Genomic DNA, 72,089 nt, shown 5'->3' with positions numbered 1-72,089 from the left:
TTTTCATCATTGACATGATCTTTTCATCAAGAGTAGAATATAATCAAAATGGGAATAACTTACTACTTGATTTAATATTAGTTAAATGCTATGTCTCTGAGCCAAAGAGCCCTTCCATGTAAATCATGACGGGCACCACGCTTTGGGAAACATGAGAGTTTTACATCCAACTTTCAGATAAGGGTCATGAGGGGAGCCAGTGACCAGTTGGTTCAAATAGAGAACAACCTATGACACCCCCATTTAGGAAAATGGTTGCTAATTCTGCCATCTATATTGCTGATGTTTTTGTACTACGCGCTAACTTCTGGACACAGCACCCACATAAACTAAGAACGTGCGAAGTAGGAAAGCATGGGATGAACACTGATGGGAGTTCAACCAGTTCATGAACAAGTTGCAAGAATCACTCTCTTCAACTCATATTTCTTATGAGAGCCGGATAGGTTTTCCTAGAGAAAACCCACTGTCTTCTCTCTCGTAAGTTTGCCTCCCTTATTACAACAGCCTGTATTACAGCCTACAATTTCACTTGTCACGTTCTCTGATAAACATGGAAATATGTCCTTACATAATTAGTTTAAAATAATGTTATACAGAGGAAATCCCCCCAAATCTACCAATGTTTAAATCCTCACATGATTAGTAGTCTTCAAGTAGCCCACTCCGAACTCATTTCCTATCACATAAGACACGGATCCTCCCTGGTCCAGTTAGCAGCCTTCTCTGAATCAAATCATGCACTCTTGCTTTAAAATACTTTATTTTAGGATATTTGGAAATAATTCCCATATCAGCCCTTTAGCGGGCTTTTTAACATCCTTTTACTCTCCAGCCTCACTTGAGCATTGTGATCTGCTTGCTCTGAGTTCCAGTCGTACAAACTTTGCAGGGTTTTTGTTTTTTTGTTTTTTTGTTTTAATTGCTGCGCAAATTTTTTATTTCTTTGCTCTGGAATTCATGCTATTACCCTTTTTCTTTTTTATCTGTTGGTCCAATCTCAGCTCTTCCTACCTTAGCAAAGCAGTCTCTTATGGAATAGATTAGATCACATTTCTGTGTTTAGATATTTTTATGCCACACTATACATTTCCTCCATTGGGGGCATTAAAACTGCAGTCACCTAATTATGTTACATTTAATTAATGACTTTGTCTCCTAATAAGACTGTAAGCCCATAAAAGCCAAACTGGGGCTTTTTATTCTGTTACTATATCCCTAGTGCCAGGCACAGTGTCTGGTGCACAGTAGATGATCATTCAATAGTTACTACATGGAAATGAATATAAAAGCACATAAAAGTACAAAATAATGGGGGCACCTGGGTGGCTTTGTCGATTAAGCGGCTGCCTTCGGCTCAGGTCATGATCCCAGGGTCCTGGGATCGAGCCCCACATCGAGCTCTCTGTTCAGCAGGAGGCCTGCTTCTCCCTCTCCCACTCCCCCTGCTTCTGTTCCCTCTCTCGCTGTGTCTCTCTCTGTTAAATAAATAAATAAAATCTTTTAAAAAAAAGTATAAAATAATGGATAGATGGGCGACTCTTTCAGTACTTATTTTTAGGGAGGAAAGGGCATTTTCAAGATAAGCACAATGGTTTTCATAACTAACACATCAGACACTTGCATAGTTAAAAGTGGCATATTTGGGGACATGTAGGTGAGACCCATGCAGCTATGTTGAAGCCGCATTTTATTTTTCTCACTCTTGTAGGGTAACATCTGTGAACTGTTCGTGCTAATTAGCATCACCTGGTGGTGATTGCTTAAGGAGAGCCTATGAATTAAGATCTTGATTGGATGACTGTTCAAGATCTTTTTTTCAGACATTTTCCTTTGTAAATAATCTGTGATTTTTTTTTCTCTCTCATTTAGGGAACTTGATGACTTTATATATTTCCTTTGAATCAGCACTAAGGACACTTTCCGTCAAAATCACTGAGCAAAACATGATGTTGGCCATGGAACAGCAAGAAAGGTTTCCAGGTGGAGGAAGGCAGTCATGGGGTTTCCAGGCCCCCATGCTTGTCATTCCTGTACCCTTTACCCTCTCTGCTGCTCTTGTATTACACCTCTCCCCTTACCGATTTGCACCTTGCCCCCCCCCCCCATCTCCCATACCCATGTGTTTTGGACATGAGGTGAGGAGGTGGAGGAGGGGGAATGGGGATGCAATAGCAGGTTTGGGAGTGCAGGGGATTGCAAAGCAAGAAAATAGATGAGAACAGCAGGAGGCAGTGGGAAGACCCACTGAGATTGGAGACAGGCAGCATTTATATCCCAACCTTATGTCTCCCAGGCCAGTTTTGGCTCTGTGTTCTTCTTTACCATGCTGGTGTTCCCTCTGTTTGGAATGTCCTTGTCACTTGGAATATTCATACTGTCCTCCAAGACCCTGTTCAAACATCCCCTAAAACTTTCGCATGAATCAGCCCTGCCCCTGTGTGCCATTCTGTTTTTACATCAATTTTAATATGGTATTTACATGTCTCATTCCTAGTAAGATTGTAAGTGTAAATAAGGGGTTGAGGTTTATCCATGTACTTATATATTGTAGGAAAGTGGAAGGGAGGGAGGAAGGAAGGGAGAAAGGAAGGAAGGAAAGAAGGAGACACTATTCATGACATATTTTTAAAAAGCCTGCTCTGACAATATTGAGCAGTAAAAGTGCCTGGGTTTTGGAGTCAGACCAAAGTCTCAATTCTTTTCTTATTACCTTATGTTTCATAATATTTCTATAAATATCTCCGCCTCAGTTCACTTACCTACGGAGGCAATCGAACAGGTCGTACATATATAAGGAGCCCATGTAGTATATAGGGCATATTTAGGACTCATCAGCTCCTGTTCCCATCCTTTCTCCCACAAGCATAGAGACCTGAAATACTGCATTTACCTTTTGTTGATGATTCCAGTGATATGAAATGCGTTTGTCTAATGCTTTTGTCTTTTTTTTTTTTGAATAAAACCTGTGTTAAGTGGTTGCAAACTACCATTGAAAGAAAAGCAGCCCATGCATATTACCATTTAAACTGGTTGTGTGTCTTGAGGATTTGGATAGTTGTGTTCCACAACTGCCTCTTGTTTAGAAGATAGAAGGAGTCCCCTAACCTCTTGAATGAAATTTGCATGAGGTTCCTCCCCCAGTAGTCAACATGTTCTGTATGCGTTGCTTAGATATTCCCAAGCCACCCCAGTTTCTTCCACTGTGACTTCCGGCTTGCCCCTGAGCTTCAGAAATGGCTGTCTGGAAATGGGTCACAGCTCCGATGTAAATGCACAAAGCTCTCTGTGGCCTCTGACTTGTGCTTCTGTACTTATGTCCCTGATCAGTAAAGCCTGATTCCTGAGCCTCACTTTCCTTATCACTTCAACTGGGGTAAAAACAATACCCTTCTATACTTATAATGATAAATAAATACAGTATAAACCCCAGGTCCTGGCATGCAGCAGTTAGTAAATATAAGTTCTTTGATCTAACCTCTGAACAACATCTGCTCTGAACCTTGCCACCATCATGCGGTCACAAACCCATCTCATCCCGTCATTCAACCCTTTGAAAATCATTTCCTTTTACACATTTATTTATTTTTAAAAATTTTTTTTAAAGATTTTATTTATTTATTTGTCAGAGAGAGAGACAGAGCCCAAGCAGGGAGAGTGGCAGGCAGAGGGAGAAGCAGGCTCCTTGCTGAGCAAGGGACTTGATGCGGGACTTGGGATCATGACCTGAGCCTAAGGCAGATGCTTAACCGACTGAGCCACCCCGGTGTCCCTCCCCTTACACGTTTAAAGAGGCTGGTGATGGGTTTTTTCTTTTTAAGATTTTATTTATTTATTTGAGAGAGAGCATGAGCGGGGCGAGGGGCAGAGGGAGAGGGACAAACAGCCTCCCCTGCTGAGCATGATCCCAGGATCCCGAGATCATGACCTGAGCCAAAGGCAGATGCTTAACCAGCTGAGCCACTCAGATGCCTTTGGATGATGTTTTTTTGTTTGTTTGGGATTTTTTTTTTTTTGTAAGTGTTAGAAACACACACAGTTACTAAGGATAAGAAGATCATGAGAATGGTTATAATGAAGCTACTTAATCACAGATTTCATAAAGAACCCAAATAATTCCTGCTCTTAAGGCCATGATTGGGGCAGCCATAGGAAAATGCTGATTTGCAGGAGGGGTGGTTAAAACCACATAAAGATTAAAAAAAAAAAAAACAAGAAAACTGCAGCACTCTGAAAATATGGCAAGGATTATTTCGACACTAAAGCAAATATTATTTGTTGAACATTTCCTGTAAAATTGAGTATCTCCATCTGTAAGGGAAGCAGCCTTGCCCCCTATTAATTATGTGAGACAGAGAGAATTTACAGTTTATTGATGGTGCCTATTCCAGGCGTTCAATTAAGTATTTTTGATATAGTAACACATTGAATTCTTACAAAAAACCCTGTAAGATATACCTGATCATCTACACTTTAATGATTAGGAGACATAGGAAGATAGGCTAAGTATATGCTCAAATACAATATGGTAGGATATGGCATGACTGGTATTTGAACCCAATATTTTTTATTACTTTAATGTATGCAGCCTAACCAGATATTCAGGAGTTTGGCTGCAGTAAGCTCAAAGTGTATCCGTCTATACAATAAGTAAATTATTTGCATGTTTTTGAAGAATGTATTTTACTGTTCATAAAGTAGCTTAATACATTCTCAGATGGAAGAATTTCAATTGTCCTTTCTTGAAGATTCACTACCTCTCTCTTTCCTTTTCTCTCTCTCTCCAGCTGCAAACTCTTTGCAAAATTGAAAGTCCTTTTATATGAAACTTCCCAAATCCAACCTCATCCCAGATGGATTTCATTTATTCCCTTCCTATATTTCCATAGTACATATTACTGTATTACAGTATTTTACTAGCTAGATATTAATAATTTATTTCTCTGTGAATGCTATTCTCAATTCCATTAGATATTCAGCTCTGGGAGGGTAGATTTTAGGTCAAACTATATGAACCTGACAGTTTTAGGTCAGAATTATGAAATAAAAATTTCAACAGTTCTTATTTACTATATCCTACCTAATTTTATATCTATCATAGGCCCTAGAATGGTGGCTAATTTTTAAAATAAAAACCTGTTTATTTAATGCATACTCTGTGCCAAGAAATCCATTTGACATTTTAAACATTGTAATTTATCATCAGTATAACTACCTGGCATTTTATTGTAACAATTTTATAGATAGTAACTGTGCACCTGAAAATTTTTAAGTAAAAATTAAAAATGTATTTTTTTTATATTTATTGAGTCTATTAGTTTGTGTCTCACTCTCAGATGTATTCAGTTTCCACCATTTGAAGCTTGCTAGATATATACTCATTGAATGAAACCAAGCATTGCTAAGATAAAACAAAGGTAGGAATTATTTTGTGAATTTCAGAATCATTTTTCCATCTTTTTGCTGAGATCTGAGGTATAAGTGTAAATTTCTATGAAATTTAGTTTCCAAGAGATGAGTATCAGGTAAAAATGGCCATTGTTTCTCATCCGTTAAGATAGAAAATCTTGTTTCAACATTGTTTATCTTAATTTTACTCACAGAGGACCTCAGATGCTTGTTAACACATGCCTGTTTGATCAAACTGTAATCAGAATAGGTAGCATAATTCTGCCTTCAGATCTCACAATGAAATGTGTGTTTATGATGCGAGGGGCATGGCCATTGCCCTCTCACATCTCTTGCAACTGTCTGAGCATGTGTTCCCGAAGCTCTTTCAAGGGTTAGAGAAAGATGTCTGGTAAAGGATTATCTCCACAAAGTTAGAATCTGGTCTTCCTCCCCATCGCTGCATCTCACACAAAATACGACCTTCTTGGCAGATCTTTCTCTCCTCTCGTTCCTTTTAAAATATATGTGCTGAAGAGAAGCAATTGAGAGAGGGTGAGAGAGAGAGAGGAAAGAGAGAGAGGAAGGAAAGGGAGAGGGAGAAATGGGGGCAGGGAGAGAGAGAGAAAGAAAGAGATGGATATACTGACTTAAGGATGGAGGGCTGTCAGAACTGATAAGCCATCAAATTGCATCTGCCCTCTAGGTTCCTCATCCTAACCCAACCTCAAGCATTCCAACTCTGAGATAGTAACCAGCTATGTAAAAATAACATGTGACAAAAGAACGATCCAAATATATGAATACTAAAAATGTGCAGACTGAACACTTTCAGCTCTAATTATGCGGGTATACAAATCAGCAAAAGCAGCTGTTTTGGGGACTGCATTTCATTGACTTCAGATTAGCAAAGATTTGAAAAGGCATTCATTGGCTGTGACATTGCGCCTGTCTTTTTCATCCCTGAAAGACCATTCTGTGAGACACTGTTATGATTCAAATGTCATTCACACTGGAGTAGCAGGAACAAAGCAGGATTTCCAATAGAAGAAGATCTAATTAAGAGAATAATATTTGCTTATTGTCTGCGCCTAATTAGTTTCCCCTGTATTCGTGTTTATAAAGGTGGCTCTGTTATAATTACAGTTCAACAAGAAATAGTTACGTAATGTGTCCTTTTGTAAAAAATATAACTCAGATACTTGAAGGTCTTCTCCCTTCCTCCTTTACACTTACCAACACACATGCACAATAGAGATATCAAATGGTTACATTTCACTCATTACTTTTTCTTCACAGTGTGAGACACACAGTAATAAGTTCAGTGGGGGGAAAAAGTACTATTATTTCACCATTCAATGAATCCAACTTCGGCAGCATAGAAGCCTGTGGATCTCTGGGGGGTGGGGGGGAGAGTTATTAGAAGCTCACTGTATGTTTTCTTGCATTTTAAAAAATGATACTTATCTCTCACTCCCCCTCACATGTGTACTTTCTGCAAAAGAATAATAAAATAGACAAAGATGAAAATGACATAGACATGGGTTGCGAACGCAGGCGAATACACTCCAATTATAGTGATATCCTCTGTTCATGGAGGAGGTAAATTGGGATCAAAGACGATCAAATGATGTTCTGAGCTTCCATCTCAAAAGAGATTTTGATCATGCCAGTTTACTATTACTTGTCTTTAGGAAAATGTGTTAAATTCAATCAGGAACATGTAAGACCCTCTACATCTCATCCCTGCAAGCTCTCATGCCCTCTTGTTCACATTTTTTAATACCCTACCCTAAATTTGTATCTTAGACCTGTACCTCTGAAACAAATAATACATTATATGTTAAAAAAAAAAAAGAAGAAGAAGAAGAAGATAGCAGGAGGGGAAGAATGAAGGGAGGGAAATCGGAGGGGGACACGAACCATGAGAGACTATGGACTCTGAAAAACAAACAGGGTTCTAGAGGGGAGGCGGGCGGGGGGATGGGTTGGCCTGGGGATGGGTATTAAGGAGGGCACGTTCTGCATGGAGCACTGGGTGTTATACGCAAACAATGAATCATGGAACACTACATCAAAAACTAATGATGTAATGTATGGTGATTAACATAATATAATTTTAAAAATATACCCTACCCTAAAACAGTTTAGTATAGCTGCAGAAGAGGGTGATGTCAGGTGCTGTCACAAAATTCTGGTGGCTTAACAAAGTAGAATTTTATTTGTATTGATGAAACTATAAAATGAGGACATTCCTGGTCACTAGATGATGTATCTCCACATGGCAATTCAGGCCCAAGGCTGATTCCATTTACTGTGTTCTCAGATTTCTCTTCTGACCAAGATAGAAACAATGGACAAAAAAAAGAAACGAAAAGAAAAGAAACCACCCCAACACTTTTTAAAATTCTGGCCCAGAAGTGACAGACATCACTTAAGCTCACTTCCCATTGGTAAGAATGAAGTCACAAAATGAGTCTGGGAACTACAAATTTGTTGCTGGGCAACCTTCTCCCAGTGACAGTTCCAGATTTTGAACGAGGAAGCACAAATTCTGTTGCAGAGCCAACCATCTTTTCTACATTGTTCCTACAGGAACATGGAGCAGGCTGCCTCATTACTCTTTGCCATTTCATTTGGTGAATTCTCACTCAACCTTCAAACTATGTTCAAGCAAAATTTCTCTTTACAGTCATCTGTGATCTGCCCAGACAAGAAATCATCTCTTCCTTGCAGCTGTAATATCTGTAAATCTTTCTAGTAGAGTAGGTAAAATGTTTGTGTATAAACTATAATTGTCTGTCTCTTACGATCATTTCTAGTATCATTTCTACTCACTTCCACTCACCCTGAGTTATTTCATCCTCTCTCCATGCTTCAATTATCATTTATGTGGCGATGAATTCCACATCTGTATCTCTACCATAATGCTTTCTCTAGATCTTTAGGCTCATAAAGTGAATTAGGGTTCTCAGAGAAAGAACAATAGAAAGAGAACAATATATGAAGAGACTTACTCTAATATTGGCTCATAGAGTATAGAGGCTGAGATGTTCCATCGTCTGCTGCCTGCACTGTGGAGACCCAGGAGAGCCTGTAGCATAGTTTGAAGGCCTGAGAGCCAAAGAGCCAGTGTTGTATTTTCCAGTCAGGGTCTGAAGGCGTGAGAACCAGGAGCACCTAAGGCAGGAGAAGGTTGAAGTTCCAGCTCCTGTAGTCAGAGAACAAATTCAATCTTCTTCTACCTTTTTTGTTGTATTCAGGTCCTCAATAGCTTGGGTGATGCCTACCCACACTGGCGAGGAATATCTGCTTTCTTCAGTCATTAATCCAAATGCTAATGTCTCCCAGGATCACCCTCAGGGACACATGCAGAAATGATATTTAAGCCAATTCCCTGATATCTCTTGGCCCAGACAAGTTGATACATAAATTAACCTACACAGAGATACCTACAAGGAGATATTTAATGGAAGTATATTGCTATCTGTTGCTGCATTTCAAACCATCCCCAAATTTAGTGGCATAAAGCAACCATTTTAGTGTGCTCATGATTTTGTGGTTCAGAACCCCAGGCAGAGCACAGGAGAGGTATCTCATCTGTGCTCCATAGTGAGTGGGGTCCTCATCTAGGGTGACTCAAATTTCTGGAGATGGCTTGGTTTGATTAACTGAGTCCATACATTTGGGCCCTCAGTTCCGACTCAGCTGGATTACTTGGTTCTTCTTTTTATTATTTTTGCTGTGTTTGGAATAGCCAAGTTGATTTCTTCACTCACATATCCAATACATACAAAGGGACGCCTGGAACAATCTCTCAACTATACCTTTTTAACTTTTATGAATCTTTTGCTGGGGGTGAAAAGAAGTTTTACTTTAGAATCTCACAAGTTCTTATTCCTTTATGATTCATCTAAATTGTCCTAAAAAATCAACACTTTCTTCTTTAGTTCACTTTTCTCTTGTCATATTTTAACATAGTAAGCTTGAAGAAGCTAATTGCCATGTTTTAATGTTTTGCCTACAAATTTCCTAGCCAGATCCAGGAGTCCATTGGGCATCCTTTCTCTTTTCCACATTTCCTCAGGCAACAGTGTTGCCAAACATCCTTCCATTACATAGTAAATGTCTTCTTTTTTTCCCCCAGTCTCCAAAAGCATTTCCCTCCTTGTCCTTTAGGACCTCCTCAACAGGCACCTTTAGAAAATTCTGGCCTCCATCCACCATTTCACAGTCAATACCACCTGCTTTAAATTCTTATGGTAGTGTCACATCACTCCCAGATGATAGATTTTGTTCTAGTTAACTATCGCTGTGTTACAAGGTACTTCAAATTCAGTGCATAATACAACAGTTGTTTTTTTATGCTGGTGATTTTGTTTTGATTGGGAATTTGGGTAGTACACAATAGAAATGACTTTGCTCTGCTCTGCAATTACTTGGACTCTCCGCTGGGGGGGTCTCAATTAGTTGGAGGTGGCTGAGACAACCTGATAAAAGCCCTAATCCTTTTTTTTACAACATATAATGTATTATTTGTTTCAGGGATACAGGTCTGTGATTCATCAGTCTTACACAATTGACAGAGCTCACCATAGCACATACCCTCCCCAGTGTCCATCACCCAGCCACCCCATCCCTCCCACCCCCCTCCATTCCAGCAACCCTCAGTTTGTTTCCTGGGATTAAGAGTCTCTTATGGTTTGTCTCCCTCTTTGCCCCAATCCTTTAAACTTACAACTTCAGCATGTCCCTTGGTCTCTATATTCTCTGTAAGTAAGTAGAGATCCCCTCCGATCTCCCTATATACACACAGGTTTTCCAGTGGTATCCTGGACTTCCGTTTCATAAGCATTATTCATTTTACTGGGGGAAAAAAGAAAGAAAAAAAAACAACCTTGACTTGCTTCTCTATCCTATAAAACTGAAATCCCTGTGAAGGGAGAGATCATATTCTTGTTTACCGTCCTATCTTCACCACTAATGCATTGTCTGTTACATGTCAGGTACTCAGGAAATGTTTAATGAATTTTGAAGCCACCAATTGTTTTTTAGTTCTCACTGGAAAACAGAATTATCTCAGTGGCAGTTCATCTCAGAAACATAGTTGTTTATTTGTCAGGATCTAAACATACATACAATTTATCCAAGATACAGTAAGACAAGTTAGCCAGAGGGAAACCCAAGTCATGATTTAGAGTGAGGAGACAAATGTCTTAACCAGTAAGACAGTACTCAGAATATAATCCGAAAGGATTCCAAAGCCAGAGAGAATGAATCACAGTTTCAAAAAGTGGGATGAAAGTGACTTTGCCAAAAAGCAAAACAGAACAAAACACTGAAGCTAATGGTTTGGTACTAAGGCTTTGGATAGATAGTAAAACCGTCTGGTTTTACTTGAAGAAAGGAAGTTCACAGATACGACAACTTAAAGGAGGTTTTTAGACTATCCCTAACTAATTACAGACTATGTAGTGAGCAACCTAGCATTTCCAGTATCATCTCTTTCATGCAAATATCTCTGTAAATAAATACCTAGGGAGTATACCCATTTGTCTTTGAGAGCCTTTACTAGATAGAACTCTTATGGGGTTTAAACTGGTGTTGGGATGTAGTTGCAAATGGGTAGGAGTAAAGAAGTTAAAAGAAGTCAAAGAAAGCCATCAGTGAGGAATAATAATGAATACTGATATTTAGATAAAATCTCAGCCATTGCTGTTTTCTCATAACTATTCCAAGATATTTATATTTAATAATTTAGTACTGAATTTCAAGAAAAGGGTAACAGGTAATTATAGAACTGGATTTAACATCTGTTGGACACAGGGATAGACTAAACTACTAAATTCACATATATTATTCTGTCATTATGTTTACCAAAGAAATAATTGTCATCCTCACTATTCTAGCTCATCACTAGACTGTCTGTAGTAAAAATCAAGTAAAGAAAGGACTGGCAACTGTACAATCAGAGGCTTCTTCAGGGGCATCTGGATGGCTCAGTAGGTTAAGCATCTGCCTTTGGCTCAGGTCATGATCCCAGAGTCCTGGGATTGAGCCTTGCATCGGGCTCCCTGCTCAGCGGGCAGTCTGCTTCTCCCTCTCCCTCTGCCGCTCCCCCTGCTTGTGCTATCTTGTTCTCTCGCTCTCTCTCTCAAATAAATAAATCTTTAAAAAAAAAAAAAACAGAGCCTTCTTCAATCAGAATCTCTTCATATTTCCTCCAAAAAATAACAATAAACAGGAAGAGAAAATAAAATAATCATCACACATGCTTGCCACATAACTACACTACAGAGAATTCTACAGTCTTCAACTTATAAGAAGTAAGGAAATAACATGTAAAACATCAGTAAATTCTGCTCCAGACCCCACACCAAAACAGAGTCAGATAGAGACTGTAAAAATAGAAGATAGCCAATGTCTGTCACTACAGAACACAGATAAAAGCCACCTTAAGAGGAAAGAAAGAAAAATAGATCCACACTAATAGGGAAGTAAGAAGAACACATCTTATCAGTGGATCCTTATACTTGATATTGTGAGGTGGAAAGAAAGTAGCTGTAAAATGCATGAGAACAGAAGAAACAGTATCAGGAAGAATTGGGCTTGGAAGTGGGAGGCTTATTTGCAGACTTGGTGGTGAGGAGAGAGAGAGAAGGGAGGGGGCAGAAGGAGAGAGGAAACCACAAAATCAGGACAAATACTGACCCCTCTTCCAAAGAGTATTTCTTCATGGTCTGTACTTCACTGTGCCAAAAGAAAAAGGCACTTTTAAAACTGAGAAATCTGGGTGCCTGGGTGGCTCAGTTGGTTAAGCGACTGCCTTCGGCTCAGGTCATGATCCTGGAGTCCCTGGATCGAGTCCCGCATCGGGCTCCCTGCTCAGCAGGGAGTCTGCTTCTCCCTCTGACCCTCCTCCCTCTCATGCTCTCTGTCTCTCATTCTCTCTGTCTCAAATAAATAAATAAAATCTTTAAAAAAAAAAAAAACTGAGAAACCTAGTAAGTCACCCTAACTCTTCACTCTGTCAATATAAAATCACCAATTACTACTTGTCCAGGATAATACAAAACATTTAAAAATGAATAAAAGGTAAAAGACATATCGTGTAAATTTAATGTAAGAAAATTAAACACTAGAAAGATATTTCAGTTGATGAAAAATTGTCTCCCTCAAAATCCTCCACCTCAAAGCAGAAGTAAACTGTATCATAATATCTCAACTTGAACTAAATATTTTTCAGTATGTCTTTAAAGTAGAAAGGAAAACACCTCAAGTCACAGATTTACAGACTCAGAAGAGAAATGGACAAAAAAAGAGAAAAATGCAAAATGAAAATTAACCAAACTTAGAGAAAAATAAATAAAGACAATGGAAAAATAAGAAACAAATTTATAAGTAAAAAACAAAATCAAAAACTTGCCCATTTTCCAATAGAATCAACTGAAAATTTCATAAAAGGAATTAGATGAAATTAGCATAAAGCAACCAGACAGTGATGGAGAGAAAAGATTGCTGAGGATGATCCGTCCTTGAAGAAGAAAAACAAAACTGTAGATGAGAACCAGTATTTGAAGCTAGAATCCAAGAAAATTTGGGGGCTGCAAAAGCAGATCTGAATATGTATACTTAAAAGTGTACTATTGGGGCGCCTGGGTGGCTCAGTTGGTTAAGCGACTGCCTTCAGCTCAGGTCATGATCCTGGAGTCCTGGGATCGAGTCCCGCATCGGGCTTCCTGCTCAGCGGGGAGTCTGCTTCTCCCTCTGACCCTCCTCCCTCTCCTGCTGTCTGTCTCTCATTCCCTCTCTCAAATAAATAAATAAAATCTTAAAAAAAAAAAAGTGTACTATGTGCCTGGGAAAATTGATCTGGAATTATCAACTCTGAGAGAGAATCTAGCAAAACTATCAGACTCAAGGAATTCCAAGTAGCTGATGAAATGGTGACCATTAAATAAATTTGAAATTCCAAAACTTATAGTCTCAAAAAAAAAAAAGGAAGGAAGGAAGGAAAAGACAGGAAAAAAACACTGTCGGACACTACCTTAACCATGTGATTTGTAAAGCCAATAATGAGAAAATTTGATACCATCATGTACATTTTTGGCTAGAATTTTGGGCTCTACATTTTACAAATGATGAAACCAGCTCAGAGATTTCAAGGATAAAGAAAACAAGTCTCAGCTGAGATCTGGGAGACAAACTTAAGCCTTTCTAGTTATGAAACTATTATGCATTGGCCAGGCCAGTGTAAAGACTTTGAGGCCTCCAGTAGGTAAATTGTCTACTACTGATTCTCAAATGTTCTCCCAGGGGTTGTAAGCTACATGGAAATCTCAGAGACCATCATTCCTTGTTAGCCTACATGCATAAGCCTCTGTCCAGGCAAGAGATTATAACAAAGTATTACCTTCACAAATAGTTACCCCTAGTGGATTTCCCCTGCCTGTTCTCTTAGATTCTGACCCTCAAGAGAAGGGTGATGGTTTTCTTTTCTATCTTTTCCTGAATCACTGACTAGATTCCCTGGCCCCATGTATTTACTCAATCACTGTTGATATGAATTGAATTCTAATTAATAGACAACACTCCTCCCCCACCCAACCAACAGTTAGGAGATACTAAGCACAGATTATATATTTCTACTCCCACCAACTTTATTTTCATCAAACAACTTCTGGAGAAGTATTTTCTCTACACTTTAAACTATTTTAACATCAACTTTTCAGGGTTCTAGCTCAATACACAACTAATTTATGAAGCTCTTTTGAGTCATGACAATTTTATTCTGTGTGTAAGGAATTTCTTTTAGTGGGGGAGCGCCGGGTGTCTGAGTCGGTTAAGAGGCCAGCTCTTGATTTCAGCTCAGGTCATGATCTCAGGGTACTGGGACTGAGCCCTGGGCTCCACACTCAGCAGGGAGTCAGCTTTAGAATTCTTTCTCCCTCCCTCTGCCCCTTCCCTGGCTCACGTGTGCTCTCTCACTCTAAAATAAATAAATCTTTAAAAAAAAATTTCCTTTTTTTCTATATTAACTATAGACTACAATATGAATGTTTCATTTTTTTATATTTAAAAAATGTAGCTGAAGAGAAAAACATGGATTTCCCTATAGTATCTAGCACTTCCGTGCATAAACAGTATGTACACTCTAAATTTCTGGATCTTACATTCAACTCCAATTTCAGGCTATAAATCCCAATGATCAAATTATAGAGGTATTAAGCTCATCTTAGTAGCCAGGAAAGGAAATTGTAGAAGAAAATGAGAGCCAATTTGACGTCTATGTTCTACAAATGCTTTGCATAATCATAGCACCTCAGTGAAGTAGATATCACAACTCTAATTTTCTGAATGAATTAAACAGCAGTTGTGAAAGATGTAGTATTCCCTCTTGATCACATGAGGGTAAAAAATTTCAAGTTCAAATTCTGGTGTAGTCCCTCATCATGTTGGCACGGCAGCGATTGTAAAGTTGGAATTCTACTCTCAATCTGAGGATGCGCTCTTACCAGAGACTGACACTTTTAAGGTACTTAAATTCCTTGGTATATACACACTTTAAGGTACTTAAGTTCCTTAGTATATCTATCTATATCTATATATCTCTCTCTATATATATAAATCTATATATATTCCTATAAAAATATATATATTCCTGTGTATAATCTATATATGTAATATATAGATTATATATAGCTGTATAATATATAGGTTATATATAGATATATATAGGAATATATATATCAAGGAACTTAAGAATATAAGAATATTCTTTTATATATGTATTTTTTCTTTCATATATATGTGTGTGTGTGTGTGTATATATATATAAGTTCCTTGATATCTATCTATCTATGTATCTATTCTTATCTCTTGAGTAATGAAATGCCTGGACCCCATACTCTACAACTCTTTGACGTTATAATTGTATATAATACTGGAGGTTTTCTGTTGCAAAAAGTTCTAGGCCACGTCCTGCAAGAACTGACCCTCCTTCCTCATCCTCAGCTGGGAAGACAGCTGTGTTCCCTGGGTAATCACTTTCCTCCAAATTGTTATAATTTCACATTTGCAACTGCATCTCTAAATGTCTGGGTCACAGTGAGAAGCAGCTGATACAGATAAATTACCAAGATAACCTTCTGCTGAGGTTGTTAACATGACTGATAGGAGTCATTATATAAGTTAGAGATCATTATTTTTTATTGGCAAAATGGAATTTTCCCAATGAGCCACAAGCAGGCTCTGAGATGGAGAGAAGTTTTCTTTAGAGACCATGTGTAGTCCAGTGTCTGGACTCCTGAGAACTTCAGTATGTAGCACCTAAAGTGAAGGCACCACAGGCAAGAAAAGGGGTTCTGTCGAAAAGGGGTTCTCAGGCTTCAGTGTACATCAGAATGATCTGGAGCCTTCTCAAGTCACATTGCTAAAATTATGGACTCAGCAGGTCTGCAATCAGGCCTGAGAATTTGCATTTCTAACAAATTCCCAGATAATGCTGATGCTGCTGATTCTGGACCAGTACTCAGAAAGCCCATACATGGTGTAGAATAATGTTTGGTTTAGCATACATGCTCTGGAGGCACAGCACCTAGGACTGAAACACCTCTCTTCCCTTGAGGGCTTCAGGTAAGTTTATTAACCACTTGAAGCATAGTTTCTTCATCTGTTATATAGCACTAAAAATAGGATGAGTGGTGAAAGCACATAGCACAATGCCAGACCGGAGAAAGAGTTCAATAAGCAGTAGTTGCTGCTCTTACCTCCTCCCGGGTTTGTAGATATTTCATGTGTCCCACTCTCAGGAATGCAGTTCGATGGCTCTGAAAAATCTACACGGTCTCTCTGGGTGGCACTGGCCAGAAAAACATCCACAGGAAGGGCTTACCAACCTATCACCAAATACTACAGCTGATAGAGACATTATTTTCCAGTTTTGATTTCAACAATGAGGAAATTAAAACGAAGGAAAGTCAAGTCACAGCCTGACCCAGCTGGTCCTCAGACATTTCCCACCCACAGGATCACTTGCTTACTTTGGCTAGTCAGTAGAATATGTGTGAATGTGCCAGATTAGATATAGGTCAGGAAAAATGATTTATTTTCCTCTTGTATAATTAAATTTCTAAGGCTTTTCTTTCCATCTGTCTGGCTGTAGAGGAGAAGAGCGCCTCAACTCACACTCTCATGGTGGCTGCACAAATTAGCCTGTGGCCCTTTCTGCTTAAGGAAGGTACAACTTAACTTACTGTGAGCTAAGACTAAGGGATAAAATCCTGCAAATCAGGGAATTGAAGGATTGAAGCACTCACAACATTTTCAAAGTTATTTTGTCTGCCCTTTCTAAGCTGGCACGTGTAAACCCTGATGGCTTGCTTTTCATCACTCTTTGGTTTCGATGTCTAAGTTCTTCTCCCTCTGTAAAGCAGATCCACCCCTCTGCATCCCTTTACAAAGCAATTTGTGAAAACTTTATTTGAAGTTCTGGGAACTTGCAGGCCTTCCCTGAGCATTGAGCTCATTTTCTGTGTGTGGAAAAGGAGGGCTGTGTAATCGATCTTATTTAGGGCTTCACTAGGGCTACCGGGAAGATCAGAAGCAAATTTGCTCTTCTATTGCAGCAATGCTATAAGGCATCATGATTTGTCTTATTCTGTCATCTCATTTGATCTCCAATCTCTATTCAAACTTGTCGCTTGTCAGGCTTGAGATTTTGCCTAAAATTGACTAAATGTATTTCATAGAGGCTATGTCCCCCAAATCTGTTGTGGAATGCAGTTAGCTTAGACTTGCCTTTAGTCAGAACTCTTCTCTTCATGTTATACATGCAGTATTCTATTAGAAAGTCATGAGGAAATTGTTATGGTCAAATTAAGATCTTAAGATTTCCTGAAGTTCAATTCCATTGGAAAAGTTACAGAAAACTAAGGAGAATCAGCACATAAAAATCCATATACTGTAATGGAATGTTTACAGATATTCCATGGAGGCTTCTTTCCTTAAAATGATTAAATATCCAAGCTAGCTAGCGTGTGTGCGTGTGTGTGTGTGTGTGTGTGTGTGTGTGTGTGTGGTGTGAGAGAGAGACACAGAGAGAGAGAAATAGAGACAGAGACAGAGACAGAAGCTCAGCTGAGCTGCCAGGTATCAGATAGTTGATCAAACAAGACAAAAAAAATTGAGAACAAGCCTCTAATCGCTTATTGCAATAATATAGGCAAGAGACTAAATTAGAGACAGGGCTGGTTCCCCTCCTGTCCCGTTTCCTTCTGCGGAACAGCACGTAGATAGAGGGGCAAAGGAATCAGCACCAACGATGTGGAAGTTGTTTCACTAATTGAGGCAGCCCCAGACAAAAGGCTTCAACAGTGTTAGGGACTCAGGGGCCGGGGAGCAGTGAAAGAGGAAGTGCGACGTGGGGAGAAGTATGGAGTTCAAGTGGGAGGAAAGAGTCTTCAAGATTTCCACAAATACGGAGGCCTCAGCAGAGGTACCTGAAGAGGAAGGACCTTGGCCAAAGGCCCAGATAAAGAGACCAAGGAATGCAGCTGCCTTGGCTAGCAATGTAAATATTCCTAAGAATGTGGCTGACCAAAGAGTGGTGAGTCCTTGATTCCAACTCCTCCTAGTGACCGGAACTCTGGCTATGCACCAAGTGTGATGAGGGAAGGGTAGCTTTCCCTTGTGAGAACTGACAAGTAGAGATTTTGTAATTGCCTGTTTTAGGGGCTGAAAGATCACACGTTAAGCTTTCGGTCAGGATCAGAGGGTATGTCTGCGTGTGTGTGCGCATTTGAGATTTATATTAATATAACTTTTTCCTTTGGAGCATCACCCAATCGCGGCAAAACAAAGATCATCAAAGTAACACTAGACTCTTTCTGGAACCACAAAAACAAACAAACAAACAAAAAACACTTTTTCATGCCCAAACTGGAAGAATCTAAGTATGGCTTTCAAGGGAGTGGTGGTAGGGCATCATTTTGAGAAATTATTCTTATTTTCATGGGAATGAAACTTGTAAGGAAGGAAGGACAGTTGTTTGGAAGTAAAGTAACAGACAGACATAGAGAAGGAAAAGGGTTTTTGGTAAAATGAATGATAGCAGTGCATTTTAACTTTAATAAATAACTTTTTGAAGTGAGAAAAATGAATTTGGTTGAAACCAGAGAGTGAATTTTTCTTTTTTGCCTCCTACAATTAATAAAATATTGACTAATATTGTTATATTCCTTAAACAAGTTAATTAGGAAATTTCTCAATGCCAGTTTTACTTGGCATCACATAGAAACTGAAATCAGTGTCCCATTGCAGTAAAAGTTACTTCAAATAATGCTTTATTTACTTAGATAATGTTATTTGCCATTTAGTTCATTTTAGAAGATGTAATTGTATGATATTCCTGTTTTTATATTTTCTTGTTTTTTAGTGAAACATTTTCTCTCAATTAATCAAACTGCAACATTATCAAAATTTTCACATACAGAATGGGAAATTTCCACACATCTCAATAACTATTTTGGACACTTGCAGTTAAGCACATTAAGATGCTTATTAGTGGAGAGTTGTGGAATGAGCCTCAATTAGTGAATTAGACTGTATTCATTACACTTCACCAAATGCTCATTAACAGATTGTTTGATATTTTTTTCTGCCCATGCTAAAAAAAGGGGGGGGCGGGGGGAGCTAGCTTGCCTTAGCAGCAGTATGGAAATGCAGTCACATGATAGTCTGCTTACAGCTGCCTGGAGTAAAGAATGTTTGCAGCCTTTATCAGTAAGACTTTGTCTTGAACTAGGGCTAATTCTCCTATGCCACTAGGGAGACCAGTGGGCATATATTTTATAAAAGTTTTTTTTTTTATTTTAAAAATGGCAGGTCCATTTTTGGGAAAAACAGAACTCCTCTGACAGTTCATTTTGGCTCAAAGATACCGTGATGCCTTGCCAAACCTTTTTTTAGGATGCCTAACAATCTAGGATGCTTCCATCCAACTTTCCCTAGCTTTCCTCTTCACTCAGGCCAGAATTCTACTTGGTCTGATGTCTGTCTAAGCCTTTCCAACCCCCTCTCCATTTGGTCTCACACAAGTCTTTCCCCTAAAATCTTTGCATGTTTAATTCCATCTTGGTGTCTGATTTTTGGAAGACCTGGACTAATACAATAAGCAAAGGCATTCATCAAAGGAAAAAAAAAACAAAAACAAAAAAAACCTAGAAAGTCTCTGCAATTAAAATCACATATTACCTCTGGAAGATGGGGGCTAAAACAGGAGGGAAGTTTGCAAGTCTGTTATGGAAAAATTAGATCTCCGGGGTCCCATATGCTTACCCAGAAGCCAGGCAGTACCCTCTCCTTAACCCTAGCAGAAGATCTGAAACATACCTGGGCAATAGAGCATGGCTAGGGATAGGAGTAAATTGATCCGGTAAAAATAGGAAAATTAAGTAAAAGTCTACCTAATGATATAGGGTATTTACAAAACTCTTCTCGTACAAGGCTCACCAATTGGAGGTTTCTTCTCTTTGGCCAAATAGCCACTACAAGAAAAATAACCTTGGATAATGAGTTAGAATTTCTGCTTTTAAAAAGCCAGTTGCACTCTTTAAATACCTTGACATGAAGCCTGCCAGCCAGAAAGCTCTCTTTGTATTAACGTTCTTTCTTTCTTTTTTTTTAAGATTTTATTTATTTGACAGAGAGAGACACAGTGAGAGAGGGAACACAAGCAGGGGAAGGGCAGAAGCAGGCTTCCCGCAGAGCAGGGAGCCCAATGTGGGGCTTGATCCCAGGATCCTGGGACCATGACCTGAGCCGAAGGCAGACACTTAACAACTGAGCCACCCAGGTGCCCCACTTTGTATTAACTTTCAAGTGTCTCACTTTTCAGAGAACTAAATAGCAAAGCATCACTGGATATTTGAGAAAATCCCTTAAAGTTACTAATGTAACAAGAAACCAAAAAAGGGAAATATAGAGAAAATAGGAAATGGTTAACAGAATTACATGGAGAAGATAGGAACTATGGAATAAATAGAAAAATTGAAATTAAAGAAATCATCAAAAATTATACTTGCTATCCTCAAATTGGTAAGAGTATTGGAAGATACAAGTGAACTAAAGTTTCAGAGAGTAGAACAAAAAGAAAAAGCAGTGAATGTCATAACTTATAGATTGGCTATATTTTTTATTCATTAAAATTTCTCAACCACAAGAATCTCACCACAAGAGATAGCAGATAAAATAGAGTGGAATAAATTATTGGTTGAAATAATATAAAAATACTTACTATAATTAAATAACATGACTTTCAAGATAAAAGGGACCTCTGAGTAGAAAATTAATGGAAAAAACTCTATTAATGTAACTAGTTCTGAGAGCTTTCCATAAAATGAAAGAAGTCATATGAAAACATCAGAATTTCAGTTAGTAGCAGACTTGATGATTGCAATAGAATTATACTGCTTTGTAAAAATATTTCCAACTGAATTTCCATACCCAAAAAAATTAGCTCTCAATTGTGATATTATTTTTATTTTAGAGTTTTTCCCAGAAGTTGTCATAAATTCTAACATTTGCTAAAAATAAATTTCAAAAAAGGAATTTTCTGTAAAAAAATTCTGTAAAGAATATAAGGGATATCTGATATGACTTTATAGAGAATATGTGAATTGAATTCAGTGTTTCAAAACGGAATTTCTCAGGTCCCATGATTAAGCACATTCTGTAACTTTGGGTCGATGGTAGCAGTAGTAATAAGAGTCATGTAGGCTTCATCTTGCCCTTCCTAGAAGCCTGTAATGGTGAATCTGTACTTTTTGGGAGAAAGGTCAAAGATGACCACCCAGTAGTGCTGAACACTGAACAGTCAGAGAGCCCTCAGCTGTTCCTTGCCACTGTAATAATGCATTTTTTTTCCCTTCCAAGATTAAATGAAACAACAAATCCTTTTAGAGAGTTTAGCTTTTGATGAGGATTGTTCTTACTATATAAACTTAAAGCAGTTTAATCATATCAAATAAATATATACATTTTTCTTAAATGCTATAAATACTGAAAAGTGATGGTTTGATTAATTTATATTAGTTCAAAAGTCACAAATCATCTTTAATGTTAGATATTATGTATATGTTTGCCTACATTTATTATATATAATCTATGACATATATACTGTATATAATGTGAAACTAAAACGTCAACATTGTTATGAGTATCATATTTAATATCAGAAATATAGAACAAAAGACGTGAAGAAAAAACATTTAAAATATAATAATAGCAATAAATATAATAAATAAAATAATATTTAATAATATGTGATATTATTAATATGTTTATGTTAAAATATATTAAAATAATATGTAATAAATATAAATAAAATAATATGTAATAATATAAAATATGCATAAATGTTGGCCCCCACCCCCAATATAGTTTTAATTGCCTGATCATTAAAATCATTTAACCTTTTAAAAATACCCCCCAAAAAGAAAGAAAATAAATAGGTAGCCTTTTTAAATCCATACAAGGATAACCAGTATTAAATTTCACAAATAATCCTATGAACCATTTTATATACACTTTCCTATTTGCCATTTTGAACATAATGTACATAAAACTTGATATCCTATTTATACCAAAAACTGAAAAATATGAAATGTATCTTCATAAGAAATAAGTTTAGGGCACATGGGTGGCTCAGTCGGTTAAGAGTCTGCCTTCAGCTCAGGTCATGATCTCGGGGTCCTGGGATTGAGTCCCCCATTGGGCTCCCTGCTCAGCAGGGAGTCTGCTTCTCCCTCTCCCTCTCCCCCTTACCCCTGCTCATGCTCTCTCTCTCACATACTCTCAAATAAGTAAATAAAATCTTTAAAAAAAATAAAAATAGAAGTAAGTTTAAATAGCTTTAACTGCCGTTAATATGTATGTATTAATCATTACTTAGCAAAGGCCTCTGGAGCTATTTCTAGTGAATGCCCACCCACATGTCCTTCTGTATCATACAGCCTGCATCCCCAGGCCTTAGCTAGTTAGACCTGTAGTAAAAACCAGGCCCGAGCAGGGGGCACTTTCACAGTGCCGGTGACGAGAAGTGGAAGGCACAGATGGGCTGGCATGAAAGACTGGAACCCAGGATAAACTGGCCTGAGCAGCTTTTCTCTCAGAAACTTGAATTAAGAGCCACAGAAGAAGTCGGCAGCTCTAGAACCTGCATGTGAAAAATCATGTTGCAATAGACAGAGCATATATTGTTGTCCACATAGACGCTGAATTTATGGAAATTCTAAACAGAGAATCACACCGACAGCAGCCCTGACAGACAAGCAGCAGGAGGAGTAACAGCAGTAATAATGGCAGAGAACAGCAGAGATAACCATACACTTATTTCCCAAACAGCACGGCCCAAGTTTCAACAAAATGCCAGTTTCAAGATGTATGGGGGCCCTGGCCTCCAGACCTCGGCTACACGCAAGCTCCTCCTGGAAAAGCGCAGCTCAGTCTGCATGGCCATACACAGCAGCCTTGTCGATGAGAAGAGACTCTAATTTGGGTTGCCAGCACCCCTTGAATACGTTTGAGCATGTTAATGTTTCTGGAAACAAGAAAATCCCAGAATAGAATGCTAGCTATATGAATTTTACCAAGTTATTTACCCGGCTTGCTCATCTACATAACAGGGATAGTAAAGCCCACCTCACACTCTTTTAATTTTTTTTTTAGAGATTTATTTATTTATTTTAGAAGGAGAGAAAAGGGGAGGGGCAGAAGGAGAGGAGAGAGAAAAATCTTAGACTCCCCACTGAGCGTGGCGTCCGACTTGGGGCTGGATCCTATGACCCTGAGATCATGACCTGAGCAGAAATCAAGAGTCAGACACTTAACCAACTGAGCCACCCAGCCACCCCTCACCTCATATTCTTGTCAAATATTGAATGTGATAAAACATATGATGTATCTTGGGAACAAGTGGTACTTCCCTTCCCTTCCGTATACCACAGAATTCTTTTACGTAAACTTCTCCGATTCTAGTTTTGATTACCTCCTTAACTGAGGTCATGCTTCGTCATGAGGCAGCCTGAATTCAGTGACCAGGTAACACACATATATAAAGTCCCTGTCCCCTCAGGCCGAAAAAGTTCTGTCCTGCGGCTGAGGCCTTCAGTGAGATTTCCTCAGAGCCATATTTTTGCCTCTGTCCAATTCTGTGTGTCTCCCAAGAGCACTCCCTAATACACCCCCCACATGCTAATTTGTTTCTCACTATCAACTTCCTAGGGCACCTAATATGTGACAATCGGATCTTTTTAACAGGCTGATTAAGCCAAAATGGAAGGTTTGAAGTTATATCAATTGACAGGTACAATTTAGTCACTTTAAGTATTAATAACCTAAGTTGAACATAAGATTAACTAGGGCTGAAGTGGAAAATATGTTGTGTGCAGGATTTTTATTTTCTCATCCTGGAGAGATGGAAGAGACACAAACAGAACGCTTCCTTTCCTTCAACCCTCACAACTAGAGGCAGAAGAGAGAATTGGCAAAGTGGATAAGGGTTAGAACGGTAATTTTGTCCCCACATTTTGTTCCTTTCCTAGATTTTCTGAAAAATTATTTAGTCCTCATAATAATTCTGTAAGGTACACCCCACAGCCTGCTGCCCATTCCACATACATATCAGAGAAGGCAGGAAGCTTACCTGTAGAGTTACCACATCCTCAGTGCCTACCATGGTCCCTGACACAAAATAGATGGTCAGTGACTAGAGAATGAAAGAATAAATGCAAAAAAAAAAAAAAATGTCCCCTGACACATCAAATATATTATTTGTATTTAGATAAAATACACATTTTCTAACACAGACCATGATGTTCTCCTTATAAACCTAATATTCCATATTCGCTTCTTCATGAAGAGTACCACCATCCCTCCAAAAGTTACCCTAGATGATCCCTTTTACTCATAGTTCTTCACTCACCACTTTGAAGGTGTACACAACATATGTTGATTCTACTTGCAAATGCTTCAGTGGGATTTTCACTTATTTTAAGAAAATGTGCAGATTCCATATAAAACATTTCTCTGTCCACCCTATATCCAGATTCATCTCTCACTACTGGTGAGATAGTCTTTTACGTATCACATACCAATAGTATCAAATACACTGTAGACCCCATACTTGAGAAAAAAGTATTACTATAGTAAACTTCCATTGAGTATTTCCTAACTGCCAGACACTGGATCAGTGTTGTATATGGATTTTCTTGTGTTATTTTTACAACTCTCTTATAATCTCTCTTTCATAAATAAGGTAAGTAGGACTAAGTATTTAAATAACTCACCCATGGTGGGAAAGCTGGTAACTATAGTGGCTGATACTCAACACTAGACATTCTAAATCCAGGATCTCCTCTTCTGTTTGCTCTTACCTTCAGAATGGCCCAATTCACATTACTGTTATTTTCTACTAAAAAAAGTATCACTCTCTCATCGCAATGTATCTCAACCGACAACTCTTATGAAACTGTTCTTAAGTCTCAATGAAAATGTCAATCCTCTTTTGTTCCACTTTGTTCCGTAAATGCCTGCACACATCTATTTTGGTAGTCACGATTTCATTGCCTGTGCCTATAATAGATCAGCATTATCCAAAGTAGACTTCATATAGGGCGACTGCATGGCTCAGTTGGTAGAGCCTGCAACTCTTGATCTTTGGGTTGTGAGTTCAAGCCCCATGTTCAGTGTAGAGATGATTTAAATAAATAAACCTTAAAAAAAAATTGAGTGTTTCAAAATAGGCTTCATAGAGTTCTAGTTTCATTTTTTAAGGGATAAACTTTCCACTGCATTGATGATGTCCGTGAGTATTTAGGGTACCCACTTTCAATGAACTAATGGCCTAGTATATGCTTTCCAAATTGATTATCCATCACTCACTCAATTCCTGGAATTTCAAAGTTATTCTATTAATCATTCAACGTTCCTAAACACTTTGCAATAAAGTTGTGTTGATTGGAATTCGTTTCCAGAGATTTGCAATCTTGAAGAATGCCTTGAAGAACTCTCTTGTCTTCTCTTTCCACCTGTGAATAAACTAGATATTTGAGCAGAGGCTTTCATTAATGACAGTCACATGAGTCTGGAAATTCTATTTCAAAAGAGCAGTAATCACATGTCCTTAATACTACTGGAGCTTTCAGCTGTTCACTGCAGCTATGTCACATCAAATCCACAAGCCTGATATTTAAATATCATGCTTTTTATTATTATTTATTTATATCTAATTTATTAGTTGGATACATCTCTGTAGCCTTGGGGTATGAGTATCTTGAAGTTTAATTAGGAAGCCAGTTTTGAGTATTATCACTTCCAATCAAACATAGAAGACAGGAACATAAGCAGAAAAGCCACAGGAGCTAACAGACCCCACCTCCCAGCGAGCTGGCAAAACCGTACGAACTAGGAAAAGATACATGAAAGGAGGCATCTAATTAGAATCCTAAAGCTTTTAATGTTTAAATGTACTTTAAATTGTAAAGTAGAGCCACATGGAAGATACACGCCTCCATATAACATGATTTGTGCATATGCATACCATTTCTTCTGCAGGCCATATTGAAATCCCCAATGCAGCAGAAACATAGTGCCCCTTCTCGTACACCCTGAGACATATTTCCTGGTGTGGGAATTAGCCCTGGCATTAAGCCAAATCCTTTCATCCAAATATTGGAAAGAGAAAAACAATCCTAAAGTTGAAAAGAAGAGATGATTCTTCTTTCCAGTATGCTGAAACAAAATTAAATTAATAATATTAGGTGGTCATCGTCAAGGTCATGGAGGGTGGTAAAGCAAGGCCCATTTTTTAATGCATGTCCGGTTTGAGGTTTCATTGAAAATAATATCATTGTATTATCAACAACGGCATCACCATTATCATCACTGACTGCACTGATTTATATCATGCATTATTGTTTAAAAGAACTTGAATATTGATTATCTCACAATAGAATATTTATATATCTTTAGATGTACTTTTAACTATGAGCTGGAGGAAAATGATATGTGCATAGTATGAATTTACAAACGGCATTTAATACATAGGACAATGTTAAGGACACTTCTACCTTTTTTTTTTTTTAAGATTTTATTTATTTATTTGACAGAGAGAGACACAGCGAGAGAGGGAACACAAGCAGGGGGAGTGGGAGAGGGAGAAGCAGGCTCCCCGCAGAGCAGGGAGTCTGCTTCTCCCTCTGACCTTCCTCCCTCTCATGCTCTCTGTCTCTCATTCTCTCTCTCTCAAATAAATAAATAAAATCTTTAAAAAATAAAATAAAATAAAAAAATAAAAATAAAAATGGTCTTCCAGTCTCTCATTTTACTTCATTATTCTGATGGGAAATAGAAGTTTGACTTAACCAGCTCTGATATGGTGCCTACAAGATGGGCCTGGGTCTGATCTTAGAGTTGACACAGTGATTATTTTCCCTAGGGTATCATCAATCCATGTTTGATTTTTTTAACTAGTTTCTATTTTTGGTTTCTTGCCAAACTCTGACCTGTTATGACCCTCCAAAGCTTTCTGTATTTGGAGAAGTGGCAGTGAGATGGAATATATGTTCAAACATGCATTTTTACATTTTATTTATAGTCAATCTTCAGTTTTCTTTATATCAGGAATCATAACAACAAAGTGCCAATAGACTAAAAAAAAAAAAAAAAAGAACATCTGTTTCATGTGTTTTCCATCATGAGGACATTTGAAGTGTGAGATTCTTTTTCTAAAAGATCAACACTTTGAAAATCCTTCTGATGACAAACTGTGCCTACTTCCAGAGCATGCAGCAGTAAAACACTATTATATAGCTCATCACACCCAGGATGAATTGTCGGCTGTGAAACATTATGATTTATGTGTATATTCAACATTTGTTTTTGGAGCCAAACTGACTTCTCTCTTAATTTGTTGTAACTAAAATGATCTCTTCTTAATTCTCTGTAATTAGCAATCCTTAATTCCGTTTAATAATGCAGGTATACACAAAGCATTTGTCGCACCTTTTTTTCCTGCAAAAATTCTCATCAGTGCCCTTAATTACCTCCTGACATCACTGTGTTGTGGTTGTGGACTTGCACACGTTACTGTGTACAGCATGGCTCATAAAGCCTAATGAGAGTAAGTTCATTAAATTAATCCCAATAATTAACAAACTTGCTGCCTGCTTCTCAGATGTCTAATTTGTGACAGAAACTTGGCAAATGTTTTCAATGGTGAAAACAGAATTGAATCCAAAAAACCTTTTTGAGAGAAGTTGAAATTCATCTTTATTAGAATTTCTTCATCAAGTACACAATTCCTAATTGTATATATATCGAGAGAGAGAGAGAGACATATCTGCAGTGAAAATAAAAATAAAATAAAGAAAGTGTTGACCAAATGACAGAGGGTTAAGGATGGTGATTTTTCCCCTCATGGAGTGTTCTTAAAGTGGAAGGAAATTATCTTGTTTTCATATGTCAGTAATTCCACTTTTATGTGCAAAGGCTTAATTCTTTTTCATTCCCAACTGCCACCTACTTCCCAAATTGCTGGTTCAAATGCTTTCCTAAAATGCTCCATCTATCCAAGTTATGTGTTGGTATGACCAAAGTATCATGACTATAAGTATAATAACAGGTCATTAGTAGTTTCTGCATTCATAAATCAAGGGACAAATTCATTCCTCAAATTACCCTAAGATTATAGATGTGTTATAGCCATATCCCACTCAAATGAAAAAGTACAAGTAAAAGGGTAGAATACAATTTAACACTTTGCTTACTTGCTTTTATGCCTTATTTTATTTTATTTATTTTTTGATGGAAACAAGTCTTTATTAAGTAATTTTTAATATCAGAAAATGAAACTTATAATTCTTTTTACAGCAAATATATAGTATCAGTGCTTTGGCCATCTTAAGTTAAAGGCCCTTTATCATAAAATATATGGTTTTAAACTTGACTCAAATTGAATTTATAATCCCTATGACTTCCCTACATAAACATAACAAAAGAGTGTAGTAAAATTAGCAAATACTAAACTATATCGATAATTTATCATTCTTAGTTTGTGGTTTTAAGAAAGAATACACACACCTAATATATGTCGATTCCTTGGCTTATTAGTTGCAGTGTACAATGCAGCAAAATACAAAATGCATGCTTGGTGAACATTCATATCTACAAGATGGCAGCTAAAGATTAGGTTTCAATACTGACATTTAACTATCCTACAAGCAATTAACGTTACATCATACTATGCCATCAAGGCAATTTTTATACTGAAAAAATCAAAATAGAAAACCTTATTGTAAACTTTTATACAAAATGTAGTTCTTCAAGTGGAAATAAAAAATAAAATTTGTCTATTTACTATTCAATACACATAGGTTTTTCAATTTTTTGTTATATTGAGAAAAAAAGCTCTTTTGTGTTGGGAAAACAATGCTTCAAAAAATAATTCATAGAAAAACCCACCAGTATATTGTTTTGTCCTTTCAATGCCAGCACAGATTTTGGGAACATACTGAGGATGAGGTTATAGACATCCACAGGTGAAATGTAAAAGTGTATCTTAAAGAAATCTTTCCTTGTGATTGGAAATAGTTTTGAAATGAAGTAAACTGATTGAAGGTCATCACAGCTGCTTTTGTAAATTATGCTAATGGCATTGTTATCCCTCTCTCCCTCCCCCTCCCCTAAATTACTAAAAAATAAAAAAAAAATAATCTGCAGTTATGCCTTATTTTAAATTCTTAGGGTGTGGAACGGATTCTGGCAGATGGTAGGTGCTCAATCACATCAGTTGAATAAATTAGAAGGTAAATCCATAATATTTTAAAAATGAATTTATTCTAACTACTCTTTTTTTAAATAAGTAATTTTTTCTTTAAATTAATCCCAATAATTATATATATATGTGTGTGTGTGTGTGTGTGTGTGTGTGTGTGTGTGTTACCATTCCCCAGAAATATACTGTCTCAACTTACTAAGCTGACAGTAAAATGTATTCAAATCTCTCCTGTTTAGCTTCTCCTCAAGAGTCCTCCTCTGAACTGATGCTTTTTGGGGTCATAATTGTAATTGTGTTTGCTGGCAATCCTGTGGAGCCTCTTTCTTTCCTTTTTAAATTATTTCCATTTCTTTATACTTAGCAGGGATATATATCAGACTTGTTCACATCAAGGAATACTTAGTGGGGCTGTGACTCAAGGAAGAACCCTATGACATAAATAAGAATTATCAACTACTAGAACAAAATAGAGACTTAGATGACAATGGCATATCTGTTTTAACCCCCTTCTAAAGATAAAGTTATTGCATTTGTTTATTTATTTGCATCTGGTAGTCTGGGTTTGTGTAACTATTACAAACCTGATATTTCTCAGGGGTCTTTGCATCTTTGTGGACTGGCTTTGTATAGGTGCTGAAGAATATGGGCTTTGCCATCAAACAGGTCTCCGTTTGAACCCTGGCTCCTCCATGTGAGCTGTGTGACTTGTGCTTAACTCAGCTTCCCAGATCATGCAGCCATAAAGTGGGGATGTGAATTGTACTGAGCTTGTGAGGTAGTAGAAGTTATTATAATGAATATTTATAAGAAAGTGCTCAATAAATGTAACCATTTTTAATATGACTGTTTAACAATGAATCCTGGTCTGTCTTAAAAGAATGGTGGAGGGGGGTGCCTGGGTAGCTCAGTCAGTTAAATGGCTGCCTTTGGCTCTGGTCATGATCTCAGGGATCTCAGGGTCCTGGGATCGAGCCACGCATCGGGCTCCCTGCTCAGCTCCCTGCTTCTCTCTCTCTCTCTCTTTCTCTCTCCCTCGCTCCCCCTGCTCATGCTCAATTTCTCTCTCTGTCAAATACATAAATAAAATATTTTAAAAAAATGGTGGAGGTGCTCCTGTCCTATGCTTTGCCCACATATGAAAAGGGGAAGAGAGGGTTATGTAGATTGTAAAAATAAGTCACAATGCAAATCCTAGTTTCATACTGAGCGAGAAGTCCCCAATTAAACCCCAACTCACAAAGCCCCAGTATTTTATTAGACAAAAAAAAAAAAAACTTAAATAGAAGATATAAGAAAACTGGTGAGAAAATCAGCTTAAATTCATTCCTGAAACATAGGCTGTGTAAACCAAGGGATATAGGGTAGCTGTATAAAACAAGGTCTTTGAAGTTCCTGCAACCTGGATTAATATTCCAGGTCTGCACTTAGAAGTCCGTGGCCTTGGGCAAATTATTTGACATCTGAAAACCCCAGATGTCTCATCCAAGGAATCAGAGTAGAATATGCCTCTTCTGTTGAAATACTTGAAAGCAGTAAAAAAAAAAAAAGACCTCCAAATAGAAGGCAAACTCTTATTTGGTAAGTGAGATTCATACTTTATTTCTGAATGAAAATTAAATAACACCTGATTCTCAAAGTTGAAAACCACAAAATTGTGAGCAAAGCATTTCTAAATAGACCTTACTTCATTTTATTCAAACAAAATTCTTTAAACTGGCATAGTGGCTCTCAACTGGGGGAAATTCTGCCTCACCAGGGACATCTGGCAATTTCTGGAGAGACTTTTGGCTGTCACATTGGGGGATACTATAATTTCTGATCATTATTAAATATTCATAATCAAGGGCTAGTGGTTGTATTCTTCAGAATACTAATAAGTTATAAAAAATAAAATATATTTAATACTTATTAATTTGCAGAAACTATCTTCTTCATACATTTAATCCTAGCATCTGTGCTGAAGTAATTCCTGGCAAAAAAGGGAGTAAGGGGTAGGAGGCAGAAGACAATACAATTTCCAATCCTGTAATACGTAAAGTACTGTTTAGTGAATATTCTGGACATCCAGAATCCTACCACCTGGATCACTGCTTTAAAATAGACATTTCTCCCCCTGCCAGATTGAATGGATAATATTTGCTCCTTTCTATTGCTTGCACGGCTGTCAAACTGTTTGAGAAGCCATCTCTATCCTAACCCAAGGCATCTTTCTCAAGTCTCTGTGTCTTTGGGAAGGTGCCTTCTAACTTTGACTCAAACTGGGGTTCACATTTTACTCTATTCTGCAGTGGTCATCCACAGGAGGAATGTGACCTGAACCTGCTGGTCTCAAGGCTCTAAATCCTGTGCCTGGATTGTGACTACCTTCTGATCTCCTTCACCACATCACATGCTGCTAGCTCTCTTTTGACAGAGTCTCTATGCCAAATCATGGCACAAATGGTTATCGTAAGATGGATACACCTCATTCCCCTCCCTGAATTTTATTTGTTGGAGAAATGTTGAAGTGTTACTGAATGATAGCATACAGGTGGTTGTGATTTGTGACGGTAATTATATCAAACAGGAAAATGAGAGAGTAAAATTGTGACTCTTTAAAGGCTGGTTTTGAGGGAATACAAAGGAAAGTGTTATGAGCTCTTTCAGGGAGGCAGAAAAGGCAGAGCTGAGGAGAGAGAGTAAGATGTAGATCTCCAGGCAGAACATGGCAGAGGATATAGTGTGTGTGCGTGAATGCACAAAACTTAGAAAAACAAAAAGCACAGACAGATTGGCAAAATATTTAAAAGTTTTAGAGGGCAAACATATGTCAGCTAGTTGGGGGAAAAAAATGAGACTTGGAAATATAGGAACAAGAACCAATTCTGAATAGCTTGGTTTCATTCTGAAGTGGGAACTGTGACACGGATTTTTAGAGGAGAGTTTATGGCATGAGACAGAATTAAAAAAAAAAAAAATCTGTCTGATATTTATATGAAGAATGGATTAGAGCGAGGTAAAGCTAGATCCTGGAAGACTAGTTGGTAAGGGAAAAACAGAAACAAAAATGAAGAGTTTTCATCGAGGATTCTTAGCAGGACAAAAAGAGAGAAATTTAAAATAAATATGGAATAAATTAGTTTAAAATAAATTGTTGAATAGTCCTACTTTCTTAGCATACTTGAGGGATTGGAGTTGGCCCTGGTGTTTAAAAATTTTTTTTTAGTCATATCTGTTGACACTGTTGCTAAATCTCCAATACTAACACTGACATTTCCCCCAATATTCTATCTTTGTTTTAAAAGTGTAAACAGACCTTGCTCACAAAGATAGCTGAGACTCACCAGGTCTACTTTTCACAGATGGTCAGTGATACCAGGAGTGACCATAGAAAGGAGAAAATATGATGATGTATCCGTATTTTGGCAAAGAAAGACAGCATTGATTAAATTCTTGCAGTTGAACAGAATATTAACAAAGATTCTCTGGCTCATTTGGAGAGGTTGGGATTAATTCATGAACGAGAGGGTAGCTATAGGCAAGATTCCATGGACAGAGAGAGACAAAATGTAGATTATGGCTTAAAAAAATTAACTAGTGAATGGGATGTTAACCTCCAACTGGGGAAGTAATTGTATTATAATGGTGATGGAAAAAGCTATCAAGGAAAGAAATGAACCCGAACTGAAATGTTTCTAAATGGCAAGTAACTTTGGTTACCTTTTCAGTCTGAGTGTGTTTTATAGTGTATACCACTACCCTATGCTCTAAAATCTCAGCAGAGAGTAAAAATAGGAACTCTGTACGATTTCAGCCTTACTACCTAATAAAGTTTTGTCCCCAAACATCTTGCTTAAGCCCCAAACAGGATTCCACAAACAGCAAAATTCCTGCATTCCATGCTGGTTTCCAACCAAAGCACCTCCCTTGACAGGTTGAAAGATCAGAGATAACTTTGAAATACCCTAGGTGTTGCCTGACACATTGCAGGGTTTTCCAAGTCTGGTTCTTCTTCTACCATTCAGAGCTGGTGCTGGATTACTTTAAGAGAGAAGCAAATTTTGACAGCCAGTTGAAGAACATTTTGGGCCCTGGAGCTTGGTGACTCCACAGCGGTAGTGATAAGAAATAAGTAATGTCACTTCCTCCTTGGTTTCTGTCATGACTAAGGTACAAGAAAAATTGAGTGGTAGGTGCTTCTTGTAGAACACACCTCTGAGTATCACTATTTAGGGGGAGGTTCCCATGCCTTGAACTGCAGGATGATTTATCGAGATCATAAACTATATTTTGAGGATAAATGTATTTTTATTTACTTTCCCAGTCCATGAAGGCAGCTCTGCCCTTTGTCTTCTTGTCTAGGAGGATTTGTGTTTGAGGACCTCAACTTGAAGGAAACTTCAAACAGGACTATTTCTCATATATGGTTTTGTTCTGAGGAAATTATGGTGGTGTCTGCCACAGAGTAAGGTAAAATAGGTAAAATTTTTAATGGACTTTATTTTTTTTAGAGTGGTTTTAGCTTTGCAGCAAAACTGAGTCAGAAGTACAGTTTCCATATGGAAACTGGCCCCACACAGGCATAACCCCCCCAATATCAATATCCTGCCTTATATCAGTTCCTTTTTTTGCAGTCAATGAACCTACATTGACACAGCATTGTGTGTGTGTGTGTGTGTGTGTGCATGTTTTGATGAAACATAATTTTTAACTATGTTTTCTTTTGGTGTATAGCTTCATGAATTTTAATGCATGTATAGATTCATGTAACCACCTTCAAAATTCAGATACAGGGTAGTTCCCAAAGATCTCCTTCTTACTACCCCCTTATAGTCACACCCTTCCCTTATTCCTAACCCCTGACAAGCACGGATTTGTTCTCTGTAGTTATCGTTTGTCTTTTCAAGAATATTACATAAATGGAATTATCAAGTATGGAATCTTTTGTGACTGGCTTCCTTCACTCATCAATGATGTCTTTGAGATTCATACAGATTTTTATGTGTTTCACTTATTTGTTCTATTTAATTGCTGAACAGTATTTCATTTTATGGATGTACCACAGTTTGTTTATTTCCCCATAGAAGAACATTTGCATTGTTTCCAGATCAGGGCAATTATGAATAGAGCTGTGGTAGGCATTAATTTACAAGTTTCTCTGTGAACACTGTATTCATTTCTCTAGTTAAATACTCCAGGGTAAAGATTGCTAGGTCATATGGTAAGGATATGTTTAACTTTTTTTTTTTCTAAAGATTTTATTTATTTAACAGAGAGAGAGAGAGGATTGGAGGCGAACATAAGCAGGGGGGAGTGGAAGAGGGAGAAACAGGCTTCCTGCTGAGCTGGGAGCCCGATGCGGGGCTTGATCCCAGGGTCTTGGGATCATGACCTGAGCCGAAGGCAGATGCTTAACAACTGAGCCGCCCAGGCACCCCATGGATATGTTTAACTTTATAAGAAACTGCTAATCATTTTCCAAAGTGGCATTTCTATTTTGCATTCCTGTTAGCCAGAGATGAGAATTCCTAGTACTTGGTCTTTTCAGTTTTTTGTTGGTGTTTGTTTGTTTCCAGCCACCCTAATTGATAGGTAGTGGTACCTGTCATGCTTTTCATTTGTATTTCTTTAATGGAGAATGATATTGAACATATTTTCATATGCTTATTTGCCATCTGTATGTGTCATTACTGAAGTCTGTTCAAGGTTTTTATCCATTTTTGTTTGTCTTCTTGGTGAATTGACTCTCTTATTCTTATGCAGTGTCCCTCTCTACTCAGTCATTCTCTGACTTTTGATTGAAATGTTGGACCATTTGCATGTGATTTTTAATATATTTGGATTTAGGTTTAGTGCTTGGTTTCTGTTTTCCTTTTCTTGCCTTCTTTGGGCTTTCTCCTTTCATGATAGGGATAGTGGTTTGGGATACAGCAAACTGAGACTACTCATGACTTTCTCCCATTTATCACCTCTGGGAGGGTGAAGATTTCAGAGAGTAATGGCTTTTGGTGTAGTTTGAGAGGCTGAATTTTACATTGGTCTTACAGAATCAGTATGATTCCTATTAGTTAAGTTAGCAAAATCTGAAGAAACTTCAACCATCAGAAAATACACTTCCTTCAGTTATGAACATATATCAGTGGTGGCTGGAATGGAATAAAGACTCGAGGTATTTCCCAAACGTTCTGTATAAGAACCGCTAGCTCTTCAAATGACCCCAAAAGACACAACAATCACTACCAACCAGATACATTTCTGGTACAAACATTATGGATTGAAACCTATACCCACTATTCTTGCCCCATAAGAAGAATAAAAGAGTGGATCTGAGCAAAGCATTTAAAGAGAGAATGCTACCCTTTTGCCTCTTCTCTGTCTGGAAATAATTGTTCTGGTAATAAATTCTGTCACTGGGATGTGACTGTTTGCTAAGGGATATTATTGGGAGATCCTCTAAGACTTGGGGGTGATGGGTTTTTGTTTATTTGTTTCTCCAGTTCAATTTCAACTAAGAGAACATTTACAAATCTTCTACTTTTATACTAGAGGTTTTGTCAAACACTAGAAGATAGATGTAAATGTGACATTTTCTGGCTTTTAGAGTCCTTGATAACTGAGAAGCACGTATTCACCCACTGTATGGTTTTACTCTCTCCTGCAACAAAAACTTCTGACCATCTCAAGTGAGTTTAGGTAAAAGTGGAATTCACGGCTCAAGGTCAAGGGGAAATTTGATTTGACTGTGCTTCAAACACTAGTGGTACAGGAGGAATGAACAAGGTCGCAGTTCTTTTTTTCCCCATTTCTTGATGCCCTTTGCTTTGTGGGGCTTCAGTGTCAAACCCACATTCCTCCTGTCGGGACGAATCACAGACAGTGACAGCGTCAGCATCACATGGTGGTTTAAGGGGTAGCTGATAAAAAAGAGTCTTGCCCAAAAGGTACTGAGAAGAACCCAATTGATCCGAATGAAATCAGATAACCATCCCTGGAATTAGAGGAAATTGAATGAAGAAGCCACGCTTCCCCAATGAAAGAAATGCTTGTCATCAACTAGTAAAAACAGAATGTATTACAGATTTGTTTTCAAGATTTGAGGGCATTTGTGGTCATAGTTATGAAAAATCCCATACAAATTTCTAAAAGAAGTTTCCACCTACATATAATAATATCACCAAAGAAAAGGAGACATTCATTATATCTTATAATGTGCTCCAGTGAATATTCCTTCCAGGAACTACAGTTTTATTATTTTCTTCAACTTCATGATAGGGTAAATATATCCTTAAACACATAAGTTCCATTATGTTCTATTCCAATATACTAAGCTATAAGATACATCTGCACCTAGTGATAAACACCAATACTCTTATTTCAGCTTTAGACAGTTACTGCTTTTGCCTTGTTTATCTGACATGTTAAAAAAATCTAAATCAGAGAATTTATTTAGCAACATGATTACTCAAAATTATATCAGAGCAGTAACACTGAATCACCAGGTGCTATAGATTACTCCAAGAAGAACCACCTACCAAATGTAAGTCTGTGTTACGAGGTTCAGTCGTGAATCATGTGTGAATGTCAAAAGGTCAGTGATATTTTAATATGTCAGGGGTGGACAGGATTAATGTGGTGCAGAGCCATTCCTCACCAGTCTGTTGGTTTGTCATGTGACCATGTCTATTGCCCGTGGTTAATATATGAATTTTTACATGGCACGCATAAAATATTCAGAAATGCTGAGCTTTTTTATATGGTACTAATTGGTTAAATGAAAGCAATCTATTTAACTCCTTTACACGTGTCTATGGAACATGGGACAAACGCACACACACACACACACACACACACACTTCTAACCAGAAAAGAGAATGTAGGAACAGTCCTGTGATAAGTGAATACCTTAAAATCTATGAAAAATCAAGAGAAAAAGAAAATGAATTAATTTCCATATGAAACAGATGCATTAGGGTAATTAGTGGTCAGTTATCAAATATCATCTTACAATCAACAGAATATGGATTAAGTACATTTATGAACTAACAGATTGGTCTGTGGTTCCTCAAAAGTATGACTAACAGAGAAGAGGGAAAGGGAGGCATAAATAACATTTGTTAATAGTTAAGCACATGACAGAGGAGTTGACATTATTTTATACTTTTAAAGCTTTGTTTGGACTATTTGACTCACATATAAAGCCATGTGTTTGTTTTTGTTTACTTGAAAATATTTAAGCATCTCTTCCCTGCCAGGCACTATACTAATTGTAGAAGATCAACAGAGACAAGAGTTTTGCCCTCATAGAACTTACCACATAGTGCACAAATAAAGTTAAAGTTAGCTTTGTAAGTTTTAAAAAAAAAGCACATTGTACGCTTTTATTGACTTATAACTGACATACAGTATTATATTAGTTTCAGTTGTACAACATAGTGATTTGACATTTGTATATATTATAGGATGTTCACAGTAAGTCTAGTTGCTATCTATCACCTTACAAAGTTAATGTAATGTTATTGACTATATTCCCCATGCTTTGCATTGCATTCCCATGACTTATTTTGAAACTGGAAGTTTGTCCTTCTTTAATCCTCTTCACCCATTTCACCACCCCCAATCCCTCCTCCCTTTGGCAATCTCCAGTCTGTTCTCTATGAGTCCAGGTTTTGTTGCGTTTTGTTTAGATTCCACGTATAAGTGAAAGTGTGTGATTGTCTTTCCCTATCTGACTTATTTCATTTAGCATAATATCCTCAGGGTCCATCCATGTTGTCACAAATGGCAAGATTTCTTTCTTTTTTTAATGGCTGAGTACTCTTCTATTGTATTAAATATAACACCCCTTCTTATCCACTCATCCATCAATGGATACTTAGATTGTTTCCATATCTTGGCTATTATGTATTTTGTTTTCATTGCAAGAGGATGTGAAGGATTCTGAATGATCCATCCTTAACATGTGTTACTTGGTCTATACCTGAAGCCAGGTGAATGTGATCTCTCCTAATTAGCTACTCTTCATTACCTGATGGCAATGATTGAGTTTTGAGATAGTATTCTGGAGAAGCATTCAAACAAAAGTCTCTCAAAAGCTTCTCTTAAGACTCAAGCCTCTTGCCAAATGATGTCTGCATCATATTGTTGTAGAGTGCTCATCTCCTTCCATACTTGCTATGACCTGAACACCCTAGCCTGTAAACTTAGTATTACAGTTGCTCTTTTCTGTTGTATGAATGTTTCAGTATATTTCTAAACCTCTTGTTACTTTGTTAAATTCAAGGACAATGAAACAAGTTAGTGCTAACTTCAGTAGAAAGCCTTGATATATCTTTTAAAAATATATATCACCATGAATATTAATATATCTTCCCCTCTCTCTCTCTTTCCCATTTATGTGTATATATGAGGAAGAAAGGAAGGGACAATTATCTTTTCACCAGATACTTTACAAGTAGTGGTTAATTTTCATATACTTAAATCCATGATGCCATAACAGCATCACACTGTTCCTGTGAGCACTGAATGTCATTCAAAATTTCACCCAAGTTCACTTGGCTAGAGAGTTGTTGAGCAGGGATTGAACTCCAGCTTTGACTTAGCAGGACTGCCTGGGAAGGATTCTGCTGCCATAGCAGTCTGAGATACTGTAAATGAAGGAATTAAATGGAAAGATTTACTCAGCCCTAGGAACTAGAAACCCATATGGCCAGAGCAGACTAGTCCCTGTCTTTGCTGTGCCTCTCTTGGTCAAGATTATGATTTTTTTCTGTTGAGATATGACATAGCATATGATATTTTCTCTTCTTCACCAGTACCATCAGACTTGACTATACTTTGATGTTATATTGAAGTATAATATTTATATAGACAAGTGTATCTGTTAGACATCTACAAATTGACATATCTTCATAAACTTAACACACTTGTGTGTCAAACACCCAGATCAAGGAAGAAGACATTACTAGTCCTCCAAAAGACTTCCTTACGCTCCCTTCCATCATTTTCCCCCATCCCCACAATAAGGTTTTTTTTTTTTTAACTTCTAACAGCATATGTGAGTTCTGCTAGCTTTTGTACTTCATGTAATTGGAATCATACAGTGTCTGGCTCCTTTCACTTAACATAATTCCAAGAATCACCCATATCATTGTGTAGTTGTATAATGTTTATATTAATTGTTGTATTCCATTAAACATCCATATAAATTTATTTCAATATACAGATGATGGACATACTGGTGATTTCCAACTTTTAGCTCTTATAGAATGGTGTTATAAACATTCTAGGACATATTATTAAATAAATAGTTCACATTTTCAAGGGGTGTATACCAAGCATTGGAAGAACTGCTGTATCACAGAGTGAGCATATGTTCCTTCTTAGTAAAATCCATAAATGACTTTCTTTAGAATTGACTTTTGTTGTGTAAAGATGACATATTTTTCAACTCTTCCTTCCTGCTTTGAATATAATGACTTTTTCTAACATACTGCCTCTCAATAACATACAATTCATTTCCTGCCTGGCCAAGCTCATAGTTCTAGACTCTTAGAAAGATTTTAGTCTCATTACATCCCACTCCACTGAGTATCTTGCTGATGTTGCTTTGGTTTTCTGTATGCATAAAGAATTTGTCTGCTCTCCCAATAATGGACTCTGTATGGAAGGCATTGAATGGCTGAGCAAGAGAAATGAGACTGGAAAAAGCTTGCTTACTGAATTACACTTGTTTGGTTTTAAAATTATATCCTACTTATTTTCCAAAATTTCCTTTGCACCTTAATTCTTATCTGGTAGGCTGTAACTAAGCCTCAGAGGGAATACAGCTTGCTAGGTAAACCACAAAATTGCATGCTGGGTTGTGTTTCTACATACTGGGAAAAACTCTGTAAATATCAGCCACTTGAGTCTTCCTGCAATTGAACTTGAAAAAAATGTGCTTAAAAACATACAGTGAGGGGCAGCTGGTTGGAAGTCACCTTTCATCACGTTCAAGGAAAGGCTATATCATGGCAGGCAGGTAAAAGCATTGCAGAGTAAAATTTAAACCAGTAAATTGTAAATATACAGTAAATTGTACCTTGCATTCCTTCTAATTCTCACTTCCTTCTACTCATATGCTAAGAATTAAAGGTTCTTATATAGAGAGATTTATATATATTTTTTATATAAATTATATATAATTTATATAAATTATAAATTATATAGCAGTAGCAGTCATAAATGATCTTGACAAATTGATCTGAAGCTATACTTTATCTGATAAAGAAACACACTAAGTCACTTAATTCAATTACATGGGTTTTTTAAAAGATTTTAGAGAGAGAGAGAAAGACCGAGCAGGGGGAGGGGCAGAGGGAGGGGGAAGAGAACCTAAAGCAAAGTCTGTGCTGAGCATGGAGCCCAATGCGGGGCTCTGTCCCATGACCCTGAGGTCATGACCTGCAGTTAAAATCAAGAGTCAGACTCTCAACCAACAGCCACCCAGGCACCCCCAATTACATGTTTTTGAGGAAGATAGAGATTATTGAAATCTGTGTCCTCATATAACTTCTCATCTAGCTCTGATAGATCAAAATTCTAGTGTCTATGTAACTAGAACTCTTTGAATTAAAGATGGGATGCAAATAGATGTTAGAAGGGAAAATAGTGTGGTGTAAATGGGACACTCATCCCATATAATTTCCGAAACCCTTTATATGAAAGAGCTAAAAATGTTTGTATTTAATACATGTAGTCATTTAATTCCAAAGAAAGTATATGTATACCTTGTATTCTGATATCAATTGTTGGGTTGTGAATTCAGTTCCTTTAATTGTTTAGCCTCTCTACTCTCAGTTTCCATAATAATCTGCCTATTAGACTGCTGTTAAGTATTGAGTGCGGTAATGCAGCTGAGCGGTTTAGCACAGTGCCTTGCATGTAATCTTACTACAACTATTAACAACAGCAACAGAAATGATAATAACTATCCAAATATGGGAATGTTCAGATGGGAGCCCTTTTTTTTTTTAAAGTAATGCGTAGCACAGAGTAAGTGGTATATAAGAGTGTGGCATTATTATTTCTATTACTGTTTTGATGTTGTTTTATCATTATTATTACTTCTCTTCTAATTTTTGAAGTGTGACAACTACAGCCGTAAGAGGGGACTCTTGGGTTATGCAGATTATCTCCCCTCCATGGGAGTGAGCCGGGGAAATAGCATTCATAGCCTGAAGTTTTATACCATTCCTTTTTTCCATAACCGGGATTCTGGCAATTATACTACTGGGATGACTTTGAATGGAGTTGCATTCCTTTTTTTGTCACCACTAATGTCTAGTATACTCAATTAATCAAAGCACCACCCATAGACAAATTATAATAATAGTGCAAAGTTTTGAGCAACTTCCATGAGCTGAATATAATACAGGATATTTCACATTTAATGTTTCAGCTCTCCCATAAACTTGCAATGTTGGCATTATCTTCGTTTCTCAGAAGTCTGAGGATCACAGAGATTAAAAACTTGCCAAAGCATGAGATGAATCCACATTTTTCGCTGAGTATTTTTCCATTAGATATACTAGAGTTAGCTTATCTATTCACCAGTTGATGTTTGGGTTTCCAGTTTTTTGGCAATTATGGCTGACACTGCTATAAAAATTCAAATACATGAGTATTTGTATGAACATGAGTTTTCATTTTTTCTTTGGCATGCCTTTTCCTAAGAGAAAGAAGCCAAACTCAAAAGGCTACATGTGACTTAATTTAAATGACATTTTTGAGGGGCACCTGGGTGTCTCAGTCAGTTAAGCATTGGACTCTTGATTTCGGCTTAGGTCATGATTTTGAGGTCCTGGGATTGAGCCCCGCATCGGACTCCATGCTCAGTGGCAAGTCTTCCTGAGATTCTCTTCCTCTGTCCTTCTCCATCCCGGCTCATGTATGCTCTCTCTCTTTCTCAAGTAAAGGGATAAATATTTTTAAAAAATGACATTTTGGAAAAGGAAAAACTACAGAGATGGATGGAAAACAGATCATTGGTGGCCAGGGTATGAGCGAGGCATTGACTACAAAGAGGGCAGTATGGTATTTTTGGGTGATGGAACTTTCATATATGTTGATTGGATTGTGGTGGTGGTTAAGCCACACTAGGCATCTGTCACAACTCATAGATCTGAACACAAAAAGGGTGAATTTAACTGCATATAAATTTAAAGAGCAATGAAGAAATAAATAAACACTCTGCCAGAAGACACACCACTTGGAAATGGCAGAGCCAGCAAGTAAACCCAGGAAGATTTGTCTCCATAACCCTGCTCATTCTGCTACTAATGTGTCTTTTTGTCAAATTTGCATTGCCTTATCAGGGATTATTACAAAATGAGTTATTATTAGAAGGTTCCTCTGTTTGTTATTATAACTTCCAAAATGGAATATTTTATATATCATCAGATAGAATATGTCTTAATAAAAACACTGTATCCCTATTCCCATGTATAAATCCACTTTAAGGGGCATCTGGAGTACTCACTTGTTTTCAATGGGGAAAATAAATTAATGCCTTGGATTTGTTAATTTTTTTTAGAATCAGAACTTTTTTAACATTTAAAAATATTAATCAAATCTACTCCAGTATTCCCATCTGTTCCCCAAATCAGACTCTCTTTAAGATAGCATTATGACTCTAACTCTATAATGCTTTTCTCTCCAAGAATACAGGTTGATGTACGCACCATCTCTTCTTCTAGTCCATTAATCAATAAACATGCACAGGCACTTAAAATAATAGTGATGAGGAGTCCTGTTAATAGTAAAAAAGTTAATGGTCCTTTTCATCAAGTGCAGGTTAATCAGGAAATTATTTCCCCCCTCAAAATTGGTAAGTATTATAATTCTCTAGAGATTTACTGACATTAACAGGTTGAAATTCCCCTATTATATTGAACCGCATTTAGAAATTTAAATAGTAGAATAAAAACATGGGATCAGAATGTAGCAATGTTTTCTATCATAAATTGTTTAGTAAATGAACATGCAGATTATTCCAGGCTCACATTGCTTACTTGGATATTTAAAACCACTTAGAAATTCAGTACTTAAAATTTATCTATAAATACATTAAACTCTCAAAGAACCTGCAGTATTAATTGTTGACTGGGGATTTCATCAAGCAAACAAATTATTCAGACAGAATAATGTGCGTCCTTGTTTACTGTATTTCCCCAGGAGGTAAAACAATAAATCCTAAACCTTAAAGCCACCAAATTTATTTATCTTCTGGAATAAGTACTTTTTTTTCTCTTCTGCAGTAAACCCAGATGAACCCTGCAAAAAATAAAGTACATTGAAATTTGTTGTTTTAAAAAGAGAAAATCCTTTCCTAACTAGAATCTGAATATTCTGTTTCAAAGATATTGAAAAGGTCTTTTTTTTTTTTTATCAATGACTTATTTTATATGCCAAAATATTTGAGCATGAACACAGTGGAATGAGAAAAAAAAAAAAAAGGATTGTCATCTTTTGAAGATCTGCTGTGGAAAATACCATGAGTTTGTAATCAAGTCATTTATTCTTTCTAAAGATATTTATTGGACACTACTATACAAAGGATGCATTCAGGAGTCAAGAGTCACCAAGACAACATGGGATAGAACATACCACTAGAGACAGAGAACTTCAGTAGGTTGTCTGCAAATATCTGGGGCTCAAAGATAGTTAATGTCCAAGCCGAGATTGGAAATCATTTTGCCAGCACTTTTCCAGGAATTTCCCCTAGTACCTTGATGCCACAAATTGATCAATTTATTTCATTCAACAAATGGCAAGTTCCATTAGAGTTTAACGTATTTACTGGTTCATTTGTTAAGTACTGTATTCCCGAGTTGTTTTAAATATCTAGGCAAGCAACATCAGTCTGGACCAGACTAGAGAGACCTTATTGCCAAGGGTAGGTGATTGAAGATTTGAAAGGAACACAGTTTACAAAGAAACTTGAGAAGGACATTCTCACGCTGTCTAGCAATTTAGGCACTGTTGTGTTGAGAAAAATGGTAAGGCACTTGAATGAGACGATTCTTAATTTGAATCAAAGCTGTGAGATTTCATACTGCTATGACTTGAAGCTAATTACTCAATGCATACGTTCCAGTTTCTTTATCTGTAAAGTGGGATTAATAGTATAGTAAGAGTTCAGTAGGTGTTAGCTAATTTACTATATTTGCCCCAAGTAGAAACACCCTGTATACAATTGACACAACTCTTTGTGAGGTAGAGAGTATTATTACCTTTTTACTTTTTTGCTACTTTTCTTCTTACCTTATTTACCTTGTTATCTTTTACCTTATGACCTTTCTGTTGTCATTGTTGTTCAACCTGAGGCTTAGTGACATTCTCAAGATTGTGTAGTTGTAAAGCTAGGATTGGAACCTGAGTAGTCTGGGGTCACAGCCTGCACTAAAGACTATTGTATGACACTGTAGAACAGAGGGAGTTAAATGAGATCATTGATAGGACTGCCTGGTAACCCTACTGTCATATGGCGGACACCCAGTCCCCTGTATAATATAATTAACAACAAAAGTGATAATCAATCTGTACGTGGGATGAATAAGAGACTGCAAAATCGGTTTGAGGAAGAATCATTATGGTATAAAACTGGTCTGAATGTTTAGGGACACCACAGTTCCCTCTTTTTATCTATGCCAGTGGTTCCCAATGGCAAACAATTCTGCCTTCCCCTCCAGGGGACATTTGGCAATGTCTAGAGATGTTTTTGGTTGTCATGACTAGGGAGATGCTGTTAAACCTCTAATGGACAGAAGCCAGGGATTCTGCAAATTATCCTACAGTGCACACATAGTAGCCATCAACCCTCATGGCAAAAAAATAAAAAATTATCCGGTCTAAAATATCAATTGAATCACTGTTGAGAAACTCTGATATATGTCATCTTACAATTTTGATTTGTCATGCTAGGTTAGACGCAGGTCCTGTACACAGAAAAGTTTATCAAATTTTTATATTTACCAGAAATTATCTCAAAATTATATTAACACAGGATTCCACCAGGGATTCTGATTTAAAACACTTGGGTTCATCCTAGAAATTTACATTTTCAACACTTCTCACCTTCAGGTAATTCTGGTGTAGGTGTTCTCAATGGCCCTGTTTTAGACAGAAAATCTCCAGTTGTAAGTCTGCTCTATGCAAACCGTGGGCTAGGAAGTGTAGAGGTTCCAGAAGTAGTCAGCCTAATAATAGCTACCATCATAAACACCGCGCTTATGTTTTGCTACTCCTTTGGTTCTTCTCTGCCAGCTTCTGTATTAGGCTAGCACCCTGTAGTTGAAGAGCAAAGACATATTATAGGCAAGGAAGTGTGAGCTTTGGTCTGACAAGGAGGTGCTAATAACTCCGCTGAAGCTCAGAATTATTCCCTTCTCTCTGTACCCAATGGGGAGGGGAGAGAGTGGAAACAGGTGTTAAAAGAATTCAGCGTGAAGCCAAAGTCTGTAGTAACGCCAAGACAATATGTGCTCGAGAAAGAAGGGACAGTAGCTGGTGAAGTGAGGAGCATATAAGGAGTTAGAACTGCAGAGAGTTGCAGAGCTTATAAGTGGCAAGTATGGAGAAGGATTCCAGTTCCGTGCATTTGAAAAATTTTCAACAGGTTACTTAAACTCTCTGAGGCAGTAGCTTTCTCTGCCGGCTGTAAGTTGGAATCAACCTGGGGAGCTTTAAAATAAATACCAATATCTGGGCCCCACCATAGACCAATCAAATCATGATCTCTGGAGATGGGTGCAGAGTAACAATATCCTTTTACTGTTCCCAGAGTAATTCTAATATGCAACCAGGGTTGAAAACCACCATTCTGAATGTTACCCTTGTTCTTGTGAGGAAACAACCACACGAGCAGACAGTGCACATGAAGATTACAGCAAGAGATCTGGGGCTAAGCACACCAAATGTTCATTGTTGTTGCTATTTTTATGATTGTTATTCTTGTTGCTGCTGATGCTACTGTTATCCTGGTACTGTTTCTTATTTTGTGATCTCGAGTACCTTCTTCAAGTTTGTGTCCTCATCTGTAAAATGGAAATAAGTATGATTCATAGCCCAAAGTTGCTATAAAATAATAAGGTGATAGGACCGTTTATTTGAGATACAATTCTCATAAATATTAGTTTTTTTCTTAGAAACTACTGCATTAACTTGCATTAAAAGGGAATTTGAAAATCTCCTTAATAAAGAGGATATTCTAAGGTGCCAAAGGAACAATAATATCCTATGAGAGTAGATGGAAATATTTCATAAAATAAACTATTACTGCTATTATAACCTGTACAAAGAACTGTGTGTGTTTGTGTTTATCTTATTTAAATTTCCAAACAATCTTATGAGGTATTATGTTTCCATTTAATAGATGAAGAGGATTGTATGCACCGTAAGTGATAGGATTAGAATTTGTACCTACGTCTTTCATGTTGAATTATTTCCCATCACCAGTATTCTTAGTCTTCAGGAGAACAATGGCCTATAAGATAGAGTTGAATGTGTAACCGAATGTATTATCATCCTTTCTAAATGATTTGGCTTGGGAGCTGGCAGTCCCATCCTGCTCAGATGGGGTTCTGGGAGTTTGCATGAAGCATCCGGTCTTTGTGCTCGTGGTACACATAGCTATTATGAAATGGCTGGAAACAATGCACTGAAGTATCAGAGAACACAGCGTCTGAAATTGGAAAGCAAATCACCTGGAGAAATTCCCAAGGCCATGTGCAGGTACACTTGGCAATCTTCTGTTGCTGACGGGGCTGCATACACCAAATTGAGTTAATGGAAAAGAAAAGAACAGGTGATAGAATTTAGCTAGCTTTATTTTTCTCAAACATGACATCTCTGTCTTTTATATGTCATGGTCACTGGCATGGCCCTTGGTTAATGGATTAAATCAGGAACTTATGGTTCAGAGAAATTCTGAGTCTTATCTAAGATCTTTCAGTCAGCTGGCATTCAAGTCTGAGTATGAGTATGACCTTTTTTGCTCTCTGACATGTAAGGTCCCAGGCTCTTGCTTACTTAACCCTTGCACTTAACTTTGAAATGTTATTTATGACAGCTGGGCAGTATGCTATGTATCATAACCATGGCTAATATTAACTTAGTTTTAACTTGATTGGGATGGGAACAGGTAGCCCTACAGCTGTTTTTTTTTTTAAAGAAAATCACAGTATTGTCAAATATTCAAAATATGGTCACCCAGATCCATCCAAATTTAAGAAAATTTGAGAAGAGATAGTATATTTCTACACTGTAATATTTCTCTTTCTTTTTTAAGATTTTATTTATTTATTTGAGAGAGAAAGAGAGAGAGCCCATGAGCAGAGAGAGAGGGAGAACCAGAGTCCCTGCTGAGCAGAGAGCCCAATGCGGGGCTCAATCCCAGGACCCCGGAATCATGACATGAGCCAAAGGCAGACGCTTAACCGACTGAGTCATCCCGGCACCCCTACACTGTAATATTTCTGAGGTCTGGGATATTACTATCATGTATATAATACCAAAAGTGCTTTGATCCTTGAAATTAATTTTGGAGGAGGACAAGATCCCAATCCTCATTTTGCAGATAAAGGAAATTGAGGTTTCAAGAAGCTAAGTGACTTGTTTGAGGTTATTGAGCTTAATGAGAGGGAAGATAAAGTAAAAACAGTAGTGTTTATTTCATGTCTGGAAAGCTTGTCATAGAAACACACCTGGAAGTGATATAGCAATGTTTTCTTAGTCATAGAACAAGTTTTTGTGTATTATCTGATAAAACACTAAGTATTGGTAACCAAGGTGTGTGTGTATATATATATTTTTTTCTTCTATTTAGCAGGAAGACTAGGGAGGTTACCTCATTATATGTATATCAGTTATTCATCTATTCTTGCTTTCCCTTCAAAAAGAAGGATGCACACTAGCCAAAATAAATAATAGCAGGTGCCCAGACATGAGGAAGAGATATTAAGATATGGGTACTGCTATGTTGGAATTTTTCTGTTTCTATGTTTCATCTGCCCTTCATTGGTACACAGATGCTTGCATCTCTCTCTCGCTCTCTCTCTCTCTTTGATTACCACAATAAGTTAATTAACACTCCTTGCATCATATACTTACAAACTTTTTTCCCCTTGTGGTGAGAACTTTTAAAATCTACTCTATAGGCAACTTTCATATACAATGTAGTATTGTTAATTATAGTCAGCATGCTGTACATTACATTTCCAGAATTTATCTTTTTTTTGTCATTGAAGTATAGTTGACATACAATATTATATTAGTTTCAGGTGTATAATATAGTGATTTGACAATTATATACATTATGAAACGCTCAGTTTGATGAGTGTAGTCACCATCTGTCATCACACTAGGTTATTACAGTAGTATTGACTATATTCCTCATGCTGTACTTTTTATCTTTGTGACTTTTTTATTTTATGACTGGCAGTTTGCTCCTCTTAATGTCCTTCACCTTTTTCACACATCTGGACACCCACCTCACCTTTGGCAACCACCAGTTTGTCTTCTATATTTATGAATCTGTTTCTGTTTTTTGTTTTTTCATTTTTTTATTTGTTTTGTTTTTGTTTAGATACCACATTTAAGTGAAATCATACGATATTTGTCTTTCGATGTCTGACTGACTTAGCATAATACCCTCTGGGTTCATCCACGGTGGTACGAAAAGTAAGATTTCATTCTTTTTTATGGCTAAGTGTATATATGCCACATCTTCTTTATCCATTCATCTATCAGTGGACATTTAGCTTGCTTCCATGTGTTGAAATTGTCAGTAATGCTGCAATGCACGTGGGGATGCAGGTATCTTTTCAAATTAGTGTTTTCATTTGCTTTGAGTACATACCCATAGTGGCATTACTGGATTGCATGGTATTTCTATTTTTTTAAATTTTTTGAGGAACCTCCACACTGTTTTCCATAATGGTTTTCCTAGTGGCTTCACCAAATTTACATTCCCACCAATACTACATGAGGGTTCCCTTTACCCCACGTCCTCAGATGCTTGCATTTTTAATCTTTTATGTTTTGGAAATGTTAGACCATAATAGCCATTTTAAACTGCCATAAGCAGTCTTTTAAATATATATATCAAACCCGATTCTCTCATCTCTTACACTAGACCCAAGAAACACTTATACGCTTAATGGTGTCGATTTGCAAGGATGATAAATGGGCCCATCTGTCCACACCAAATGGTTCATAAAATTTAAGTGGGGAGTAAGAAAAATATAAAGGGAATGCGGGAGGCAATCGTTTCTACTTTCTGAACTTGGCAGACATTTTCAAGAGGGAGTCCCACATTACAACAAAATCTGACCCCTGTTAAAGTATAATATAAATGTTATGTACTTTATGTGAGTGTTACAGCCCCATCTCCAAAATCTCAGAGTGTTCTCAAAGTACTTTGGAGGTGTTATCTCTTAACCCTTACAACAAACCTCCAAGGCTGCTGGCGTCATCATCTGTAATTTACGGAGGTTTTCATTCTTTAAGTCCACAATAGTAGGTGAACTCTGGAATCTCTAATGTAAATGATCTTTGACCCTTAGGAGATAGCACCAGCTAACATGCTTCATTTTGGTATTTTCCACATATTTTACATTACTTTATAAACTAGTTTGTAATTTTTATTTCCCCCACACAACTTTCTGAGGATATGCGTCTGAGGCGTGGGGGGGGGGTGGCGGTGGTGGTCGTATCCTGCTTCAAAGATCTTTTGAAAGGACAGGAAGCATTTGAAGATGAGTCTTTATAGCCTTTTGTTTGTCTGCCATAAAATATTCCCCGAATGTTCTTTACATGCCAATCAATGTGCTGAGTTGTGGTAAAAACTGACCAGATATAGTTTCTAATGTCCTCATTATAGCAATCATCTGTGTGTGAAACATAATGCAAGGGAGTCATTTATTTATTTAACCCACAAACTTTGAATGAGTGCTTCATAGGTGACAATTATAGGACTATACAGTGTTATATTGGTTATATAGGGTATCAGGTATGTTTCCTTACCTGGAGGAGCTAGAGATATATTTTGTAATGTGTGTATGTGTGTGTGTTGGGAAAGGGATTGATATGTTCGTAGCTGAAACATTATACTATACTATTATTTTTGAGTTCATGGACCCAATTCCAAATGTGCAGGGGGGGGCGGGGGTCCCTACCTACCACCGAGCAGTTCCTGGACTCCTGCAATGTGTCTGAGAATTCGCCTCAGTTTTTACACTCTACCTGGAGACAGCATCAGATCCCACAAATTAAAGGCTCAGTCCCACAAGGCTGCCCTCCACCCCACTCCAGATGCCATTTGCAAGCCCAGGTTGTCACCTATGATTCTGACCTACCAGCTACAAATTGGCAGTTCCAACAACCCCCTCTAACTCAGGATGCCAACTGGAAGTTCAGGTTGTTACCTGTACTTCTGATCAACGGGCTATAAATCAAGAGGTTCCTAGGACCCCCTCCTTGGTTGAATTAATTTGCTAGAGTGGCTCACAGAACTCAGAGAAACATTTTATTGACTAAATTACTGGTTTATTAGAAGAAGATATAACTCTGCAACAGCCAGATCGAAGAGCCATCTAGGGCAAGGTATGGGGAAGGGCCACAGAGCTTCTGTGTCTTCCCCAAGTGTACCATTCTCCCAAATCTCCACGTGTTTACCAACTTGGAAGCTCTCCAAACCCAGTCCTTTTGAGTTTTTATGGAGGCTTCATTATAAAGGCATGATTGATTAAATCATTGGCCACTGATGATTGAACTCAATGTTTAACCCCTCTCCCTCCAAGAAGGTAGGGGGATGGGACTGAAATTTCCAATCTTCTAATCACATGGTAGACTCCACTTGTGACCAGCCCCCATCCTTAGGCGGTTTCCTAAATCACCTCATTAACATAACAAAATGCACCTTTATCACTCTTAACACCTAGAAAATTTCAAGGGTTTTGGAAACTGGGCCAAAATGAGGGCAAAGACCAAATACAGAAATCACAATATCACTTTCTTAAAAGGTGATGCAGAAATGGGGAAACGGCATTTGAAGCTAATCAAACAGTGAGGGAAAAAAATAGAGGTACAGAGACATTGAGGGGCACAGAAGACTTTGGGGGAGAAAATAACTCTAGGCTGAGTCTTCGAATTCAAGTGGTATGAATCTCAAAGTGTGACCCAGAAATAGCAGTGGCATTTACAGGGAACTCACTAGAAATGCCAGGTCTTAGGTTCTACCCAGGACCTGTTGATTCAGAAAATTCTGGGAGTGGGTACTAGCAATCTGTGCACTAACATGTTCTACTAGTGATGCTAATACAGAATAACATTTGAGAGCCCCTGGGATAGTAGATGTTCAAGAGGCAGGGAATATATGACTATAAATTGAGTGTCTCCTCCCATTCCTCATCTGCAAAATACTACTACTTTATTTGGCTTTTGCTAGAGTGGAAGCTGATATTGTAAACAGAAATCCTTGATTCAAACCTCTCTAAATGATATTTCCATAAGTACTATATTGATAAATTATTTCACATGTATCATATTACATATAGCATGTGTATCATGTTTTATTATGTAGAGAAATACCCAAGAAAATGTAACTATAGATAAATGAGGATATATATGTGAAAATAGATATATTTACATATACACACTTACAGAGATTACAAATTAATCACCCAAATGAATATTACCTCCTTCATAGAATAAACATAAGACTGCACACCTTTCTACTATTATTCTGTTGTCCAAAAGCCTAGATACCTACAGAGCTATTTATGTAGGTGGGTAAGTAGGTAGATGGGTAGATAGGTAGATAAATCGGTAGGTAGGTAGGTAGGTAGATAGATAAAGAAAAGCACATTTAACAAAATACTACAACTTTCGATTTAGTAGGTGGGCTATGGGTATTTTTTTGGTGATTCTTTATTTCTGTCTGTTTGATGATTTTCATAGTAAAGTTTTAGAGAGAAAAAAAAAGCCCATTGGTTTCATCTTTGGAAGCTATCTCCAGAACATTTTTCTGTGATATAAAAATCAAATTCACTACCTCTTTTTTTTTTTTTTTCAGAGCATTTAGGTATTGTAGCAAAATATCCACACAAGTCATACATCCCAGGACTTTTTTTTTTTTTTTTTTAATTCATTCAAGAGAGCAGAGCAAGAGAGGGAGAGAGCACAAGCAGGGCGAGAGGCAGAGGGAGAGGGAAAAGCAGACTCCCCAGTGAGCTGGGAGCCCAACGGGAGGGGGCAGGCCTCTATCCCAGGACCTGGAGATCATGACCTGAGCTGAAGGCAGATGCTTAACCATAGGAGCCAAGTAGGTGCCCCTATTGGGACTTTCAAAGGATACATCATTAACCATTTATAAAGCAGTGATTCTCAAACTTGACTTCATGTTAAACCACCAATTTTAAAAGTTACTGATGCTCAAATCCCACCCAGAGAGATTCTAATATATTTAGTCTGATGTGGAACTCAAGCATTGCTTCTTTTAACCTCCCCAAGTTATTCCAAAGTGTTCTCAGTGTGGCAAAACATTGCTCTCAACACTATCCAAAAGCTATTAACATACTAAAAAATAGAATGATTCAATTAAACAGTAGGTTCTAGAGATAAATACTTCAAAATGAGTGTGAATGAGTTCTAATTGGGATTAGGGTAGGTCTGGCCAAGTGGAATGAGGGAGGGAGGCCATTCATTTAAGAAAGGTTATCATTAAATTTATTTTTTTTAAGATTTTATTTATTTATTTGACAGAGAGAGACACAGGGAGAGAGGGAACACAAGCAGGAGTGGGAGAGTGAGAAGCAGGCTCCCCGCTGAGCAGGACCCTGGGATCATGACCTGAGCGGAAGGCAGACACTTAACAACTAAGCAACCCAGGAGCCCTAGGTTATCATTTAAGTTTAAAACAGTAGCCGCTCCACATTATAATTCTTCCTCTTTTGTATGAAACATTGAGTAGAACAAAAAATAGTTCTAAAAGGAATTGTTATGTCACGAGCATAAAGTTTTAACAAGTCCTCTTGGAGCAATAAAGTTAAATATCTGAAGGAGGAAAGAAAAATAATTGTTTTACATAGTTTCAATATATACACATATATATAAACATATGTGTATATATATCTATATAGAGATAGAAATATATGCATATATATACCCTATTGGTTATGCTTTTTCTGGAGAACCTTAATATACATACCTATTTAATTTTATATTTAGTTATATAAAGCATCAGCATTGACAACACAGACAGGTGAAAGCAAATGTGTGCCAGGATTTTATAACTATTCCTCCAACTTATCTCAAAGACCAAAGAAAAGATGCACACACCCAGTCTCAAGGTCCCCTTCCTTCTCACTCTCTCCTGTCTTTCACAAAGGCACATTCACACACACAAATAGACACCCTCTCTCCTTCTGTCTTTCATATGCATACATAAACACAAACACACTTGCATATACCCCACGGCCACATGCCCCCATACACAAAACATCAATACACATGTAGAATAATAAGTATTTCCATTTATTCTTTCAAACACTACTTTTGGTTAAATCTTGGCTCCCATATGTATTTTTTAAAAAAGATTTTACTTGGGGCCCCTGGGTGGTTCAGTTGTTAAGCGTCTGACTTCGGCTCAGCTCATGATCCCAGGGTCCTGGGATCGAGTCCCGCATCGGGCTCCCTGCTTCGCGGGAAGCCTGCTTCTCTCTCTCCCTCTCCCCCTGCTTGTGTTGTCTCTCTCTGTTAAATAAATAAGTAATAAAATAAATAAATAATAAAAAAGATTTTATTTATTTGTCAGAGAGAGAGAGAACACAAGGAGGGAGAGGGAGGGAGAAGCAGGCTCCCCGCAGAGCAAGGAGCCCAGTGTGGGACTCGATCCCAGGACCCTGGGATCATGACCTGAGCCGAAGGCAGGCGCTTCCTGGACTGAGCCACCCACGCATCCCTCCCATATGTATTAACATGAAAACATTGTTTTTAATATAGTTTTGATTCCAAATTCCTTGAAGCAAAGATCTAATTTATTAGTTCTTCTGGTTCAAAAATATTAACAGCGTGCTTAAAGGGCACACGTCGGATTTTAAGTAATTGCTCAGCGTATACTATGACATTGGTTTTACCCGTGCAATCCCTGTTCTCTCTCCTTATGTGTCTTTGGTTATATCCTTATTTCCCCTGAATCTGAAGATTCTGAACAGTATTCAGGTGAAGCATATTTTTATACTTGTTGTGACGTATTTTACCAAAATTCTTAATACTTCATCAAAAATTAGCAAAAAGATACAGTTTCGGGTCGTTTTTTACCAGTCATTCACACCTTTTGCTGAAGGATCACACTCCTGTAACTTTGTTGACAGTAAAGATGCCCAGTAGTGTTTAAACTACTTCCTGTAACATGGAAAGTTAGAAGAAATTTTTAAAAAGAACAGAGAGATCACTTCCAAAAATATAACCATAGGGAACCATTCTAAGCAGGGCTTTCAGCTATTTGGGGAGAGACATAGTTTGGGAAATTAGAAGTAGAGGGGAGAGGAAAATGGAGTGTAGATGAAGGGGAGAGAATGATGGTTTTAAGAGGCAACAGGAAAATGTCATCTTATTCATTCTTTCATTCATTCATTCATTCAAGATTATTGAGGATATTCTTTGTGAGACATTAAATTTAGGTGGTCTTAAAAGTTTGCCAGAATCATGTCTACTATCAGCCACAGGTCACATCCTTTTCATAACTGTTTACTGAGCACCTACTATGTTTTGGGCAAAAGAAGGTACAACATATTTGAACCCACACACAATATCTGAGAATTTTTGCTTTGATTAGGTATGCTATGGATCACCCCCAGTTTTAAAGGGCATGGGCATTTTCAAAAGAGAAATGCAGCATAAAATTCTGAAATCACACATTCCCCAAATCAATTCAGGACTACATATGTGAAAAATGATCCCAGAAAAGTACTGATGAGTTCTGCCACTTACAGTCTCCAGGAATAGGGTGTCTTGAGTGACTCGATCCTAGGTATAGTTTACCCCCCTTTTTTCCTAATCCTTTCTCCTGTCTTGATGTTCTTACTGCTGTAACAACATATCTATTTTTAATCTCAGCCTTCAGAAGGTTAAGAGGAAAAAAGAAATATGAGACTATTTCAGGGTAATTTGCCTGTTGGAAGAATCTCAACACCAAACTTTTAATCTTGATCCACTGAACAAATATTTAATTATAATAATGGCTAACATTTAATATGTAGTTACTAAGTGTCACACAATTTACATGCTATATTAGTTTTCTACTGCTGTGTAAAAAATTGCCATAAACTTAGTGGCTTAAAGAACAACCCATATATCAGCTCACAGTTCTGTAGGTCAGAAGTCTGGGCAGACTCGACTGTTTTCTCCACTTGGGATTCTCACAGTCTGAACTCAAACCCTAGGGAAGGATCCACTTCCAGTTTCTTTCAGGCTGTGGGCCGAACCCAGTTCTTTCCATGTGGCTGTCGATTTGAGGTCCCTACTTTCTTATACTGGCTTATGGCTGAAGGCTTTTCTCTGCTCCTAGAGGACTCTTGAACTCCTTCCTAAAGGATCCTGTTCATCTTCCTGTCTTCAAAACCTACAGTAGGGTTTCAAACCCATCTCAAGACTCAAATCTGTCAGATTTCTCCTGCCACCAGCTGGAGAAAACTCTGCTTTTTAAGGAGCTCATGTGAGTAGATTAGACTCCCCTCCTCACCCCCCAGTGATCTTCCTATTTTAAGAACAACTCATTAGTAACCTTAATTACATCTGCAAAATCCCTTCACCATGTTAGGTAACATAATCACAGGGGTAACAGCAGAGGGTAAAAGCCATATAGATTACTGACAACCACATACATTTTAACTCTAGTCTTTATCACTACACTATTAAATTAAGTATCACTATTCCCAATTTTCAGAAAGATCCAAGGTAACACAATTATTAAGTACCATAGCAATGGTTCAACCCCAGGTCTTTTCAGTTCTAATGCTACTGCTTTTTTCATGATTGCACAATCAACAAAACCTTTATGAACACCTACCTATGCTGTACTATAATCTAGAGCTAAAGAAATGCATAATGCTTTTCCTTGCCTTCCAGGAGCAAAAACAAATTAGCAGATTCCTCTTTACTTAATCAGTAATTAAATAATCCCTAATGCTTACTGTGTGCTCTTTTAAGAGCTTTGCATACGTTAATTTATTTAATCCTCACAATAATTTATGAAATAACTACTGTTAAAACCCCAAGGTCAACCCACTTGTACCTGGCAAAGTTTGAATTCCATCACAGGCACTTGGGCTCCAGAGTTCATGTTTTTAACCACAATATATTCTGCCTTTGAAGGATCCCTATTTAAGTTATATGTTTAGCTGCGAATCAGATAATACAAATGGATGTCCCACACACCACGCTATATTTTGTTGGCAATGTAAAAATCCATTTTTATGTCATATTTCAGTGGAAAAGCTCCTTATTCTCGATATGGATGTATGCTTAAGAATTATCAATATTTGAAATATCTAAGGCTCTAGAAATATCTAAGACACCGTGCTCACATTCTTTCACAGCTACAATCCGCTGGGGCTGGATAGTTACCTCCCTACCTGCCCTTAGATAGAAATCCTAATTTTCCGGTATCCCTGTCACTCACTGTTGTCTCCCATATATTAAAAGAGTTTATTACCATTAAATACCCCACTAAAAGTGTTGTTTCCTTATAGTAGAGATTTTTTTTTTCCTGTACTTAACGGAAGTGGGAAATCAGGAAGTGGGAATTGCCACCAGCAGACTTGAGGTCCTCGTCCTTTGGTTTTGTTAGTCGCCTCCTGACCTTAGACATTTACATTGGTTGGCAACTTTTTATTTTACCTAAAGCCATTCTTTAATTGGATTTAAGAACTCTGTATCATCAAGTCAAAGAAAATATTGGAATAAGCTCTGGTGATTGTACGGTTTGAGTGAGACAAAGGAGCTGTTTCAATCTTATATTCAGCCACTAGGAGAAGGAAAACTGCTTTCCAAAGTAATTGTATGTTATTATAGCTCCTTTTAAACTTAACTTTACATTTTAAATGTTAAATTTAAATTCATGAGTACTTACCTCATCTGAGTCTGTGGTGATGTTTATCATTTGTATCTGCAATGTTTTTTGTGAATTAGTCAATTCCCCTACATATCCTCCTTTATTTCTAACACTTATGTTTAATAATCTTTGTGTTGCTTTCCAGAAAGCATTTTGTCCATGAAATTTGAGCTGCATTCAGGGAAAACAGAGGTAGTAACCCAGTGGCAGAATCAGTAGGCTTTATGGCTGAGAAGCCCATGCATTTGTGTTAGATAAATGTCTCCCTACCTGGTTTTTGTTCAGCCCGTCCACTGATATAAAATCTCACAGCAGCCACATCTGTATTCAGCCACAACTCTTTGTGAAAAGGACAGCTTGAGAACCTATTAAAAATACATTGTTACTATGAGTATTTTGTTCCTCTTTGCTATATAATCAGCTGAAAACTACAGTAGGTGAGCATTCTATGGGGAAGACCACTGTTCCTTTTATTGGCTTTATAGCCACACAAACTAATAGAAAATGCATTTTATATCACACAGCTGAACTCAGTCATGCTGAACTCAACAGGATGGAATATTTTCCCTGCATTTAAGTTGTAAATGGTAGGCTGGTTTACAATAAATATCTGGGACAATAAAATGTCACTTCTTTATAGAGTTTTATTATTAAAAATACCTGTGTTGCAAATAATATTTAGAAGTGTTTACTGTGAAGCTAATGTTCATTATAGAAAACTTGAAAATTCTTAGAAGTCAGTATACAGAAAATGGAAATTTATTATTATTATTTTTATTATGTTAATCACCATACATTACATCATTAGTTTTTGATGTGGTGTTCCATGATTCATTGTTTGCGTATAAACCCCAGTGCTCCATTCAATACGTGCCCTCCTTAATACCCATCACCAGGCTAACCCATCCCCCCACCCCATTCCCCTCTAGACCCCTCAGTTTGTTTCTCAGAGTCCATAGTCTCTCATGCTTCATCTCCCCCTCCGATTTCCCCTGGAAATTTATTTTTTCATATTAACTTTGCGTAAGCAAAGATAGTTGTTATTACTACTTTTTCAGTAATTTTCACTATTCATAAACATAAGATTTAATGATTTACTAGCATAAATTTATTCAGTACTTTTCCTACTTGAGACAAAGTTTGTTTTTTATTTAATAATATGTTCTTTTTAACCAGTACATCCAAAATAGCATTCCATCATGTAATAAATATAAAAATTATTAAGAATATGTTTACATTCATTATTTTACTTAGTCTGTGCAATTAAATGGTCATGAAAATTGCAAAACGATCTATGAAAATGTAGGAGATATGATGTTAAGAAAAAACATAGGCACAGATGTAAATGTAGACTGTGAATATAACTATGTCAATCTATTTTTTATGCATAGGGCAAACTAAAATAGCAAGTGGGCAAAAGGAGCAGTGATTTGTTGAGGTGCTAAGATTGTGAGGAATTTATTCTCTCCCTTTCTAATGTGATAAAAAAAAAAAACCACATAACATAAAATTTACCACCTTAACAGATCAGTGGTATTAACTATACACACCTTGTTATGTCAGAGATCTTCAGTGTTTTTCATCTCACAAAACTGAAATGCTATGCCCCTTGAACCAAACTCCCCATCCCCATCCAGAACTTGGTACCCACAATTCTATTATAGGATTTGGATTTTGACTTACTCCAGGTACCTCATATAAGTAGAATCGTGCCGTATGGAGACATAGGAAGTTTTTACTAAGTATCCCAATGCATTCACTTTCTTCTCTCTCTCTTCTTTCCTGTCATTTTCCCCATCCTTTATTTTGTTCCTTTTAGAAAACTTTCACTGTGATTCACTTTCCCTCAGAAAATTCTTGGTGTGTGGCTCTGTTTTGTTCCTTCAGTTGAAATTCTAGACACAGAGCTCTATGCCACAGGCGGTTACTGCTTACATTGCTGTTGTTGTATTAGCAACAGCACTATTGCTGTTTATAATCATTTCAAAGGAAAAATGATCATTTTAAAGATAAATGTTGAATGAGGAAAACAAATGTGAACTGAAAATTCCTTCTGAATTAGATTTCCATATATGTCTTTGTATATTTTATCCTCTTATTTGGGGCTTTAATAGTTATCTAAATATACATATGTGTAGTTTTTTTACACCGTATTTTTAGAGTCTACATCAAAACATTCCTGAGATATCAGGAAGATAGTTTTATTAGGGTGACTACATAATTTATAGTCCAGAAATTATGAGAGAAAAGGGACACAGTCATTAATTACACCATGAAAATAGACATAAATCAGAACTATCCCAGGCAAACCATTAGGAATGATCTCTTTCACACTTGCCAAAAAACCCCTATCATGACCTTTGCTTTCTGGTGTTGCTATTTTTCTTTCTTTTTTTTTTTCTTAATTTTATTATGTTATGTTAATCACCATACATTACATCATTAGTTTTTGATGTAGTGTTCCATGATTTTTCAATGTAAGAAAGCAAATAATTGAAAAGCCATAAAGGGTCATTTTGGCCACCCATTGACTCATTTCATTTGAAAAATACAGTAATACAGTCAACATTTTTTTTTAATGAAAAAGATACCTTTTAAGAATGGAGTGATTTATGGGGCGCCTGGGTGGCTCAGTTGGTTGGGCGACTGCCTTCGGCTCAGGTCATGATCCTGGAGTCCCGGGATCGAGTCCCGCATCGGGCTCCCTGCTCAGCAGGGAGTCTGCTTCTCCCTCTGACCCTCCCCCTTCTCATGTACTCGCTCTCTCTCATTCTCTCTCTCTCTCAAATAAAAATAAATAAATAAATCTTAAAAAAAAAAAAGAATGGAGTGATTTACAAAAGTTTTACATTCCCTACAGCAGCTGTTCTCTACAGTATTGCCATCAAATGGTCAAGATGAGCTGGAAAGGAAAAGGGGGAGGGTCACAGATAGTAAACAATGAAGTGGGAATAACCACATCTATTATAATTTTTATTTTATTAAAAAAATCTGTCATTATATGTTCATAGATGTAAGTCAAACATGGGACATTATACAGCAGGTGCGTTTCCAGGGTAGAGGAGGGAAATATTGTTAGGGAACATTGGCATAGAATTGATAAAAATCTAAATTCATTAGCTTTTATCTAAAGTCTTTTGAACTCCAGCTCCATCTATGTTTCTAAATTTGTCTCTCATTTCTCCAGACATAAGCACTAAAGTAAGTATACAGTCCCCTGTTTCTCATTTTATGCCCACTTCTCTTTTTATTTTTTTATTTGGAAAATCCAAGTCTTAGATGGAGATCACCTTCTTGGTTGAATTTTACCCAGTTTCTTCCATTTCTTTTTGCTGCACTCCCTGTCTCCCCACTTGTCCCACTACACATACACTCTGATCATGTGAGACACCCAAGACCCATTGTTCAAACACAGCGGCAATTTCCAGGAGAGATAACTGACGTATGCATGCAGCAAAATTCTATCAAAAAATCATTATTCTACTGTGGGAATTTAGGTTATTTACATTTTCTTTCTATTAGAAAATGTTCCTTAATAAAAAGAAGAATAGAGATTCCTATACCACAGAAGTAGAAAACTTTACAATTTCTCCCATAAAAAAACTGAGATAGGATCTATATTTTAGACAGAATTACTTAAAAGTCCTGGCTTTGGCTTCAGTTCTTATCATCCATTGATTTAAAGTAACTCTTTATGTCTTTTTCACTTTCATCCATAAACATACTCTGATAGGGACCTAGAACCAGACACAAAACCTTTTAGAACCAAGATTAACATCTTGATTTTCAAAGAGGCTGAGTTTCCTGAAATAGTGTTTAGAGCTACTATTTCATACTGATATGATTAAGATATGGCCCCAGGAAAGATGAACTATAAAAACGGCCCACACACCACCTTCTCCCCATAGATTTGTCATAATTTTTATAATATGAAAGAAGGGGGAAAAAGAAAGAATAAGAAATGGGTAGCCATTATTATTATTATGTTATTTAAAAGCCATGTATTTTTCACAACGTATTTTTATCCTTCTTTTTAACAAAATGTTCAATGACATAATTAAATAGTCATTATTACTTCATTCTGGATTGTCACTTACTCATACAGGAGTCCCTACCCTATTTTGGGGGTCTTGAATTGGACTCATCCATCAGTTAGCTGGATTAAATATTTCAATTATTTGTTCATTTGTTAGTTTATTTTTTTTTCCTGAAAAGCACATACTGATTAGGTTTTCTGAGTTTTTGAAGGGCTTAGAAGTATCTTTGTATCACTACTGTGTGTGAATTGAAAATTTAGCTATGATAAAACTTGGAGTCCATATCTTTTGCACCACGGTAATCAAAATAGTTACTCCATTATATTGTGACATGTAGTGGTGCAGATGGAAAGTCTGAGCCAAGACTTTTTTTTTTTTAATTTTTGATGTCTAATATTTTCTACATAGTTGATTTCAGATAATTTCTTCTACAACTTGGCAGTTTTCCTTAAAAGATACACACTTAGGGGCACCTGGATGTCTTTGTCAGTTAGGCAGCCTCTCTTGGTTTTGGCTCAGGTGAAGAACTCATGGGTTGTGGGATCTAGCCTGAGTGGGACTCCACACTCAGCAGGGAGTCTGCCTGGGATTCTCTTCTTCCGCCCCTCCCCCCACTGGCGTGTGGGCACAGGCCCGAGCAAACTCTCTTTTTCTCTCTCTCAAATAAATAAAGAAATCTTAAAAAGAGAGAGAGAGAGAGATACACTTAATAGTCTTGTGTCAGTAGTGTTGGGAGATAGCCTGTGGGATCTTTCAGTCTATCTATTTGAGTTTGCTGTAGCAAAGGATGATACTCTGTGCGAACGTTGACTGGCCACTAACTACCCTTCCAAACGGTGAGGGTTTTCTTTTTAAAATTATTTTCATTTTTTTCTATTTGAGTATAATCAACACAGAATGTCACGTTAGTCTCAGGTATGCAACATACTGATTCCACTTCTCTAGACTTAGGTTATATTCACCACTTGTGTAGCTGCCATGTGTTCAATCAGTGAGTTTAAGTGAATATATTTTATTCAGTTATTAAGTGACATAAACTAAAAACTGTTTCTTCTGTTTTCATTTCTGATTATTTTCACTGTATCTGAAATAGTTCCTCAAACTTTTTCTCCATGTTCCAAAATCAATTATTTGTAGAATTTGTGCTACCTGTAAACATGTTAATATACAGAAAATATGATATTTAATTCCTTGATGTCTTTTTAATCTGTATACCTCTCATGCAGCTCTTTTTTTAATCTCTAAGCTATCTTACTGTATATTATCTTTTAATTCAATTAAACCATGTTTTCTTTATATTTTATGTAGTAAAGAAAATAGACATGGCTGAAATACACTTCAATTCCCTGCAGACCCTTTTTTAATGATTATATTTTTCTTTCACTTTTGGAACTCTACATTAATTTTTATGCTAAACATTTCTTTTCCTTTTTTACATTGAAGTAAATCTTAGATCTTAGTGATCTAGAATGTTTAAGAAATAAAGAAATTTGATGTGTTTTTAATCATTTCATCTCACTTCAATGTTGTTGGAACATGTTGAAGAGTAGTCTTAGTTCTCAGAATAGAAATCTTACAGAATAAAGATGCCATGGATCTTGGAAAGCCAGATGACTTATTTCTTTGTGTGTGTCTGTGGATAGTTGAACTGCAACCATTAACAACTATCTAACTTGCATCTAGAATGAAATTGTACATTGATATTCCATCAAAGAAATATCATTTTTTTTAATCTTTGCTAATACTGTGGTCAAGCATGATCTTTTTGTGAATTCTTTATGTCAAGTGCCTACTAATGTGGCTAGTCATCTCTCCTGGTATTAGGGTAAGACTGCTCTTTCAGGTAACTTTTACAATATTCAAATTTTAAAAATAGTTGCATCATTTCCCAGTTGTTCCTTCTAAACCCACTTCCACTTTGGCCATCATTCTAGCCTTGGTGGCAACCATATCTCTTTGAGAAACCACTTCTCAGGAACCCTTGTCACCAAAGACAGCCTTCTTTTCTAAATGGTATGCACACTTCAGCATGTGTTGGCTCAGCTCATTCAGGCAGCCACTCCTCAGGTAAATGACATGCTCTCACAAGCCATCCAGAGCAGTCAGCACAATGTCCTAGCTCATTATGGTCATCTCACAGATTTCTAAGAACCATAATGACCAAAGGACATTCACATACACATTAATTTTAAATCCTCACCTGTAGTCTTCACTTACCCATGACCGGTGCTCACAGCTTTCACAAACCCTTCCATTTACATGTAAGCCATCCAAGATTCTCTCTCTCTCATTCTTTTCATTGAAATATATTTGACCTGGAACATTGTATAAGGTATATAACATATTGATGTAATTTCTATGTTGCAGTATGATTGTCCTTATAATGTTAGCTGGCACTTCTGTGAAGTCACAGAATTGAGGGTAATTTCCAAGTTATTCTTTAATGGACTGATTTAATCTGAATGAAGCTGAGCTGTGTATAGTTAGATGAATAAACCACTTTAGTTAGAATTGGTGACTGAGAAGGAGAGCAAATTCAACCTTTAGTGATTTAGAGATCTCTTTTTTAAGATCTGGTAGTATATATATGTGTATATCTTTGAATATTTGTGAAATTTCTTAAGATACTCTATTTTTGGAAGTATTCTATGCTGCTTGTGTTTCTTTGTTGTTCTTGCTTCCGAGAAATGAAAAGTAAAATTTGTATTTTAGTGCAATACATTCTGACATGCATTCTTAAAATCTGATATTCTTGGGGCTTTCACCATCCATTCTAATTATTTGTATTCCCTATTTATGACTTTTTAAGTTAGTATATATAGATGTGGAATTGATTGTGTATATCCTTAGACATCTTCAAATAACTTATGTAAAAAATGGGTCACAATTAAATAAATGAATATTACAAATAATTTGAAACATATTTTTATTAAAAGAATAATCTGTCCCTTAGATTCATAGATTGTTCCCAAAGGAGAATGCTTAAGTCATTTCTTCTAATTTTGACATAGATACCCATTAAATAAATCAGAAACCTAAAGCCCAAAGAAGAGAAATACCTCCTCCATGTCTACTAACTTATAAATTGGAACACATTAATCTTCACTACTGATTTATCATTCATTTTTATACCTGACATTAAAATGACTGTAGGAATTACAACAGCCAAGTAAACTGCAGTATATATTATTGAAATATATATGGTCATTAGTAGGGGACTCAATAAACCTTTATACATAAATCCAATGGAGTGCTATGCAGATAAAAATAGGTGCTATAGCTAGTTACAGCCTGCTAATTTAAATTCAATCTATATTGTAGACTATATATATAAGACATAATATAGTACATTAGACTAACCCTGTTTATGAGAATCATGTGTTTTATACACACACACACACACACACATAGATAAATTCTGAGATCTTTTATCATTAACATTAGTTTTTCTATAGTGGATATGAAAGAGAAAATAGTTTTCCCTCTGCTTTATTACTTAATTGCCTTTATGGTTTTCTTCCTTTTTAGAACATTTCAGGGATTATCTTTCTTAGTTATTCCTGACTCACCACTGCTTGCATATGGTAGCATTTCAATATTTTTTTTGCATTGAATAAATATTTATCAATTGAAAATAAAGTGTATATTTGGGAATTCTGTGTGCATACACACTCTGTCATCCAATTTCTCAATTGTAGGCTAGAGCTTATAAGGAACCTCATTTTGGAAGGGAACATTAGGTTTTGAATAAAAAAGTAATGTATAGTGTTTGTAGGAAGATGTAATTTATAGGGGAGGTGTGCTTATCTCCCTACTTCTGCAGTTCTTAAGAAAAAAATTAGAAGCAAGCGAGCTGAGTATTTTAAGTTTTATGTCATAAGCCATGCATTGGATTTACCCTGGAGATTAGCACATGCCAGTAGCCATCAGTTTAAATTAATGAGTCCATAGAACTCCTCCTGGCTTTGTATGTAGCAGGAGAAAACTCAATTTCCCCTCAGTTGTGTCATCTTGTGCTGTAGTGAGTAGTATAAGGACCAACTAAGCACTACTGACAATTGAAAATCATGGAAAGTACCAACTCCGCTTTCTGTGTGTGCATTTATGCATTCATCTTATTCTTATATTTAATTATCTTCAACTTAAAGTGGTTGTAAAATACAAGTAATGAATTGCACTGTCTGGATATTCCACAGTGATCATTTTTGTTATTGTATCAGCCTTTTCTATAATTTCCATTGCTGTGCATGTTTCCCTCATCTTTTATGCCAATTTTTTATCTGTTGGATATCACAGACCTTATCATCAGAAAACATTGACAGTTACACAGAACATTCACCAAAATATCAGATAATGACATTAGTTCTTTCTTCCTATTTTTTAATTGCCTTATATTTTTATTGATCCTTGTACTAAAATATTATTTCAATATAGTATTTCCCTTTTTTATAGGGCTTTACATATTATAAAGTATTTTCTTATATGGCATCAAGTTTAATCCTCAGACACTGTAAGCTTAATAGATCACTACTACTGGGCAACTGGGAGGCTCAGTTGGTTGGGCGACTGCCTTTGGCTCAGGTCATGATCCTGGAGTCCCGGGATCGAGTCCCGCATCGGGCTCCCTGCTTGGCGGGGAGCCTGCTTCTCCCTCTCCCACTCCCCGTTTGTGTTCCCTCTCTCGCTGTGTCTTTCTCTGTCAAATAAATAAATAAAATCTTTAAAAAAAAATAGATCACTACTACTGCTGAATTAATGAAGTTATAAGAGCTCAGAGTATGACTCAATGAAAGTCATTCAACTTACTAGTAAAACTGGTATCATAGTCTGTGCTTTTCCGTAATTAATAACCACCATTGTTGATGCAGTGCTTAACATTTTACAAAGTCCTTGGCAAAGATCGTTTCATTTAGTTCAAAACTACCTTTTGAGAAAGGAATGAGTAGTAGTTCAATTTCATAGTAACTGAGGCCAAAGTTGGAGGAGCAGCAGAAATCCTGCTTTCACAGCCCACTTGGCATCAACAGTAAACTATAAGCCTAAACTTATATACTTTTTAGTACTCAATATTGATAATTGGTTAAAACAATAAATAAATAAAGTTGTGGTGGTATATTACTCTGATTATAATATCCGTTGAGAAATAAACCAGTTATTAAAGTGAAGCATGAATACAGAGAAGTGCAAAATCTTAAGTGTCTATCTTTGGGACTGTTTCACAAAGGGCAAACATCTGTATAAATAGCACCCTGAACAAAAAGTAGAATGTTATCATGCTGCACATCTCTGCTTCCCACCCCTGGTCATCGTCACCTCTCTTTAACAATAACTGTCTTTCTAACTACTTATACCATAAATGATTTTGGCTTGATACCCAGGGACTAATACAGTACTTGCTATTTTTGGCTTTGGCTTCTTCTTTTCAATTTTCTTTTATTAGATCTGTGCATATTATTGGAGAAAGCCATACTTTGTTCATTATCCTTTTTGCATAGTGTACCAGCATGTGAATATTCGATAATTTACATATCTGTTCTATTGCTGATGGGCATTTCAGACATTTTCAGGTTAGGACTATTATGAATGGTATTGCTATCTAAATTTTGTAGTAATATTTTTGGTGCACATATATACACATTTATGTTAGTTATATTCCTAGGAATGGAAATACTGGGTCATAGTGGATGTATATGTTCAACATCAGTAAATATTATCAAAGGGTTTTCTAAAATAGTTGTACCAATTTATACTCCTACCTGTATTATGTGAGAGTTCTCCTTTTTCACAGAATCATCAATGCTTGTTATCTTCTAGTTTTTATGTTATTATTTTAGCCACCCTTGTTGACATGTAGTGTTATATCGCTGATGTTAATGTGGAGTCCTTTTTCAAATATTGGTGGTTATTGGATATTATTTTGGGGAACTTGCCTATGGAAGTCATTTGCTAAGCTTTTTGTGGTTTTGTTTTGCTTTTTACTGAATTGCCTATTTTGTTTTATTGAAATGCAGTTCTTTCTTATAGATACAAGAAGAATAAAAGTCCTGTGTGTGTTTGTGTGTGTTGTGTTTTGTCTCACTCTTTGGGTTGTCTTTCTACTCTCTTGGTGGAATCTTTTTATAAGGCGGTGCTATTAATGTAAATTTTGTACAGTGTACCAGTCTTTACATTTTAGTTAGTTCTTTTCATGTCTTCTTTAAGAAATATAAATCTTAGAACTCATGTTATGAACATATAAAAATATATAGTGAAATCTCCATAACTATTGACTATATAGTAGTAACTCTATTACTCTGATTATTGTTATTATTATTTTTAAAGCCAATAGTCATGGAGATTTCACTGTATATTTACTCTTTCTGTCTCTCTCCACTCTTCATGCATTTGCCTATGTCTCCACTTCTGACCAAAGGATATCCATTAGTATTTCTTTCAGGTCTCTGGCAATAAATTCTATGTTTTTATATGTTTGGGAATTTTTTTAAATGTTTTCCTTTATGTCTGAAAGACATTGTATCTGTATACAAAATTCTAGTTTGCCAGTTATTTTCCTTCAGCACTTAAAATATGGCATCCCATCAAATGGTGGCTTCATTTTTCTATTTAGAAGTCAAATGTCAGTCTTTTTTTTTTTTCTCTGCACACTTCTCTTGTCCTCCTTCCTGTACTACTTTTAAGATTTCCTCTTTGTCTTTGGTGCTCAGCAGTAGGACTAGGGTGTGATGGGAAGCGTTTCTTCTCCTGTTTATTCTGCTTAGATTCTCTGAGTTTCTTGAACCTGTGAAGTGATGTCTTTAATCAATTTTGGAAATAGCATGACTTTATACATTTCTGAGTATTCGCTTTTCCACTTTTGTTCTGTCTGTGTGAGCTTTAGTATATGTATATTCTACTAGTTTTCTTTGTGTTTACTCATTCCCTCTTCACTTGGGCCCAGTATGCTGTAACTGATTTTGTTGTGGTGGTTCTTATTATCAATAATCATTTGTTCAGTTGTAAAAATTCACTTTGAGTCTTCTTTTTTTTTTTTTAAGACTCCAGTACTTTGGTAAAATTTTCCATCTTATCTCTTCCTTGTCTTTAATATATTAATTAATCTCCTTTTATAGTCATGTGACAAGTCCATTATCTGGGTCAGCTAGCCATCCATCTTGTTGTTATTGTTGTTAAATCATGGTCCTGTTTTCTTAAACCTTGTGAGTTTTGATTGAATGCCAGACATCATGTTTAAAATGTTGTATAGGATTTGAATGTCATCTTTCTACAAAGGATTTTATTATCCTTGACTATTCTCTGGCAAGTAGTAAGGGGGAAAATTGATACAGTCTAACAAGGGACTTAGCGGATGTACAGCAGTAATTCAAACTTATAAAGAAAACACGCCTGTCGACCACTGATTTGTTCCCACTCTCAGTGCATTTATCTGGATCCCCCTTCATTGACAGAACTTGAACTCCAATGGTTGTCCCAGCACACTGAGATCAACCGAAAGCTCCATTGCGTATTTCAGCAATTCTTGGCTTGGCTTCCATTCCTGCTGCCCAGTGCAGCTAAAGAATAAGAAATGTCTACAGGTGGAACCTGAGAAAGAATGAATGACAGCAATGCAACCGTTAACTCTGTGAGTCTCCCTTCTCTCTTAGATGTTCACCTCTCAAATTGTGGGTGTCCCCAGTGTCTTCAGGCAGTTTTTCTTTAATCTGGTCTTTCACATTTTCCCAGTTGAAGTGTTAATCTTACCGGGTAGTCCAGAGTAGACAAACAAAGAAGTCTATGGTATAGCTTCTTTTTTCTTTTTTCTTGAAATATAATTGACATAACAATATATTAGTTTCAAGTGTACAATGTAACGATTCGATATCTGTATTTGTTACAAAATAATCACAATATTTGTCATATGGTATAGCTTTAATTGCAAATCTTGTGCAATTCTTATACTTTATTTCATATAATAAATGAGATAGCTATTATACATGCAATAGTCTTTATAGTTTGTGTTTATATTATTTTCCACACAAAAGTAAATTTCATACAAGTATGTTTGGCTATGTAAAATCCTATGATCTGTGACATAGTGTGTGGAGAAAAAAAAAAAAGACCTATTTAAGTTCTAAAGGAAGATTGAATTGGGCATTTTTTAATGTAACTCCTAACTTTAGTTAAGCTCTAAGACACTGCCACTCTGTGGTAACTCTGAGACATAGCAGCATTCTCTCTATTTCTAGAGACAAGGATGCCCTGGCAAGTTTCTTCTTAATTTCCTTCTTCTGTTGTTCAAGAAAGTAAAATTTCCCCATTCAGTGAGCAGCGCAGCTACTCTATACCCACTTCCCTCCCAATCCAGTGTTCCAATCTGGAGTCTAGCTCTTGGGTCCTCTTCTTTGCAGAAACATGAGCAATAGCACAGTGTTAAGGTGCCTGAGTCACATGAGTCCGCATTTAGGCTCTGGCACCTGTGAGTGGTACAGTCTTAGACTCATTCCTCACTCTCTCTCTCATAAGTGTTGTCATATAAAAATATGAATTTTAGCAGGCATATTCACTTTGTGAAAATTCATTGAGCTGTGTGCACTTGATGTGTGTGCTAAATTGTAGCAGAATTAATTTTAAAAAGAGATTAATAATACATATGTAAATACAACTCTTAAAGGATTGGTCTCTGTATTTAAATGTATAATGTCACCTCCTCAATGGGGTCTACACTGACTTTCCTTTTCAAAATTCCAATCTCCCCTCCTACTACTATCCATATATATCCACACATCCGTTTCTTTTACTCTGTCCTGATTTCTATTTTTTTTTCCTACAGCATTTAGCATTCTCTAAAACATCTAATTGACATATTGTGCACCTTTTCACATCCCTTTGAGGACTGTAGCTTCATAAAAGCATGATATTTTTTTGGTTGATTTACTGATTTACAAAAAGTGCCTAAATAGTGTCTTGCACATGGCAGGTGCTCAAAAGTATTTGTTGAATGCAGGAACAGGAATGGAACATAGTTATTGGCACCTACTGATAGCTCCTAGTTAAAGAATTTTTATTATGATCAGGGCTTCTGATGGAGGCTTTTGTTCTCAGATTTTAAATATAGCTTGTGGATGAGAAAGGTGCTGATAAGCAGGGGTCATAGATTCAGATATGGCTAGGAAGGGACAGTTAAAATTAGTGAATTGTGCACTTTAGAAGGGTAAATTTTATCCTTTGTAAATTGTATCTTAATAAAGCTCTTATTTTGGGGCGCCTGGGTGGCTCAGTTGGTTAAGCGACTGCCTTCGGCTCAGGTCATGATCCTGGAGTCCCTGGATCGAGTCCCGCATCGGGCTCCCTGCTTGGCAGGGAGTCTGCTTCTCCCTCTGACCCTTCCCCTCTCATGCTCTCTCTCTCGCTCTCAAATAAATAAATAAAATCTTTAAAAAAAATAAAAATAAAAAATAAAGCTCTTATTTTTTTTTAAGTAGAAATTTCCCTCTTCAGAGGGAGAAATGTGATTAGCTCCTGCTTCTGACACTAACTCCCTTTTTGACCTGATATAGGCCAGTTTTCTCTAGTTCTTAATCTTCTGTATATAAATCGAGTGTGTCCATTAGCTGAAATTCTCAGACTGCCTCCAGTTCTTACATGCTGCCTTTTAAAAATGCCGACTTCAGCAGAGATGGAGAGAAAAGAAGGTGAGTACTGTACCATCATTGTATTGCTCTGAACCTGAAGCACACACTTTAGTAAGCTCAGAGTTTAGAGGCTGCGCCCCTTTTGGCATCCTTAAGTGTGCATATAGACCTGCAAATGTGTGTTTCCACATGTGCATATAAATATCTTATTATCTAATTTTGTTGGACTGGAAATAAGACAGTGAGTACTAAGTTTCTTGGTTTCCGAAAGACTTCCCCGGAAGCTGTTTTCCCAGCCCCCAAAAGTGGATGACGGATCACAAAAGCACTGATTCCTCAGCCTGCTTACCAGAGTGTACCTTGGGGGCCATCTGGTATCTCAACGCTTCGCAAAATTAGCTTGGTTTAATTCGAGGGAGGTAGAAAACTCTGTTGTCACAATGAGGAAATGTTCCTATTACCTAATTAACAGGGCTTATTAGGAGAGTGGTAACTACTGAAGTCCACTGAGTACTCAGCCATATGGGCATATGAAGTGTGGATCAAACAGGTCTTTTTGTAATTACGTTAATAGTTACTCTTTTAACTTTCCCTCATTTTCATCTAAGCCCAGTACAAAACAGATTTCCTGGATTTTTAACAGTGTCAAATAATAGGCACCGTAAATGGATTTGAGTTATCAAGGCCACCATTTACTGGACACATGTCTGCTGCCCGGTGGCTAACCCCTTTACCACTTTCCAGAATGTCCTTTTAGATGCCTTGTCTGAGACACCACAGGTCATCTGCTCTATTGCTGTGGCCTTTTCTCTGCCATATGGCTATGCTGCACCCAACTCCTCCTGGTAATATGCTCCTTCGATATACCTTCAGCACAAAAACCTTTGCTAAATAGGAAAGTACAGCATGTATAATTTCCTCATTAAATCAATAGACAAGGTCATTCTGTGTTAAATGGAATAAGAAGCACATTCCCACATGTTATGTACTGGCAGGGAAATACGATGCACCGATCTTTCAAAATCATCCAAAAGTCACTTCTTTAGCCATTTTGACTGAAACGATAAATGGGTGAATTTTAAGTT

This window comes from Neomonachus schauinslandi, chromosome 16 (assembly GCF_002201575.2).
Source record: "Neomonachus schauinslandi chromosome 16, ASM220157v2, whole genome shotgun sequence".
NCBI classification, from domain to species: Eukaryota; Metazoa; Chordata; class Mammalia; order Carnivora; family Phocidae; genus Neomonachus; species Neomonachus schauinslandi.
Note: the sequence above shows the minus strand (reverse complement) of the source record.